The following is a 72,089-nucleotide window of genomic DNA, read 5'->3' as shown; positions in this document are numbered from 1 at the left end:
ATGAACAGATTAAAAATCTGGCAACGGGCCTGGAAAAGCGGGAACAGCTGGCTCTGAAACAAGTAGGGATATACACGAAGAGGCAGTCAGGCGATAAATCACTGGATTGATGACCTTTTCGACAGGCAAATGTTCCGGCAATGATTTTTTTAATTTTTTTTCTCTCCAATCAGAAATACAATATAAAATACCAACAACATCAAATTGCATCACAATAAATCAATTTTGAGATAACGGTGTACAAATCCAATGCTACCTCCTTTATTTTTGACATCTGGACAAAAATAGCTTACATTATACTAATAAGCTATTAACTAATACACTTTTTAAGCTGTTCCTAATTTTGATCACCTCTAATTGATTTGGCTGTAATATTTCAAATTTCTCCATATCAATTTTCATGTACATTTATTAACCTTTTTAATAGTAAATGCCCTTTAAAATAAAAGAATCTATGAATAACCCCCCCCCCCCAAAAAACCTTCCAATAATGAATTCAAGGGGGGAAAGCCAAATAGTATACAGTGATCCCTCGATTTTCGCGGGGGTTGCGTTCCCAGACTGCCCGCGAAAGTCAAATTTCCACGAAGTAGAGATGTGGAAGTAAAAACACCATTTTTTGCTATGGACAGCCAAAAACTACCCCCGTGCACCCTTTTCCAAGGCCGCGCAAGGAGCCGGGATTGAAGTTGGGGGCAGGGAGCAATGAAAGTGTGGAGGCTGGCAAAGATTGTTTTGAATGTCGGCCGCCCCCGCCCCCCAGCGCCTCCGCCCCCCTCGCTGCTATCTCCCGCCCGATCCGCCCCTCTCACTGGCTTTCTTGGGGCACGGGTCCTCCTGCAGCAGTGCTGGTGGCTACAGCTTCTCATCCTGCTCATTCGGCCGCTAGCCGCTCTGAGCGCTTTGAGAATGCCCACCCCGCCCCCATCGCAGTCCCTTAGCTGAGAGCGCTTTCGTCCCAGCTGTTAGCAAGGGGGCTGCAGGAGAGGCGGGGCAGGATTTCTCACACAGAGAGAGCAAGAGACAGAGCGAGATAGAAAGGAGAGAGTGAGAGAGAGTAAGAAAGAGAAAGAGAGCAAGAGGGGGGGAGAGTGGAAGGTAGAGAGAGACAGAGAAATGATAGAAAAAAGGGGAGAAAAAAAGAAATGAGAAAATGATTGAAGCTGAGAATGGCAGGAAAGAGTTTATACTGTTTTTTAATTGAATTTATATGGAATTTTAAACAATATTTTAGCTAATTTATTAGAAGGGGTTTTTAAAATTAATGAATTATTGGGGTGGGTATGATGATATGTATGAAATGAATGATTGTTATGGGTGGGCTGGGTGGGACTCTGGATGAAATAAATGGAAATGGTATGAATGATTTGATTAGCCTACCTGACACTGGAGAGGCAGGAGGGGAGGGAGCACCGATATCTGGGGTGGTAGAGGGTCGGAATATTCTGGTCTTGCTGGGGAGAGGCAGATATGGCGGGGGCCACAGAGCTAGCCGTTCCAGAGGAACGAGAGATCGTTGCTTAATAACGATCCCTTGTTCCGGCTCTGTGAACCCAATCCTGGGTGCTGGTGATGAGTGTAATTCTGGCCCTGGGCTCAAGCTGCTGCTACTCAATGCCAGGTCGGTGGTAAATCTCTCCTCATCCGGGATCTGATCCTGGATGAGGAGGCCGACCTGGCATGTGTTACTAAAACCTGGCTGGGTCCAGAGGGAGGAGTCCCTCTCTCTGAAATTTGCCCAGCTGGGTTTCAGATATGGCATCAGCCTCGACCCCAGGGAAGGGGGGGAGGAGTGGCTATTATAGCCAGGGAGAGCCTTGGCTTGCGTAGACTCGTTGCTCCAGAGATTGCGGGTTGCGAGTCCCTCCTGGTGAAGTTGGACTTAGGGGTTCAGGTGGGCTTGTTTCTCACGTACCTACCTCCCAGCTGCGTGTCACAAGCCCTGCCTGTGCTACTCGAGGAGGTAGCCGGGTTGGCGGTGGGGTTCCCCAGACTTATTGTCGTGGGGGACTTTAACCTGCCGTCGCTTGGCGAAACCTCTGGACTGGCACAGGAGTTCATGGCCACCATGACAGCCATGGACCTGACCCAAGCAGTACAGGGTCCGACTCATGAGGGGGGGCACGCACCCGAGATGGTATTCCTCTCTGAGCCACTGAGTAATGGTCTGAGACTAAGGGGCTTAGAAGTGTTGCCTTTGTCATGGTCGGATCATTTTCTACTGCAGCTTGACTTCCTGGCTCCAATCCTTCCCCGCAGGGAGGTGGAACCAATTAAGCTGTTCCGCCCCAGACGCCTGATGGATTCAGAGGGCTTTCAGAAGGCGCTTGGGGTTATTCCAGATACACTCGTACACAGTTCGGCAGAGTCTCTGGCTGAGGCCTGGAAAAAGGCTGCAGCGGAGGCTCTTGACTGAATTGCGCCGTTGCGACCTCTCAGCGGCACTAGACCCCGTAGTGCTCCATGGTTCAAAGAGGAGCTCCAGGAGTTGAAACACCAGAAGAGACGTCTAAAGAAGCGATGGAGGAAGAGTAAGTCCGAATCCGATCGAACACTTGTAAGAGCACATGTTAAGACTTACAAAGTGGCGCTCAAGGCGGCAAGATGCGCGTATCATGCCGCCTTGATTGCATCAGCAGAATCCCGCCCGGCCGCTCTGTTTAGGGTGACCCGCTCCCTTCTTAATCAGGGGGGAGTTGGGGAGCCCTTGCAGAGTAGTGCCGAGGATTTTAACACATTTTTCGCTGATAAAATCACTCGGATCCGAGCGGTCCTAGACTCCAATTGGAATACAGTGTCGACTGACAACGAGTCAGTCGAGGTGACTGGGGCACGTACTTGTCCACCTGTCTGGGAAGAGTTTGATCTGGTGACACCTGATGAAGTGGACAAGGCCATTGGAGCTGTGAGTTCCGCCACCTGTTTACTGGATCCGTGTCCCTCCTGGCTGGTTTCGGCCAGCAGGGAGATGACATGGAGCTGGGTCCAGGAGATTGTCAATGCTTCTTTGGGGAGGGGGTCCTTCCCGGATCCCTACAAGGAGGCACTTGTGCGCCCCCTCCTCAAGAAGCCTTCCCTGGACCCAGCCATTCTCAATAACTATCGACCAGGCTCCAACCTTCCCTTTATGGGGAAGGTTGTTGAGAAGGTGGTGGCGCTCCAGCGGTCCTTGGAAGATGCTGATTATCTAGGTCCTCAGCAGTCAGGATTTATGCCCGGCTACAGCATGGAAACTGTTTTGGTCGCGCTGATGGATGATCTCTGGCGGGCCCGGGACAGCGGTTTGTCCTCTGTCGTGGTACTTCTTGACCTCTCAGCGGCTTTCGATACCATCGACCATGGTATCCTTCTGCGCCGGCTGGAGGGGTTGGGAGTGGGAGGCACTGTCCTTCAGTGGTTCTCTTCCTACCTCTGGTCGGTCGTGGTCGGTGTTAGTGGGGGGTCAAAGGTCGACCTCTAGGTTACTCCCTTGTGGGGTGCCTCAGGGGTCGGTCCTCTCCCCCCTACTATTTAATATCTACATCAAACCGCTGGGTGAGATCATCCAAGGGCATGGGGTGAGGTATCATCAATATGCAGATGATACCCAGCTTTACATCTCCACCCCTTGTCCAGTCAGCGATGCAGTGGAAGTGATGTGCCGGTGCCTGGAGGCTGTTGGGGTCTAGATGGGTGTCAACAGACTCAAACTCAACCCGGATAAGACGGAGTGACTGTGGGTTTTGCCTCCCAAGGACAACTCCATCTGTCCGTCCATCACCCTGGGGGGGGGAGTCACTAATCCCCTCAGAGAGGGTTCGAAACTTGGGTGTCCTCCTTGATCCACAGCTCACATTACAGAAACATCTTTCAGCTGTGGCGAGGGGGGCGTTTGCCCAGGTTCGCCTAGTGCACCAGTTGCGGCCCTATCTGGACCGTGAGTCACTGCTCACAGTCACTCATGCCCTCATCACCTCGAGGTTCGACTACTGTAATGCGATCTGAAGTGTTCGCAAACTTCAGATTGTGCAGAATGCAGCTGCGAGAGCTATCATGGGCTTTCCTAAATATGCCCATGTCACACCAACACTCCGCAGTCTGCATAGGTTGCCGATCAGTTTCCGGTCACAATTCAAAGTGTTGGTTATGACCTATAAAGCCCTTCATGGCACCGGACCAGAATATCTCCGGGACCGCCTTCTGCCGCATGAATCCCAGCGACCAGTTAGGTCCCACAGAGTTGGCCTTCTCCAGGTCCCGTCAACTAAACAATGTCGTTTGGCGGGACCCAGGGGAAGAGCCTTCTCTGTGGCGGCCCCGACCCTTTGGAACCAACTCCCCCCAGATATCAGAGTTGCCCCCACCCTCCTAGCCTTTCGTAAGCTCCTTAAAACCCACCTCTGTCGTCAGGCATGGGGGAATTGACTTTTTCCCTACCCCGAGGCTTATAAAATTTATGCATGGTTCGCTAGTATGTATGATTGGTTTTAAATTGGGGTTTTTAAATTAACTTAAATATTAGATTTTTTTTACATTGTATTGTTATTGGTGTGAGCCGCCCCGAGTCTGCGGAGAGGGGCAGCATACAAATCTGATTAATAAATAAATAATTCTAGCCTGATGAAACACCAAAGGACTCACACAGGAGAGAAACACTTTGAATGTTCTGATTGTGGGAAAGGTTTCAGTCTTATTTCCCATCTTGTGATATACCACTGATGTTAAAAAAATTATGAACAGATTAAAAATCTGGCAAAGGGCCTGGAAAAGCGGGAACAGCTGGCTCTGGAGCAGGAGGACGAAGCGGAGAATCAGGATTTACTGAAACAAGTAGGGATGTACACGAAGAGGCAGTCGGGCGATAAATCACTGGATTGATGACCTTTTTGACAGGAAATGTTCCGGCAAAGATTTTTTAAAAAAAATTTCTCTCCAATCAGAAATATAATATAAAATACCAACAACATCACATTGCATCACAATAAATCATTTTTGAGATTACAGTGTACAAATCCAATGCTACCTCCTTTATTTTTGACATCTGGACAAAAATAGCTTACATTATACTAATAAGCTATTAACTGATATACTTTTTAAGCTGTTCCTAATTTTGATCACCTCTAATTGATTTGGCTGTAATATTTCAAATTTCTCCATATCAATTTTCATGTACATTTATTAACCTTTTTAATAGTAAATGCCCTTTAAAATAAAAGAATCTATGAATAACCCCCCCCAAAAAACTTTCAATAATGAATTCAAGGGGGAAAAGCCAAATAGTATTTTGTCAAGTTAACCAAATTAATAAACCTAATTAATAATAATTCCTTTAAATAGGAATTATAAAGAGAAAAAATAAAGATTTAAAGTTAAAAGGTTAGAATAAAGGAAAAGGGGAGGTGTAAAAAGAGAAGTAAGAAAAGAAAAAAAAGAAAGAAAAAGCATCTTTCTTCTTACCAACCTCCCATGTAAATCCAAGTAACACTATCGTAGCTTGCAGAACTTTATGGTTTGCAAATGAACCAATAACATCCTCCAACCCACTCCAGACCATATCCCTTTAAATCCAGTGACATAATAAACTCATCATAGCCTCCATTATCTATAACAGTGGTCCCCAAACTGCGGCCCGGGGGCCGCATGCGTCCCGCTGAGGCCATTTATCCGGCCCGCGGGTGAGTCTCTCAGCCTGGAGAAACCCCCATGGGCATTGAGCCCCGTCCGGCTTCTCCGGCTGTGTCCAGGGACCACGCCAATGTCCCCTGTAAAGTGTGCTGCCACGCACACAAAAACAACCCCCCGTGCAGTCTTTTCCAAGGACGCACTAGGGAGCTGGGCATTGGAGTTGGGGGGGGGGAGTGACAAGGAAAGTGCGGGGAAGTCTTGCACCAGGGAAGGTTCACACGCACCTATGTGTGCGAGCTCCCCATTCCACTGCCAGCCTGCCATACACCTGGGGGTGGGTGGGGAGGCTGAGCACTCCGCCGCGAACTTCAAAGAGGCTCAGCGGCTCCCTCTCCTTCCCCACCGCCTGTGTCTATTGCTGGCGCCTCCCGCCAAGGTGGGGATTGCGCCCAGAGGAGGTGGTGAGTCTCTGTGCCCGCTCGCTGAGGCACCTCCGTATCCAAAGCCCGAGTGACAGCAGCGAGAACGTCCCCCTCGATCTCATCTCACCCGAGATAAAGAAAGGCCTGCCGAAAGCTGAGCTGGGCACAACACACACACATACATGCACACACTTGCCTCCTCCTCTTTGAGTTGCCAGCTCCTGTTTTCTCAATGGGGATTGAATGGGAGTCCGGGGTTGAGGGGGTAGAGCTTGTCGGGTGAGTTCTCCCTGGGGAGAGAAGAGGGAGGGTGAAAGAGGGAAAAGACAGAGAGAGAAGTGGGGAGAAAGAAAGAAAAGGGAAAGAGTAGGGAAAAAGACGGAGGGAAAGAGAAGTGGAGAGGAAGGAAGGAGAGAGCGAAGGAAGGAAGGGGGAGAAAGAGGGAGAGAGAAAGGGAGGGAGGGAGGGTGGGAGGAAGAGAGATAGCAAGAAAGATAGTAAGAAATAGACTGAGTGAGAAAGCAAGCAAGAGAGAAAAGGAGAGGAAGGAGGGAGGGAGAGAAGGAAGGAAGGAGAAATGGAGAGAAAAGGAAAGAAGGAAGGAAGAAGAAATGGAGGGAACAAGGAAGGAAGGAAGGAAGAATGAAATGAATGGAGGGGCAGAGGAAGGAAGGACTTTTTTGGGCGATGTAAATTTTCAAAAAAAATTCTCTCAACATACATTCAAACAATACAGTGTACCATCTAGTTTTCCATGAATAAAATGCGGTATTTTGTTAGTAACTAATATCAATCATCAAAAAAGTTGCAAATGTTTTTTTTCTAAAGTTGTCATCCAGGTACATACTTTTCTTTTAATTAAGTTCTCTCCTTATTGTTCCTTCAAAAAGTACACCAAATATATTTCTAACGTATTAACCATTATGACAAAGTGCTTCCTTCTTTCTTTATGCATTTTTCTATAAACCAAGAAAACCTTGTACAGCCAATCAGAAGTTAACAAAAGAAAATTAAAAACAAAACATAAACTTTTGTGAATTTCATACTTCCCCTCTAAATAGTAAGTTCCCATTTTGTTTTTTACTTTAAAATAAGGTATTTGCATTGTGCATAGGGATTTGTTCTTTTTTTTTAAATAGTCCAGCCCTCCAACAGTCTGAGGGACCGTGAACTGGCCCCCTGTGTAAAATGTTTGGGGACCCCTGATCTATACCCTGTGAAATCATCATCCCCTACTCTAATTTTATTGCTGTATACTCAGCGGAATCCTCATACCCTATTCTAATTATATCGCTGTAAACCGAGCAGAATCATCATACCCTACTCTAATTGTATCACTGTAAACCCAGTGGAATCATCATGTCCTATTCTAAAAAGCAAAAAAGAGAAAAGAAAAGAAAAACCTCTCTAATAACTCATTTGAATCAACTTCTAAGTATATCACTGCATACCCAGTTGAATCTTCATACCTTACTCTAATTATATCACTGCATACCCTCTGGAATCATCATGCCCTACTCTAAATATATTGATCCCAATAGATAAAAAGAAAAGTACCCTTTCTTTAAAACAAATTAAATTATAACCATTCAGATGGCACTTTCAGATCACAGAGAAGGAGAGAAGAAGGTAGTGCTTTTTACTTTTTGCATTTTGCTTTTTGCTGAATCATATAACTATACAGTGATCCTCCGTTTATTGCGTCCCCAACCATTGCGAACAGGGTGCTTCGCGATTTTTCAACCCGGAAGTCAAAATACCATCTACACATGTGTGCCCGTTTTTTCTATGGGCACGCATGCGTAGATGGCAACCGGGAGATCAGCTGCTGGGCGGCTTCCCTGGGTCTTCCCCCTCTTGCTGGCGTCAGCGAGGAGTTTCCCCACCGCCCACGCAAACTCCTCGCTCCGCCCGCCCTTCGCCCGCCCACGCCGTTCATTCTCACCGCTTTCGAGCTGAGTCCTGAAGCGAATTCGCTCCAGGACTCAGCTCGAAAGCGCCGAGAGCCAGCGGGGACAAGCCGTTCGTTGGCGCTGGCTATCGGCGCTTTTGAGCTGAGTCCGGAAGCGAATTCGCTCCCGGACTCAGCTCGAAAGCGCCGAGAGCCAGCGTGGACAAGCCGTTCGTTGGCGCTGGCTATCGGCGCTTTTGAGCTGATTCCGGAAGCGAATTCGCTCCCGGACTCAGCTCGAAAGCGCCGAGAGCCAGCGTGGACAAGCCGTTCGTTGGCGCTGGCTATCGGCGCTTTTGAGCTGATTCCGGAAGCGAATTCGCTCCCGGACTCAGCTCGAAAGCGCCGAGAGCCAGCGTGGACAAGCCGTTCGTTGGCGCTGGCTATCGGCGCTTTTGAGCTGATTCCGGAAGCGAATTCACTCCCGGACTCAGCTCGAAAGCGCCGAGAGCCAGCGTGGACAAGCCGTTCGTTGGCGCTGGCTATCGGCGCTTTTGAGCTGATTCCGGAAGCGAATTCGCTCCCGGACTCAGCTCGAAAGCGCCGAGAGCCAGCGTGGACAAGCCGTTCGTTGGCGCTGGCTATCGGCGCTTTTGAGCTGATTCCGGAAGCGAATTCGCTCCCGGACTCAGCTCGAAAGCGCCGAGAGCCAGCGTGGACAAGCCGTTCGTTGGCGCTGGCTATCGGCGCTTTTGAGCTGAGTCCGGAAGCGAATTCGCTCCCGGACTCAGCTCGAAAGCGCCGAGAGCCAGCGGGGACAAGCCGTTCGTTGGCGCTGGCTATCGGCGCTTTTGAGCTGAGTCCGGAAGCGAATTCGCTCCCGGACTCAGCTCGAAAGCGCCGAGAGCCAGCGGGGACAAGCCGTTCGTTGGCGCTGGCTATCGGCGCTTTTGAGCTGATTCCGGAAGCGAATTCGCTCCCGGACTCAGCTCGAAAGCGCCGAGAGCCAGCGTGGACAAGCCGTTCGTTGGCGCTGGCTATCGGCGCTTTTGAGCTGAGTCCGGAAGCGAATTCGCTCCCGGACTCAGCTCGAAAGCGCCGAGAGCCAGCGTGGACAAGCCGTTCGTTGGCGCTGGCTATCGGCGCTTTTGAGCTGATTCCGGAAGCGAATTCGCTCCCGGACTCAGCTCGAAAGCGCCGAGAGCCAGCGTGGACAAGCCGTTCGTTGGCGCTGGCTATCGGCGCTTTTGAGCTGAGTCCGGAAGCGAATTCGCTCCCGGACTCAGCTCGAAAGCGCCGAGAGCCAGCGGGGACAAGCCGTTCGTTGGCGCTAGCTATCGGCGCTTTTGAGCTGATTCCGGAAGCGAATTCGCTCCCGGACTCAGCTCGAAAGCGCCGAGAGCCAGCGCCCCCCGGACCCCCAACCCGGGTTTGGGGGGCTGCTAGGAAGCCCCCCATGCCGGCGGCAAACAGCCGCGCCGCCCCCAATCTTCGGCTCCTCGCTAGCGCTGTGGGAGTAAAAACACCATCTGCACATGCGCAGATGGTGTTTTTACTTCCGCAGCGCTACTTCGCGAAAACCCGCTCGTTGCGGGGGGTCCTGGAACGGAACCCTCGCAACGAGCGGGGGATCACTGTAAACCAAAATCAGCAAAGTTTGGTAGCAATAGGGGTTATTGATTTTCTTGCTAAGTACTTGTATTTCAATACATTGTTAAGATGACTGGCTTGGTGCAGTGTAACAGTTGTTTGGCTGTTGTCTTCCGTAGTACCTTGTGGAACTTGGGGTACTGCCCTCTTTGCATAAGGACATCTAGGTTAGAGATGGCGAGATCTCTAGATTGCAGTCCTTAGTTTGTAGCTTGCAGTCGGAAGTGGAAAGATTGTCCCAGCCACGTGCTGTAATGCAGCCATGTGTCCAGCCTCCACTTCCACAGCGTCCCCTGAGGAGGAGGGCTGTGTGGACAACTGTTGGTTCAGGAAGATTGCGTGCAGTTGAGCAAAAACATAGCAATTTTGGTCTCTCTGTATCGAATTCCTATAATGTTCTTGCGGATTTAAATAGTAAGGATGTTGGAGATATTAGCAAGGTCCCTCAGGCAGAGAATGAGGGGATGTTCAAAGGGGAAGTTGTCGTAAATGTCACCAAACCATCAAGTGCAGTTAGAAATAAAAAGAGGACACATTTTCTTGTGGGTGATTCGACTGTTAGAGGTGTTGATTTGGGACAGAGCAAGGATGTGGTGAAGGTGCTGAGGTGTCTCCCAGGGGCCACTGCCAGCAGGGACAGGAGGCGGATTACAAACATTGTTGAGGCTGTGAGTAAAGGTAATAACGTTGATGTGGTGGTGCATCTTGGCACAAATGATTTGTCCCAGAGAAATGTTAATGTAGTAAAAAGAGATTTTCAATGTCTAAGTGTGGAGCTGGGTAAAATAACTGATTCAGTGACTTTCTCAGAGGTGTTACCGGTTTGTGGCCAAGAGGATAAAACAATGTGTATCAGAGAGTTTAATGTGTGGTTAAGGCAGTGGTGTAATGCTGAAGGTTTTGGCTATGTAAGTCATGATGTCAGTAGGTGGTCTAATAGGAAGTTGTTTAAGAGGGATGGTTTGCATCCATCATACAGAGGTACCCAGGTGCTCGGTGAGGAATTCAGAACTTTTTTGGACAGGCATTTAAACTAGGTAAAGGGGACAGAGATGTAACTGATGTGGGTGATTTCTGTCCCCGACCAATGAGGATAAAGCAGTTTTTGGAAGCTTATGAAAAGGGAGCTGCAAATGAAATAGATGTAGTTGTTGATGATAAGGGGCAAACTAATAATGAAAATAATGTTCTTCGGGTAATGTGCACGAATGCTCGAAGCTTGAGCAACAAGCTCTGTGAATTAATGGCCATAATATATAGAGATAATTTGGACCTGGTTGCCATAACTGAGACATGGTTTAAGGATTCTAATGAATGGGAAATATCCATACCAGGATATACACTGTATAGGAAGGATAGAATAGAGAGAAGGGGAGGTGGAGTAGCCATTTATATTAAAGAAAGTCTAAAAACAACACTAATTCACAATACATGACAAGATCTAGAGACTCTCTGGATTTGCATGCAAAATAAAGAAGGTTCTGTCATTAGAATTGGGGTGATCTATAGGCCTCCAGGGCAATCCGAGGAATATGACAACAAGATGGTGGATGAAATTACCCAAATGGCAGTAAAGGGAGATATTGTGGTTATGGGTGATTTCAACATGCCTGATGTTGACTGGAATATCCCCAGTGCCCTTACATGCAAAAGTAAGAATATAGTAGAGGCCTTTACAGGAGCAGCTCTGGCACAGCTGGTTAAGACACCAACTAGAGGGGAGAATATTCTAGATTGAGTTTTTACGAATGGGAATTGGGTTTCAGATGTCAAGGTGGGAGAAAATTTAGGATGCAGTGACCATCTATGTTTGTGGTTTGATGTAAAAACTAATTGTGAGCAATCCTATAATGCAACCAAAGCATTGGATTTCAGAAAAACAAATTTTAATGCAATGGGGGAATATTTAGAAAATGAATTAAAGGGGAGGGATAAAATGGCAGGAGCGGGCACCCAGTGGACTGTATTAAAAAAGGCCATCTTAAAAGCCACTGGACTGTATGTAAGACAAATAACTAAAGGTAAAAGGAAGAAGAAACCGCTATGGTTTAGCAATGATGTAAGGGCTATAGTCAATGAAAAAAAGGCTGCCTATAGGAGGTATAAAGAGTCTGGAAGTATAGCTGATAGGGAGGTGTATAAAATGAGACAGAAGGAGGCGAAACAGATAATATATGCTGCTAAAGCCTCAAAAGAGGAAGAAATTGCCAAATCTGTAAAGAAGGGGGATAAAACCTTCTTCAGATATATTAGTGATAAGAAGAAGAAAAACTGCGGCATCACGAAACTTAGTACCGGGAATAATACACGCATTAATGGGAATAAGGAGATCGCTGACCATTTCAATAGCTACTTCTGTTCAGTTTTCTCAAAAGACACCGTACAAAATAATACTATAGAGGGATATAGCATTGCTTCCAGCTGTACGGATTCAGCTCCAGTGATCTTAGAAGCCGATGTCTTAGAAGAACTTGAACGATTAAAGATAAATAAGGCAATGGGTCCAGATGGCATCCACCCCAGAGTTCTTAAAGAACTCAGATCTGTCATTGCTACCCCCCTGACTGATTTGTTTAACCAATCCTTGTTAACAGGAGATGTTCCTGAGGATTGGAGAATGGCCAGTGTTGTGCCTATCCACAAGAAGGGCAGTAGAGAAGAAGCTGGTAACTACAAGCCAGTTAGCTTGACATCAGTTGTAGTTAAAATGATGGAGACTCTACTCAAAAAGAGGATAAATCAGCACCTAAAAAACAATAACTTATTGGACCCAAATCAGCATGGCTTTACTGAAGGCAAATCATGTCAGACTAATCTCATTGATTTCTTTGACTATGTCACAAAGGTGTTGGATGAAGGTGGTGCCGTGGATATTGCCTACCTGGACTTCAGCAAAGCCTTTGATATGGTTCCACATAAAGAGCTGATATATAAATTAGTGAAGATTGGACTTAATCCCTGGATAGTTAAATGGATTTGCAGCTGGCTGAAGCATAGACATCAGAGAGTTATTGTTAATGGCGAGTATTCTGAGCAGAGTCAGGTTACAAGCGGTGTGCCACAAGGGTCTGTTCTGGGTCCTATTCTTTTTAATATGTTTGTGAGTGACATAGGGGAAGGTTTGGTAGGGAAAGTTTGCCTATTTGCCGATGACTCTAAAGTGTGCAATAGGGTTGATATTCCTGGAGGGGTCTGTAATATGGTAAATGATTTAGCTTTACTAGATAAATGGTCAAAGCAATGGAAACTGCAGTTTAATGTTTCCAAAAGTAAAATAATGCACTTGGGGAAAAGGAATCCTCAGTCTGAGTATTGTATTGGCAGTTCTGTGTTAGCAAATACTTCAAAAGAAAAGGATTTAGGGGTAATGATTTCTGACAGTCTCAAAATGGGTGAACAGTGCAGTCAGGCGGTAGGGAAAGCAAGTAGGATGCTTGGCTGCATAGCTAGAGGTATAACAAGCAGGAAGAGGGAGATTATGATCCCGCTATATAGAATGCTGGTGAGACCACATTTGGAATACTGTGTTCAGTTCTGGAGACCTCACCTACAAAAAGATATTGACAAAATTGAACGGGTTCAAAGACGGGCTACAAGAATGGTGGAAGGTCTTAAGCATAAAACGTATCAGGAAAGACTTAATGAACTCAATCTGTATAGTCTGGAGGACAGAAGGAAAAGGGGGGACATGATCGAAACATTTAAATATATTAAAGGGTTAAATAAGGTTCAGGAGGGAAGTGTTTTTAATAGGAAAGTGAACACAAGAACAAGGGGACACAATCTGAAGTTAGTTGGGGGAAAGATCAAAAGCAACATGAGAAAATATTATTTTACTGAAAGAGTAGTAGATCCTTGGAACAAACTTCCAGCAGACGTGGTAGATAAATCCACAGTAACTGAATTTAAACATGCCTGGGATAAAGATATATCCATCCTAAGATAAAATACAGAAAATAGTATAAGGGCAGACTAGATGGACCATGAGGTCTTTTTCTGCCGTCAGACTTCTATGTTTCTATGTTTCTATTCATAAATTTACCATAAAGTTTTTTTAAATAATCATCATAATCTACCTTTTAAAATTATAATCTGTGTTTCTGTAATTCCATAAGTTCTATAATCAATTATAGAACTTATTATTTCCTTTTCTTAAAAAAATTAAAAAGATCAAACATAATCCTCCTTATTTTCTATTTCCATAATTCTTATAATTCTATTTCTGTAAATTATATATCATAATTAAATTTATTAATCAGACACCTAGATAAATTCCATAATCATTACTTATTTGATAATAATTATTCATAATAAAAGCCTGTTAACTGTAACATTCATTCTAGTTATTATTTTCCTTTGTTTTTTTCGCTACCTCTGCACCACACCTCTCCTCCCAATATTTTAAAAAATATGATTAAACTAGTCATTAATATTAATCATCCCTTTAAAAAACATGACCATTTCCATGTTTCATTATTTCAGTATTCAAAATTTTTACCCAGAAAATAATTTAATAAATCCAAAAATATATTAATTAAACATTATCATATATGCAACTTAAGTAACTTTTTTCACTTTAATTAATTCCCCCTCCATCAGACCATTCTATCTCCTAACCAATATCATTCCCTTTGTCATTATAATTTCCTTATAATATAAACCAATTAAAATTAAAATTTCTTAACATCTTTACATCATTACATCTTTTTACATAATTTAATTCTTAGAGATATAAATCTGTATCATAATTTCAGTCTTTTCCCTTAAAACCGTTGTTGTTATTATCAGTCATATTTCCACTCCATAATTCTTTCTCAGAATGCAACTCCAATCTGTCTCTGATAGAAAAATCCAGTATGTAAAAGTTTGTTCTATTGCCAATTTATGTAACCATGTCTCTGCAAAGTTCCTTTGTTCCAAAACAATGCTGATATCGTCCTTTCTTCATAAAAATAAATACATAACAAAGAGAATCCATTCTTCCAACCATACAGCCGATAAGGGACCATATGTTGCCCTCTTACAAATACAAACCACAAGTCTCGATGCAGTAACTCCTCAAAACCAGAAGACGGCAGACCATAAGCAAAGCTGATACCTCTCTTCCTTGAATACAAAGGGAAATAACTTCAATGAAAAAAGAACTTCATCCAAATTTAATGTTTAATGTTTCCAAATGTAAAATAATGCACTTGGGGAAAAGGAATCCTCAATCTGAGTATTGCATTGTCAGTTCTGTGTTAGCAAAAACTTCAGAAGAGAAGGATTTAGGGGTAGTGATTTCTGACAGTCTCAAAATGGGTGAGCAGTGTGGTCGGGCAGTAGGAAAAGCAAGTAGGATGCTTGGCTGCATAGCTAGAGGTATAACAAGCAGGAAGAGGGAGATTGTGATCCCCTTATATAGAGCGCTGGTGAGACCCCATTTGGAATACTGTGTTCAGTTCTGGAGACCTCACCTACAAAAAGATATTGACAAAATTGAACGGGTCCAAAGACGGGCTACAAGAATGGTGGGAGGTCTTAAGCATAAAACGTATCAGGAAAGACTTCATGAACTCAATCTGTATAGTCTGGAGGACAGAAGGAAAAGGGGGGACATGATCAATACATTTAAATATGTCAAAGGGTTAAATAAGGTTCAGGAGGGAAGTGTTTTTAATAGGAAAGTGAACACAAGAACAAGGGGACACAATCTGAAGTTAGTTGGGGGAATGATCAAAGGCAACATGAGAAAATATTATTTTACTGAAAGAGTAGTAGATCCTTGGAACAAACTTCCAGCAGATGTGGTTGGTAAATCCACAGTAACTGAATTTAAACATGCCTGGGATAAACATATATCCATTGTGAGATAAAATACAGGAAATAGTATAAGGGCAGACTAGATGGACCATGAGGTCTTTTTCTGCCGTCAGTCTTCTATGTTTCTATGTTTCTCAAATAAAATCCAAATGAAGTCCAAATTTGAAGTCCATAAAAGCTTTTAGAGCTCTTCAAAAGAGAAGAGAAGATATTAGGCACTTTGCTGTAATTCAAAGTTCAAAAGCTTAATTGGAGGGCACTAAATAAAATTGCTCTATTTCTATAAATCTTAAAAATTTAAATGAATAGTTTGGCTGGGGAAATTCACACCCGATCCCAGAGCTCCTTGGGATCAACCAGGACACCTGCAGCCCTCTTCAGGTGTTGGAATATGTGTGTGGGGGGGAGATACTTTTGAAGGAGATACAAGGAAGCTGAGAGCTAGTTTCTGTCCCACAGGTAAGATTTTCTTCAGAACCAATCCCAACATAAAGGTCTTTTATTTGTTCACTGTACTCCTTATCTTTGCATTTTTACCATGTAAGAAATTAAATTTCTGATGATGTAAAAATAGCTCATAACTCACCTTGCTAGACAGTATCATATCAAGTGTCGTTAGTAGAAATAAAAAGAGGATGCATTTTTTTGTGGGTGATTCGACTGTTAGAGGTGTTGATTTGGGACAGAGTAAAGATGTGTTGAAGCTGATGAGGTGTCTCCCAGGGGCCACTGCCAGCAGGGACAGGAGGCGGATGACAAATATTGTCAAGGCTGTGAGTAAAGGTAATAACGTTGATGTGGTGGTGCATCTTGGCACAAATGATTTGTCCCAGAGAATGTTAATGTAGTAAAAAGAGATTTCCAATGTCTTAGTGTGGAGATGGGCAGAATAACTGATTCAGTGACTTTCTCAGAGGTGTTACCGGTTTGTGGCCAGGAGGATAAAACAACTTGTATCAGAGAGTTTAATATGTGGTTAAGGCAGTGGTGTAAAGCTGAAAGTTTTGGCTATGTAAGTCATGATGTCAGTAGGTGGTCTAATAGGGAGTTGTTTAAGAGGGATGGTTTGCATCCATCATACAGAGGTACCCAGGTGCTTGTATAGGAAGGATAGAGGATAGAGTAGAGAGAAGGGGAGGTGGAGTAGCCATTTATGTTAAGGAAAGTCTAAAACCAACACTAATTCAAAATACATATAAAAAACTGGAGACTTTCTGGGTTTGCATGCAAACTAAAGAGGGTTGTATCATTAGAATTGGGAAGATCTATAGGCCTCCAGGGTGATCTGAGAATTTTGACAGCAAGATGGTGGATGAAATTACCCAAATGGAAGTAAAGGGAGATACTGTGGTTATGGGTGATTTCAATATGCCTGACATTGACTGGAATATCCCCAGTGCCCTTACATGCAAAAGTAAGAATATAATAGAGGCCTTTACAGGAGCAGCTCTGGCACAGCTAGTTAAGACACCGACTAGAGGGGAGAATATTCTAGATTTAGTTTTTACGAATGGGAATTGGGTTTCAGAGGTTAAGGTGGGAGAAAATTTAGGTTGCAGTGACCACCTATGTTTGTGGTTTGATGTAATAAACTGACTGTGAGCAATCCTATACTGCAACCAAACTATTGGATTTCAAAAAAACAAATTTTAATGCAATGGGGGAATATTTAAATAATGAATTAAAGGGCAGGGATAAAATGGCAGGAGCGAGCACCCAGTGGACTCTATTAAAAAAGGCCATCTTAAAAGCCACTAGACTGTATGTAAGGCAAATAACTAAAGGTAAAAGGAAGAAGAAACCGCTATGCTTTAGCAATGATGTAAGGGCTATAGTCAATGAAAAAAAGTCTGCCTATAGGACTGAGGATTGGAGAATGGCCAGTGTTGTGCCTATCCACAAGAAGGGCAGTAGAGAAGAAGCTGGTAACTACAGGCCAGTTAGCTTGACATCAGTTATAGTTAAAATGATGGAGACTCTACTCAAAAAGAGGATATATCAGCACCTAAAAAACAATAACTTATTGGACCCAAATCAGCATGGCTTTACTGAAGGCAAATCATGTCAGACTAATCTCATTGATTTCTTTGACTATGTCACAAAGGTGGTGGATGAAGGTGGTGCCGTGGATATTGCCTATCTGGACTTCAGCAAAGCCTTTGAAAAGGTTCCACACAAAGAGCTGATAGATAAGTTAGTGAAGATTGGACAATCCCTGGATAGTTCAGTGGATTTGCAGCTGGCTGAAGCATAGACATCAGAGGGTTGTTGTTAATGGCGAGTATTCTGAGCAGAGACTGGTTCCAAGCGGTGTGCTACAAGGGTCTGTTCTGGGTCCTATTCTTTTTAATATGTTTGTGAGTGACATAGGGGAAGGTTTGGTAGGGAAGGTTTGCCTATTTGTTGATGACTAAAGTGTGCAATAGGGTTGATATTCCTGGAGGCCTCTGTAATATGGCAAATGATTTAGCTTTACTAGATAAATAGTCAAAGCAATGGAAACTGCAGTTTAATGCTTCCAAATGTAAAATAATGCACTTGGGTTAAAGGAATCCTCCTGAGTATTGTATTTGCAGTTCTGTGTTAGCAAAAACTTCAGAAGGGAGTAGATGTATGTATGTATGTATGTATGTATGTATGTATTTATTTATGTATGTATCACATATTTTTGCTGAATAGTTAAAATTAAGGGAGACTAGGATGGCACTATTTCGGCCTTGTTCTGGTCTCATCAGCTAGCCATACCCTTACTGGGATTTGATCCTGGGGCCTCTGTCTTGTAAGGCAGAGAATTAACCTCTAGGCCACTAGATGTCATCCCTTCAGCTTTGTACCAGGGAGGGGCTATATGTTTTTTCTGTTGGATCACCCTGGTATATTGAAGGAATGTCACAGCTCCGTTTTGCCTCTAGACCCAACCCAGGGCCATTTCAAGGGAGTTAATTTATTCATAGCCAACAAATGTGGTGTCACCAGCACTCTATACACCGGGATCACAATCTCCCTTTTCCTGCTTGCTATACCTCTAGCTATACAGCCAAGCATTCTACTTGCTTTCCCTACCACCTGATCGCACTGTTCACCCATTTTGAGACTGTTAGAAATCACTACCCCTAAATCCTTTTCTGAAGTTTTTGCTAACATAGAACTGTCTATACAATACTCAGATTAAGGATTCCTTTTCCCCAAGTGCATTATTTTACATTTGAAAACATTAAACTGCAGTTTCCACTGCTTTGACCACTTATCTAATAAAGCTATATCATTTGCCATATTACAGATGCCTTCAGGAATATCAACCCTATTGCACACTTTAGAGCAGTGTTTCCCAACCTTTTTTGAGCCACGGCACATTATTCACATTTACAAAATCCTGGGGAACATTGAGCGGGGGGCGGGGGGCGGGTGTGTGTGTGTAAAAAAAAGTTTGGACAAAAAATATCTCTCTTCCTCCCTTTCGCTCTATTTTTCTCTCTCCCTCTTTCTCTCTCTCTCTCCCTTCCCTCCTCTTTCTTTCCCCTCTCTCTCCATCTCTCTTTGTTTCTCCCTTCCTTCCTCTCTTTTTTGCCCTCCTTCCCTCTCTCTGTCTTTCCCTCACCCTCCTTCCCCCCTCTTTCTCTCTCTCTCTTGCTTTCTCTCTCTTGCTGTCTTTCTCTCTTTCTCTCCCCCCTCTCTCTCCCTCTCTCTTGCTTTCTCTCTTTCTCTCTCTCTCTTTTGCTTTCTCTCTTTCTCTACCCCGTCTCTCTCCTTCTTTCTCTCCCCCCTCTCCCTTTCTCCCTCTCCCTCTCTTGCTATCTCTTTCTCTCTCTTTCTACCCCTCTCTTCCTCTCTCTACCTCTCTTGCTATCTCTTTCTCTCTCTTTCTATCCCCCCCTCTCTTCCTCTCTCTACCTCTCTTGCTATCTTTTTCTCTCTCTTTCTCTCCCCCCTCTCTCCCTCTCTTTCTCTCTCTCCCTCTCTTGCTATATCTTTCTCTCTCTTTCTCTCCCCCCCTCTCTTCCTCTCTCTTTCTCTCTCTCCCTCTCTTGCTTTCCCTTTCTCTCCCCCCTCTCTCCCTCTCTCTTTCTCCCAGTAGCCGTGGGGCAACGCAGGGTGATCAGCTGTGAGGCGGAGCTCCAGAACGGAGGCACAGACGGCGGTGGCTAGACGCCGTACATTTCTGGCGTTGCGCTGGGCATGGACGTGGGGCTTGAGACTCCGTCCTGGTCCAGCCAGCAGGCAAGTGCCAGCCACGCAATTCCAGCATTTCCAGCCGCCGCCGTCGGTGCCTCTGTTCCGTAGCTCCGCCTCACAGCTGATCACCCTGACGTCGCCCCACGGCTACTGGGAGAAAGAGAGAGGGAGAAGGGGGGGAAAGAAAGAGAAAGCAAGAGAGGGGGAGAGAGAGAGAAACCACCCTGCCACTGCCCCACGGTATGGCTCCTGCCCGCTGCCGCCGCCATCACCCTCCCGCTGCGCACCGCCCTCCCGCTGCCGCTGCCCTACTACCAAGCCCCAAAGCTCACCTGCTGACAGGGAAGCTCCAGCCGGGCGGGGAGCCACAGCTGCTGGAAAACTTGGAAGGCGCAAAGAAGCAAGCTCAGCTTCGGGTCTCACAACTTTTTTCTCTTCGCAAAAAGTTGCGAGACCAGAAGCTGAGCTTATTTCTTCGCGGCACACCTGACCATGTCTCGCGGCACACCAGTGTGCCGCGGCACACCGGTTGGGAAACACTGCTGTAGAGTCATTGGCATATAGGCAAACCTTCCCTACCAAAACCTCCCCTTTATTTCCTAAAAAAAAATTAATTCAGGGAAAAATGTCCCCCCCCCTTTTTTTTGTATGTTGGTCTTGTAAATATGTAAATATATAAATAAATAAAATAAAAATCTTTCCTTCAAAAATAAATTTAAGGAAAAATGTTTCCCCATTCCCCCTCCTTTTTTTATATGTTGGTCTTGTAGATATTTTGTCCTCGGAGAGGGGGGCATACAAATAATAATAATAATAATAATAATAATAATAATAATAATAATAATAATAATGATAATAATAATGATAATAACAACAACAACAACAATAACAATAATCACAATAATCACAATCCCAGGGGACAGCAGAATTGAGGAGAAGCAGCTGGAGAAATTAGTGAAATACGAAGATCTAAAAATCGAGCTGCAACGACTATGGCATAAGCCAATGAAAGTGGTCCCAGTGGTACAGCGGACATTTGAAAACCATCAGAATTGACAAAATCTCCATCTGTCAATTGCAAAAGGCTGCTTTACTGTGATCGGTAAACATAATTCGCCGCTACATCACGCAGTCTTAGGTGCTTGGGAAGCACCCGACTGGTGATGAAATACGAAATCCAGCATAGGGATCTCGTTTGCTGTGTTGTATTGACATAATAATAATAATAATAATAATAATAATAATAATAATAATAATAATAATAATAATAATAATAATAATAATAGTAATAATAGTAATAATAGTAATAATAGTAATAATAATAATAATAATAATAATAATAATAATCTAAACTTGGTAAGCTAAGTAGCATCATATTTCACTATTTCACTAGGCTCACTTGAAGAAGTCAGTTGCTAGAAGTTAAAAACTTTTTGATATTTTATAGAATTTGTACAGTGAAAACATCTTGCAAACTTAGAGACGGGACAAGAGAGCTTTTCTGCCGCTATCATGAGATGGCAGTCAGAAAGGCAGAATCTCTGCCAGAAACGTGAGGAGTTAAAACCATCGAGTACTGAATTGCTAGAAAATATCGGAGAGAAGAAACGCAGAACTTCCTTTTCCGGAAGAGTGATGGAGGGAATGTAGCCTGCAGAGCGGCTTTTGTGGTCTTCCGAGAATCGAAGCAGGAGCTGGTAGGTGAGTTGAGGGCAGGTGGGAGGAGAGTCCGGGAGCGAGTTGGGCTGTTTGGTTTCCTCCACGGCCTGGAAGCAGAGAAGCAACCGGGCTGAAACATGTCAGCTGCTGCAGGTTCCTCTCCTGCCCAAATATAAGCCCACTGGTGCTGCACGCTGTTTAACTGGTGGCTGCAATTTTCTGCTAGTGGGAACAATGAAAATGCCTCTTTCAAGTTAAGGTTGATTTTTTGAGAATGGCTTCCCTGCAGAGGTTGTGGGTGCTCCATCACTGGGGGTTTGTGACAGAGTTGGAAGGGACCTTGTGAGTCTGCTATTCCGACCCCCTGCACAAGCAGGAGACCCAATACCATTTCAGACAATTGATTAATTGTTCTCAGTGTCAGGAAAATTCTCCTTGATTGTAGGCTGCTTCTCTCCTGAATTAGTTTCCATCCACTGCTTCTTGTCTTGCCTTCTGGTGCATTGCAAAATATGTTGACCCCGTTCTTGACCCTTGGACTATTGGAACACTGCTATGATGTCACCCCTAAACCTTCCTTTCACTAGACTAGACATACTCAATTCCTGCAATCCTTCTTTATATGTTTTAACCTCCAGCCCCCTACTGCTCTTCTCTGCACTATTTATAGTGTCTCGACACCTTTTTAAAAATATGGCAATACTCCAAGTGTGATCTTACCAAAACATTATAAATTGATACTAACACTTCACATGATCTTCATTCTAGCCCTGTATTAAGGCAGCCTAGGATTGCATTAGTTTTTGTGGCCACTGCATCACACTGTTGGCTTTTTTTAGATTATTAGTCACTGGTAGGACTTCAAGATCCATCTCACAGTTACTTCTATTGAGTCAGGTTGTGCCTATTCTGTACCTTGCCATTTGATTTTTCGTGACTAAGTGTACAACCTCTTTTTTTCTCCACTGAATTTCATTTTGTTGGATAGGGCCCAGTGTTCAAATCTATCAAGATTCTTCTTTGTCTGTCGTTTGGGGTGTTGGCTATTCCTGCCAGCTTAGTGTTACCTCCACATTGTCCTCTGGGAGTTTGGTGGAATGTAATTCCAAATGAATAAACAAACAATGAGTTCCCCTTCTACTCGTTCATTGAAATTGTTTATGAAGATATTGAAGAATACTGAGACTAACATAGAGCCTTGGGGTACTTCACTGCTTACTTCCCTCCATATAGATGTAGTTCGTTTGACCAATGGTTGTGTGTGGTTTGTCAGCTAGTTACAAATCCATCAGATAGTGATCCTGATTTTTTTCACATATGTCACTCAACACAACTTGTCGTTAATTATTTGGGGCTCGGTGCTGAGGCAGAATAAGGTCCCTTCCCACTATGTTATTCTCTTACTCTGGTTGCCTAATTATTGACATCACTAGCATACAAAGATTCCAACTGGAATTAGCATGATCAATTTTAAGAACAGAAGACTACAAATAGGCAAACTTAGATCAGCTGATAGTGATCTCGTTTGCTGAGTTGTACTGACATAATAATAATAATAATAATAATAATAATAATAATAATAATAATAATAATAATAATGAGTTAAGGGCAGGTGGGTGGAGAGTCCGGGAGCAAGTTGGGCTGTTTGGTTTTCTCCACGGTCTGGAAGCAGAGAAGCAACCGGGCTGAAACCTGTCAGCTGCTGCAGGTTCCTCTCCTGCCCAAATATAAGCCCACTGGTGCTGCACGGTGCTAAACTGGTGGCTGCAATTTTCTGCCAGTGGGAACAATGAAAATGCCTGTTTCAAGTTAAGGTTGATTTTTTGAGAATGGCTTCCCTGCAGAGGTTGCGGGTGCAAACTTAGATCAGCTGATGTGCAAGGGAAGAAACCATGTTAAGCTTGTTATATGTTATTTGTTAACCAAACTAATTTATGAGTAGAAATAACAGATTTAAAGATATATTTGCTCCCAACCAGTATATTATGTTCATAGAAGGCTTCATTTTAACAGAAGGCTACAATTGTTTGCATATTTCTTTGGCTTTAAATGCCAACTAGCAGTGGAATCCACTAAATATCTTGCTAAATATTGGTCTAGTCACTAAAGTATCATACATTTGCTGATTCCTCCAGTTCAAAGTTTGGAAATGTAAATTAGCATATCACTTAATGTTCAATTTTATAAGAGCTCTGTTTTAAGAGAACTGTCTCAGAGAGCTTATCTACAATTTTGGTCAGGAAACTATCTTTACTGCCCAAAAGCAATATCAGTAAGTCTTACTAAGCCCAACATTTCTTACAAAAGCGAGTACAGTTTGTGACAGTTTCCATCATTTTCCAACCATATTTGATGGGGGGGGGGAGTTTCCTACTGTTTTGAGCCTGGAAGTGAAATCTGTGGCATCTCACTATGATACTATGCGGTATTCCAAGTATAAATACAGTATGGAATGCTGTATGGAATACAGTGGAACCCCGACATAAGAGCTGCTCTACTTAAGAGCAACTCGAGATAAGAACTGGGAGGGGAGAGATATTTTTGTTCTACTTACAAGCCCAAATTCGAGATACAAGCGCCAAGGAGCTGTCTCCTGAAGACAAACGCTAACTTCCGCATTCGGCTCAGGAGACAGCTGCGAAGCGGCGCGCGTGTTTTAAAAGGTTGCAGCCGGCCTGGGGGGCTCGGGGGGGTGCTTGCAGCTTTCTTTCTTGCTCTTTTTCTTTCTCTCTTTTACCTTCCCTTCCTCTATTTCTTCTTTTCTTTCTCCTTCCCTCCCTCCCTCCCTTCACTCATTCCTCTCTTACTCTCCCCTTTCATAAGTTTCCTTGCTTCCTTCCTCTGTTCCTGTCCCTTCCCCCTTTCTTTCTTTCTTTCTTGCTCTTTTTCTTTCTCTCTTTTACCTTCCCTTCCTCTATTTCTTCTTTTCTTTCTCCTTCCCACCTTCTTCCCTCCCTCCCTCCCTTCACTCATTCCTCTCTTACTCTCCCCTTTCATAAGTTTCCTTGCTTCCTTCCTCTGTTCCTGTCCCTTCCCTCTTTCCTTCCTTCCTTCCCACCCTCCGTCCATTCATTCACCCATTCCTCTCTTGATCGCTTAAAGCCGGTCCCTGGTGCAAAAAGGGTTGGGGACCTCTGTCCTACAGGATTGGGTGGCAGAGAAGTTGAACATATGTAAATTTAAAAGTTTAAGAAAGTTTACAAGTTAAGTGAAAGAAACTTCATTATTCATTTATATGTACATGTACATTTCTTCATTAAAAACATGTCTTTCTGCATAATTTAGACTAACTTTGTGAGTTTTTTGAGGGCTGGAACCAATTAAAATTATTTACATTAATTCCTATGGGGAAAAGTCGTTCGAGATAAGAGCTGCTCGACTTAAGAGCCCAGGTCCGGAACGAATTAAACTCGTATCTCGAGGTACCACTGTACTGTGTTTAGTTTTGATCACCACAATGCAAAAAGGATGTTGAGACTTTAGAAAAAGTGCAGAGAAGAGCAACAAAGATGATCAGGGGACTAGAAGCTAAAACATATGAAGAATGGTTGCAGGAACTGAGCATGGCTATATTAATTGAAAGAAAGACCAGGGGAGACATGATAGCAGTATTCCAATATCTCAGGGGTTGCCACAAAGAAGAAGGAGTCAACCAATTCTCCAAAGCACCTGAAGGCAGGGCAAGAAGCAATGGGTGGAAACTAAACGAGGAGAGAGGCATCTTAGAACTAAGGAGAAAATTCTTGAAAATTCCGCTGACTTGCATCTTAAGGAGGTACAATAACTTCACATTTGAAGTATGTGGAAAAATTCAGAATATTGGATTTTATTGTATATTGTTCATGATTGTTGTTAGCCACCCCGAGTTTTCGGAGAGGGGCGGCATATAAATCCAATAAAACTTGAAACTTGAATATTAGTTTCACAATTCATGTAAACATAATAATCTCTGTGCACAATTGTTTCAGGATCTGGTAAACAATGGAAGTACACAGGAGCTTACACAGAGAAATAATGTTGAACAAGTTATCCCTTAGTGCAGTACATAACCAATTAAGTATGGTCATAGGAATAAAAAAGATAATTCATAAGAATAAAAGGCAAACGTGTTCGATAAGGAGGGTTGCTCTCAAGGCCAAATTAAAAGTGAAAAGGAAACATAATAAAGTATATCTCCAGCATGACCACATTGTACTTATTTTCAACAAGAGCTTTAATAAGTAAGTTTTACTTTGCAAGATGTAGAACAATAGCTCTCTATATTAAATATGAAATAAATACTCCATATTAACATGTTGACAAGAAAAAAGAATAAAGAAAAGAAGGGAAATAAATGAGACTATAGTAGGTCAATTGGCATTTAGGAATAGCATTTATAAGCTGGGGGTTTTTTATGGGAAATTTAAAATGTTATTAACCAATGGATGGAATAGTAATGCCAAGAATTGTCTTTGCTTAAATATAGAGAATGAGTTACAATAAAATTTTAAAAGTTAGAAAGTTGGAAGGGAGATTCGTACGGCCTGCACCCTCCTTGCCTTCCGTAAGAATCTGAAGACGCACTGGGGCCATTAGAACTCTGCCCCCTGCCCAGTGAATGTGTCGAGAGAATCTGGTGTGAATGGAATGATTGTTTTTAATCGTTTTTTGGGGGGGAGGGTTAGATTTTAATTAGTTGGATTATAATGTGTATTGTACATTTTATATGTTGTGAGCCGCCCTGAGTCTTCGGAGAGGGTGGCATAGAAATCCAATAAATAAACAAACAAACAAACAAACAAACAAAAAGTAAAAAAAAAATAAAAAAATAAAAAATACAAATACAGTGGTACCTCGATTCTCAACCACAGTTCTGGAAGTGTGGTCGAGAACCGATTTGGTTAAGAACCGAAACAATTTAAAATCAATTCCTCTCCTCAGTTGTCTCTCCCTCTAGCTTGCCTGCTTCTGTCCCCGTGTGTGTGTGTGTGTGTGTGTGTGTGTGTGTGTCTCTCTCTCTGTAGCTTCCGTCTTCAGTTCTCTTGCTCGTCCCTGTCTCTCTCCCCCCCCCCCTCTCTCTCTGTGTAGCTTGCCGGCTTCCGGCTTCAGTTCTCTTGCTCGTCCCTCTCTCTCTCTCTCTCTCTCTCTCTCTCTCTCTCTCTCTCTCTCTCTCTCTCTCTCTCTCTCTCTCTGTACCTTGCCGGCTTCTGTCTTCAGCTCCCTCTAGTGTTCGAGTTCCAAATATTTGTTCAGATTTCAGGGCAAAAGTTTCTTGAATTTCCTGGTCGAATACCGATTTGTTCGAACTGAGAAGCGTTCAAAAACCGAGGTACCACTGTAAATACAAATAAATACAGTAGAACCCCGACTTACGAGTTTAATTGGTGCCAGAAGGAGGCTCGTAAGTTGAAAAGCTCGTATGTCGAAACATTGTTTCCCATAGGAAACAATGGAAAAGCGATTAATGCATGCAAGCCCCACGGGGAAGGGCTTGAGCCGCCGCCCGAGACTCACGAAAGCGCCGCCAGGCTGATTGCCAAGCGTGGGCGGGGCGTGGGTGGAGGCAGCGCCGCACCGGACCCCTCAGGCTGCTCCGCCCGGGATGGGGCTCCTCCGGAGGGGCGCGTGGGGTCATGCAGCCCATGAACTAGAGGCGAGCCGCGCGGCAAGACAACGGGCTGAGCACAGCCGAGCAAGGGAGCACTGCGCCTCCGAGGGGGTGGACCTCGGCGCTGGTTCGCGGGGCAGCTGGAGTAAAATCCAAACGGCGTCCTCCGGCCAGCGCCAGCGTTTGAGGCGGCAGCTTGAGGAATAAAAGGCGGCGGCGCGAAGGCAAGCGCCGCTCGCCTCAGGATATCCGCGCACAGCCTGCTCAACAGCGTCTTCTCGTGCTCTTCCTCGCCAGCGGCTGCCGGGAGTCCTCCGCTCTGCCCCAAGAGCTTCTCCAAGTGGGGGCTTCGCCAGACCCGCAGCCTGGACCCCGCCGTGATCGGCCGCTCCGGCGGGGAAGAAGGGACAGCGCCGGAGAGCTTGGGCCGCTTCGCGCGCGCCAAAATGACTAGCGGTTCTTCGGCCGAATACTTGGCGGCCTTTACTTTGCGCGCGCTGCTGCAGCCGCCCCGCAGGGTCCAAAGCGGCGCCTTCTCGCTCTCCGTGCCCAGCACGCCTCTGGAGAAGTCCCCCTCAGGCAGCTTCCACTTCGACTACGAGGGCCCTCGAGGCAAGAGGCTCACGGCGTGGGAGCTGCCCTTTTTGGTGCGCGCGCCCTCAGCCTCGGCTCTCAGCGGCAGCTATGGGGGCAGCGGGGCCAACAGCATCTTCTTTTCCCCCCGAAAGTGGGTCCAGCAGAGGAAGGGACAGCTCGTATCCCGAATTTGGGCTCGTAAGTTGAAGAGAAATATCCCTCCCCTCCTAGCTCGCATCTCGAAATGCTCGTATATAGAGCAGCTCGTATGTCGAGGTTCTACCTACAAATAAATGCAAATAAATAAATAAGAAAGGGGAGAAGAAAATAAACATTTCGGGCATCTAGAGATGATAGAACTAAAAAGATGGCGAGTAAAGATACCAATTGGGGAGAGGGAGAAATACGACCTAAAATCAAGAGGCATACGTGATAATTACTATTTTTGGAAGTTAAGTTATAGCATTTAATTACGAAGAAAGTGGAAAATTAGAGGTTGTAGACCCAGGCAACAAAAATAGGAGGAAAGAGACAGCATTAGAGTAATCAATGAGTGGAATGGGTGGGAGGTTATGCATGAGATAAATGAATATAGTATGAATGATAAATTTAGCACACCTGATGATGGAGAGGCAGGAGAGGTGGTGGGGGTCTATCTCTGGGGAGGCCGAGGGCCGGAATATTCCAGTTCTGCTGGGGAGAGGCAGATATGATGGGATTCGTGGGGCAGGCCATTCTAGGGGAAGAAGGGATCGCTGCCTGAAAGAGATCCCTTGTTCCGGCCCCACGAGCTCAAACTGGGGTACTGGTAACGAGTGTAATCTGGACCCTGGGCTCAATGCCAGGTCGGTGGTAAATAAAGCTCTCCTTATCCGGGATATTATCCTGGAGGAGGAGGCCGACATGGTATGATTGACTGAAACCTGGCTGGGCCCAGAGGGAGAACTTCCTCTCTCCAAAATGTACCCAGCCTTTCGTAAGCTACTTAAAACCCACCTATGTCGCCAGGCTTGGGGTAACTGAGTTACCCCTAGGCCATGGTAGATTTGTGTATGTTATGACTGAATTGTATGGTTTTAATAATGGAGTTTTTATGTGTTTTTTAATATATTGGATTTGTGACATTGTATTTTGTTGTGAGCCGCTCCGAGTCCTCAAAGAGGGGCAGCATACAAATCTAATAAACTATTATTATTATTATTATTAATAGTAGATATACCCGGAATAATATATTAAAAAATATAAATATATGTAAAGGGAAAGATATAAGTTTAAGAAATAGCTCTGATGTTGAAATGAAGTTAAGGCTTCTGAATTGCTAGTCTGCTAACCATAAAATGGATTATGATTAGATGTACTCAGGGAAGGATAAGAGGGAGAAAGAGGAAGTGGAAAGGGATAGACAGAGAGAGGAGGGAAGTAGGAAAGAGGTAGAGAAGGAGAAAGAAGGTAGAGGAAAGAGAGGGAGATAAAGGGAGGGGAGTAGTATGAAATATAGAAGGAAAGCAGACTGGAGATAAAAGTATGAAAGGAGAAAACCAAGGATATGATATGATATTATGATATTTCGGATAGAAATATATAACTGGATGTCTCGATAAGATAGTATATGTATGAATGTTTGGGTAAGTTTGGTGAAAAAATAAAAATTATTTTAAAAAAATAAATGAGTGACCACACATAGAATATAAGTGCTGGAAAATCTCCAAAGGATTGTGGGGCAATGCAGACTTAGCAAATCAAAGCTGATTATGCACAAGAAGATCCATTGCATTGGATTACTAATTTGAACTTTCCTGATCACAACCAAATGAAATGAAAAAAATTAATGTTTAGTTGTATAAACAAGGTACATCCTTGCTTTTAGTACAATGGATTGCTTGCATAAAATTAGTTGTCTGGGTATCATTTACTTAATTTTCTGGGTACAGTGATACCTTGTCTTACAAACTTAATTGGTTCTGGGACGAGGTTCTTAAGGTGAAAAGTTTGTAAGACAAAACAATGTTTCCCATAGGAATCAATGGAAAAAGGATTAATGCGTGCAAGCTCAAAATTCACCTCTTTTGCCAGCTGAAGCGCCCGTTTTTGTGCTGCTGGGATTTCCCTGAGGCTCCCTTCCATGAGAAACCCCACCTCCGGACTTCTGTGTTTTTGCAATGCTGCAGGGGAATCCCAACATCGCAAAAACGAGTGCTTCACTGGCAACGGAAATCTGGTGGTGGGGTTTACCAGCGAAGGGAGCATTGGTGAAATTGCAGCATCGCAAAAACACCGGAGTCCTTGAAACCCCACCTCCAGACCTCTGTGTTTTTGCGATGCTGCGATTTCACTGAGGCTCCCCTCACTGGGAAACCCCACCTCCGGGCTTCCGTTGCCAGCGAAGCACCCGTTATTGCACTGCTGGAATTCCCCTGCAGCATCACAAAAACACGGAAGTCCAGAGGTGGGGTTTCCCATGGAGGGGAGCCTCAGGGAAATCCCAGCAGCGCAAAAACGGGTGCTTCGCTGGCAACAGAAGTCCAGAGGCGGGGCATCCCAGTGGCGGCAATGGGTTTGTAAGATGAAAATAGTTTGTAAGAAGAGGCAAAAAAATCTTAAACCCCGGGTTTGTATATTGAAAAGTTTGTATGACGAGGGGTTTGTAAGACGAGGCATCATTGTATCTCATCCAGTGGTGGGCTGCAGGTGGAACAAACAGGTACGCACTACCATATATACTAGACTATAAGCCTAATTTTGCTACCGGTACTGTGTACCAGTTTATTGACATACATTTTTTCATATCTGGAAGTCAGTGTTGAGAAAAGGTCAATAGTAAAGTCAAATAGAGCAGACAGTAATGCTAGCTTCCCCCTGTAAAGAAGATAATGGCTTGAATGAAAACACCACTAAACAAGGCTTTGTCCATATTTTTGTCTTTTAGTGATCATGGCAACATGGTGGTACACCAGAAGACACACATGAAGGAGAAAACATGACTCTGCAAATTGTGTAAATGTTTCATTACAAATTTTCAGATCATATCCGTGAGAAAGGTTTCAAAGAGAGAATTCCAGTCTGGTGAAGCAAGGAAGACTCGCAAAGAAGAGAAAACATTTGAAAGTGCTGACTATAAAACTTCCCGTCACAATTTCAGTCATGAAACACCAGAATATTCACACAAGGGAGAAACCCTTCAAATGTCCTGAGTGTGGGAAAGGTTTTAGTGATAGTTCCAAGGTGGCGCAACACAAAAGGACTCACACAGGAGAGAAACCCTTTGAATGTCCTGAGTGTGGGAAAAGTTTTAGTGATAATTCCAGCCTGGTGCAACACCAGAGGACTCACACAGGAGAGAAACCCTTTGAATGTCCTGACTGTGGGAAAAGTTTTAGTCATAATTCCAGCTTGGTAAGACACCAGAGGACTCATACAGGAGAGAAACCCTTTGAATGTCCTGATTGTGGGAAAGGTTTTAGTCATAATTCCAGCCTGGTGCAACACCAGAGGACTCACACAGGAGAGAAACCCTTTGAATGTCCTGACTGTGGGAAAAGTTTTAGTCAGAATACCACCCTGGTGAGACACCAGAAGACTCACACAGGAGAGAAATCCTTTGAATGTCTTATCTGTGGGAAAAGGTTTAGTAATAGTTCCCGCCTGGTGCAACACCAGAGGACTCACACAGGAGAAAAACCCTTTGAATGTCTTGTCTGTGGGAAAGGTTTTAGTGATAGTTCCAGCCTGGTGAGACACAAAAGGACTCACACTGGAGAGAAACCCTTTAAATGTCCTGAGTGTGGGAAAAGTTTTAGTGATAGTTCCAAGCTGGCAAAACACAAGAAGACTCACACAGGAGAGAAACCCTTTGAATGTCCTGAGTGTGGGAAAAGCTTTTGTCAGAGTTCCAGCCTGGTGAAACACCAGAGGACGCACACAGGAGAGAAACCCTTTAAATGTCCTGAGTGTGGGAAAACGTTTAGTGAGAGTTCCAGCCTGGTGAAACACAAAAGGACTCACACAGGAGAAAAACCCTTTAAATGTCCTGAGTGTGGGAAAAGTTTTAGTGATAGTTCCAGCCTGGTGAAACACAAAAGGACTCACAAAGGAGAGAAACCCTTTGAATGTTCTGAGTGTGGGAAAAGTTTTAGTCGTTATTCCAGCCTGGTGCAATGTGAGAGGAATCACACAGGAGAGAAACCCTTTGAATGTCCTGACTGTGGTAAAGGTTTTAGTCAGAGTTCTGACCTGGTGCAACACCATAGGAGTCACACAGGTGAAAAACCCTTGGAATGTCCTGACTGTGGGAAAAGTTTTAGTCATAATTCTAGCCTTTTGAATCACCAGAGGACTCACACAGGAGAGAAACCCTTTGAATGTCCTAATTGTGGGAAAGGTTTTAGCCATAATTCCAGTCTGGTGCGACACCAGAGGACTCACACAGGAGAGAAACCCTTTGAATGTCCCGATTGTGGGAAAGGTTTTAGTCTGAATTTCCACCTGGTGAGACACCAGAGGACTCACACAGGAGAGAAACCCTTTGAATGTTCTGACTGTGGGAAAGGTTTTAGTCAGAGTTTCGACCGGGTGCAACACCAGAGGACTCACTCAGGAGAGAAACCATTTGAATGTCCTGACTGTGGGAAATGTTTTTGTCGTAATTCTAGCCTTTTGAATCACCAGAGGACTCACACAGCAGAGAAACCCTTTGAATGTTCTTGATGTGTGAAAGGTTTTAGTGATACTGTAATTCCAGACTGGTGCAACACAACAGGACTCACACAGTAGAGAAACACTTTGAATGTCCTGACTGCGGAAAAAGCTTTAGTCAGAGTTCCCACCTGGTGCAACACCAGAGGACACACTAGAGAAACACTTTAAATGTCCTAGAAATATGGAAAAATAGAACATTGATGGTAGAAAAAGACCTCATGGTCCATCTAGTCTGCCCTTATACTATTTCCTGTATTTTATCATAGTATGAATTTATCCCAGGCATGTTTAAATTCAGTTACTGTGGATTTACCAATCACGTGTGCTGGATGTTTGTACCAAGCATCTACTACTCTTTCAGTAAAATAATATTTTCTCACATTGTTTATGATCTTTCTCCCAACTAAGCTCAGATTGTCCCCCCCTTGTTCTTGTGTTCACTTTCCTATTAAAAACACTTCACTCCTGAACCTTATTTAACTCTTTAACATATTTAAATGTTTCAATCATGTCCCCCCTTTCACTTCTGTCCTCCAGAGTATACAGATTGAGTTCATTTAGTCCTTCCTGATAAGTTTTATGCTTAAGACCTTCCAGCATTTTTGCTGCCCGTCTTTGGACTCATTCAATTGTATCAATATCTTTTTGTAGGTGAGGTCTCCAGAACTGAACACAGTATTTCAAATGTGGTCTCACCAGGGCTCTATACAGCAGGATCACATTCTCCCTCTTCCTGCTTGTTATACCTCTAGCTATGTCACCAAGCATTCTACTCACTGACTGTAGAAAAAGTTTTAATGATAGTTCCAGACTGGTGAAACACAAGAGGAGAAAATCATTTGAATGTCCTGACTGTGGGAAAAGTTTTAGTTATAATTCCAGCCTGGTGATTCACCAGAGGACTCATACACGAGAGAAACCCTTTGAATATCCTGACTGTAGGAAAAGTTTTAGTCATAAGTTCAGCCTGGTGAGACACCAGGAGTCTCATACAGGAGAGAAACCTTTTGAATGTCCTGATTGTGGGAAAGGTTTTAGTCATAATTCTAATGTCGTGCAACACCAGAGGACTCATACAATGTCCTGATTGTGGGAAAGGTTTCAGTCATAATGCCCATTTCATGGTATACCAGAGGACTCACCCAGGAGAGAAACTCTTTGAATGTCCCGATTGTTGGATTGTTGCATCCCTCTCATCCCGGATATAAACTGTTTCAACTCCTACCCTCAAAACGTTGCTACAGAGCACTGCACACCAAGACAACTAGACACAAGAATATTTTTTCCCCAAACACCATCACTCTGCTAAACAAATAATTCCCTGAACACTGTCAAACTATTTACTAAGTCTGCACTAGTATTACTACTAGATTTTTCTCATCATTCCAATCAGCCGTTTCCTCCCACTAATGACTGTAACTTGTTGCTTGTATCCTTAAGATTTTTATTAATATTGATTGTTTCCTCATTGCTTATTTGACCCCTACAGTCATTAAGTGTTGTACCTCATGATTCTTGACAAATGTATCTTTCCTTTTATGTACACTTAGAGCATATGCACCAAGACAAATTCCTTGTGTGTCCAATCACACTTGGCCAATAAAGAATTCTATGAATATTCTTATTGTTGGAAAGGTTTTAGTCATAATTCCAGCCTGGTGAAACACTGGAGGACTCACAGGAGAGAAACCCTTTGAATGTTCTGATTGTGGAAAATGTTTCTGTCTTATTTCCCATCTTGTGATACACCACTGATGTTAAAAAGATTATGAAGAGATTAAGAATTGTCTGGGCAACGGGCCTCGAACAGCAGGAACAGCTGGGTCTGGACTTACTGAAATAAGTAGGGAGCAGTGTTCCTTCTAATTGTTTTTGGGGGTGGGCGGAAAAGTATAGTGTCTGAGCGGCAGTCCCTTCGGGACTGGGCGGCACAGAAATAATAAATAAATAAATAAACAAACAAATAAATAAAAAACCCACCCTGTTTTGCCTCAGAGAATTTCAAAATAAAATACTGTACTGTGTGTCTATAACAGTGAGCTCATAATAGGGCAACTCTATCAATATCAAAATGTCACTTAAATAGTTGAGCTAGTTTCAAACTAGATTTTGATTTTCTTTCTCTCTTCCTTACTCCCATTCTTTGTCTTTCTCTTTTCCTTCCTCTCTTTTTTCTATCTGTTTCTCTCTCTTCCTCTCTCTCTCCTTCCCTCTCACTCTTTCCCTCTCGGCTTCTGGGCAGGTTTGGAAAACTCTGAGTTGATGATGATTTTTAAGTGAGTGATTGCTCATTGCTCAGCTTAGAGGGAACTATGGTAGGGAGTGATGAAACATGGTATGTTGCGGATGCCGCAAAGTCCCTGTGGGGAATAGGGTCATCAGAGGGACTAAGGGCAACCCAGACATGTGGGGTCACTCACGAATGCGAATCCTAGAAAGAAAACTTGGACACATTTCTCTCCGGGTGAAATGACACAGTTTGGGGCTGTGCACTTCCTTTTATTGGGGGGAATATGCAAATTGGGTAAGGTTATACGTATATGTCAAGTGGTATACAAACATCCAATAACATAACTCTAAGATATGACACAACTTCCGAGTCCTTCCTATCTACATATGGCACGTAACTAGTTTCTACTGAACAAATGTTTCTTATGGCCAATTTCCTGGGACCTTTGTTGTGAATATGGTTATCTCCTGTTTTCCACAAAACAAGGTCTTTTATTGCTGTTTTCGTCTTGTTTACCCCAGGAAATGTAAACATGCATCCTTTTATCACACAATTCTCATCCTGCTGACACATTCTTGTTATTCGAGGAGAGCTGCCTTGAACCGCTTTATGGCCAGTCACTTCCAAGCAGAATTCACCAGAAATGCAGACTACGCGCAGTCCTGTTCCTGGCTAATGGAATAAAAGTGTATAAGACATTTATGTTAGAATTCCAGGTATTAAATCCTATCCTAACATGATATCCGAGTCTGCGGAGAGGGGCAGCATACAAATCTAAATAATAAATAATAAATAAATAAATAAATAAATATGGCAGCCACAGGATGTACACCAAGAGAGCTGGGCAAAGTCAGGCGATAAGTCACTGGATTGATGACCTTTTCGACAGGGAAAGATCCCAAGAAACATTGGTCAAGCTTGTGGCTGGGTTTCTCTGAGGATAGACACTTGGTCAAAAGCCAAACTCGATCTCCGACAGTCAATGATGGGATGTCCTTGGGTAAACGGTCTGCAAAACTGTTGTAGTCTTCTTTAGCTTTATTCAGTGAACGCATGACCATCTTGTGGATGGACTGTAGCTTGGACAGAAAATCCTCAGCAACAGGAACTAACAAGAGTGAGTGGGAAAAATCTGGGATGATAGCCGAAATTGGCAAAGAACGGCATGGTTTATGTGGCGTTTGCCCAGGTTAGCCTGGTGCACCAGTTGCGGCTCTATTTGGACAGGGAGTCATTGCTCACAGTCACTCATGCCCTCATCACCTCGAGGTTCGATTACTGCAACACTCTGTACATGGGGCTACCTCTTAAAAGTGTTCGGAAACTTCAGATCGTGCAGAACGCGATTTGCCCACGTTTCTTCAACACTCCGGGGCTTACATTGGCTGCCGATCAGTTTCCGGTCACAATTCAAAGTGTTGGTCATGACCTTTAAAGCCCTACATGGCAATGGACCAGATTACCTCCGGAACCGCCTGCTACCGCACGAATCCCAGCGACCGATAAGGTCCCACAGAGTTGGCCTTCTCCGGGTCCCGTTGACCAAACAATGTCGTTTGGCGGGCCCCAGGGGAAGAGCCTTCTCTGTGGCAGCCCCAGCCCTCTGGAACCAACTCCCCCTGGAGATTAGAACTGCCCCCACCCTCCCTGTCTTTCGTAAACTACTCAAGACTCATTTATATCGCCAGGCATGGGGGAGTTGAGATAGCTCTTCCCCCTAGGCCATTACAAGTTATGCATGGTATGTTTGTGTGTATGTTTGTTTTTATAAATAGGGGTTTTTAGTTGTTTTTTATTATTGGATTGTAGATGTTGTGTTTATTATTGTTGTTAGCCGCCCCGAGTCTGCGGAGAGGGGCGGCATACAAATCCAATAAATTATTATTATTATTATTATTATTATTATTATTATTATTATTATTATTATTAAATATGCTGAGAGTTATTAAATGTGGACTCGGCTATGGAGAGGAATTTTGCCCAATGTTTCTGTTCGTCATGGACAAAACAGTGCAGGTACTGCTCTAAGATGCCAATGACTTTTTCTGCATCCCCTGCCAGTCTCTGGGTGATGCGTGGATGCCAGGGAAACTTGGACCTGGAGCGTTGACATTTATTTATTTATTTATTTATTTATTTATTTATTTGATTTATATGCCACCCCTCTCCGCAGACTTGGGGCGGCTAACAACAATAATAAAACAGCACATATAATAATAATCCAATACTAAAAACAGTTAAAAACCCATTATTATAAAAACCAAACATACATAAAGATATACCAAACATAAAATTGTAGAGGCCTAGGGGAAAGAGTATCTCAATTCCCCCATGCCTGGCGGCAGAGGTGGGTTTTAAGCAGCTTACGAAAGGCAAGGAGGGTGGGGGCAATTCTAATCTCTGGGGGGAGTTGGTTCCAGAGGGCCGGAGCCGCCACAGAGAAGGCTCTTCCCCTGGGGCCCGCCAACTGACATTGTTTAGTTGACGGGACCCGGAGAAGACCCACTCTGTGGGACCTAACTGGTCGCTGGGATTCGTGCAACAGAAGGCGGTCCCGGAGATATTCTGGTCCGGTGCCATGAAGGGCTTTATAGGTCATTGCCAACACTTTGAATTGTGACCGGAAACTGATCGGCAACCAATGCAGACTGCGGAGTGTTGGTGTGACATGGGCATATTTGGGAAAGCCCATGATTGCTCTCGCAGCTGCATTCTGCATGATCTGAAGTTTCCGAACACTTTTCAAAGGTAGCCCCATGTAGAGAGCGTTACAGTAGTCGATCCTCGACGTGATGAGACATGAGTTCTCTCCAGAACGTAGCAGTGAATTGAGCTCCTCAGTCAGATACTATTATGTCAGGTAGACCATGTAGCTGGAAGATGTGCTGGATGAATAGTTGAGCAGTGACTTTAGCCGTCGGGGAATAAAATACACCCCCTTGGTTCACATGTCCACCACCACGAATATGGCTGTGAATCCTGTGGAGACAGCTAATTGTATCAGGAAATTTGTGGAGGTGCCCCCCCCCAAGGTCTCTTTGGTATAGGCAAAGACTGTTGGGGGAAGGGCTCCTGTGGCTGTCTTGGCTTGATGACAACTGGCACAAGAATTTACATAGGAGTGGACATCACGGCGAAGTCTAGACCATCAGAAAGTCTAAGAGACTAGGTGTAGTGTCTTGAATGGCCAAAATGGCGAGCTGCAGGGTTATCATGGCACTGGTTCAGGGTTGCCACATTTGCAAGGTCTCGAGTTTCTTGGGGTCTATGGCGATGCCTTGGGAAGAAATAATATGTCCCAGGAATTCAATGGTGGTCTGGTAAAATTGAGATTTCTCCAGCTTGACGTAAAGGTGGTGTTCTCTCAGGCATTACAGGACTTGTCGTAGATGCCGAAGGTGACTTTCTCATGAGGGGGAGTAAATCAAAATGTCATCATGATAAACCACTACTAATCGGTCCGATAAATCTTGGAAAATGTCATTCATGAAGTGTTGGAACAAGGCTGGAGCATTGGTAAGTCCAAAGGGCATGAGCGTATACTCGAAATGGCCATACCGGGTCCCAAACACGGTCTTCCACTCGTCCCCCTCCCAGATCTGTACCAGGTTGTAAGCGCATCGCAGATATTGATATTGGTGAAGATGGCTGCTGATCGAAGACACTCCAACGGTTCAGGGATCAAAGGCAAATGGTACCAGTTACACACTGTAATCACATTCAACTTGCGATATTCACAGTATAGGCGTTTTTGTTTTTTTGTTTTTTCCAAATAGCACTGGGGTGGACAAAGGCATTGAGGAGGGATGGATGAAATCCCTGGCCAGGTTTTTATCCAAAAAATCTTTTTTCCCCAACATATTTTATTAATTTTCTTAAAATAGACAAGACTGACAAACATACATTTAACATAGAGATGGGGTTGTATCTTCCCCGCTTATTCTAGAAGTAAAATTTCAATACAGAAAAAAGAATACATTCAAAAAATACTTAAAATCAACTTATTACTTTAAATGAAAAGAATACATTTGTTTTACCTTATATAATAAAGCTTCATATGTAAACTAATTCTAACATAACTCTTAAATCATATCCCTACTTATGCAATTCTCTTATTCTTTTTACTTTTAGTATTTCTTCTTATTTATCCATATATACACTTTGTTCCATATCTCATAAAATTCTGTTTCCTCTTGATCTTTTAACCGTCTTGTCATCATATCCATTTCAGCGCAATCTAGTATTTTCTTAATAACTTCCTCTTCTTTGGAAATCTTTTCCCCTTTCCGATTTTGCGCATACACTATCCTGGCCACAGTCAAAATATGAATAACTAGATGTAAAATTTCTTTCTTATAGTTCTGGTTAGTTATGCCCAGTAAATAAAATTCTAGGGTTATTTCTATCTCCTGTTTTACTATTCCTGGCCAATTCCGGTTCCGACTTTGAGTAAAGGCGTCCCCCGGGAAGCTTGGCGTTTGGTAATAAGTCAGTGGCCCAGTAATAGGGTAGATGGGGCAATTGGTTCACCTATTTTTTATTAAACACATCGGCAAACTCTGAGAGGTTGGAAGGCACTTTGATGTCAGGTTGGGCTGGCACCTGGGCTGTGCAGATTTGGCACATGTGGTCCACGCACTGCAGGCTGGGAAAAGAAATACAGATCTGGGACCACAAGATGTGAGGATCCTGATTTATCAGCCAGGCTAAGCCAAGGACTATGGGAAAATGAAGGCCTTTGGTAACATAGAATTGGATGGCCTCTTCCTGTTGACCAATGGCTAGGCTTACTGGTTGGGTCATGAACCTAGATTAGATTAGATTTATTGGATTTATATGCCGCCCCTCTCCGAAAACTCGGGGCGGCTCACAACAATAATAAAAAACAGTACACAATAACAAATCCAATGCCCACCAATCTAATTACAATTTAAAATTAGTAATTTCATAAAACAATCCCAATATATATAAAAAACAGGCACACAGTCAATCAATCAACAAAACAGCATGGGCAAGGGGGAGGTGTTTTAGTTCCCCCATGCCTGACGGCAGAGGTGGGTCTTAAGGAGTTTACGAAAGGCAGAGAGGGTGGGGGCCATAGTTCCCTCTAAGCTGAGCAGTGAGCAATCGCTCACTTAAAAATCATCATCAACTCAGAGTTTTCCAAACCTGCCCAGAAGCAGAGAGGGAAAGAGTGAGAGGGAAGGAGAGAGAGAGGAAGAGAGGAAGAGAGAGAAACAGATAGAAAAAAGAGAGGAAGGAAAAGAGAAAGAAAAAGAATGGGAGTAAGGAAGAGAGAAAGAAAATCAAAATCTAGTTTGAAACTAGCTCAACTATTTAAGTGGCATTTTGATATTGATAGAGTTGCCCTATTATGAGCTCACTGTTATAGACACACAGTACAGTATTTTATTTTGAAATTCTCTGAGGCAAAACAGGGTGGGTTTTTTATTTGTTTGTTTGTTTACTTACTTACTTATTTATTTATTTATTATTTCTGTGCCGCCCAGTCCCGAAGGGACTGCCGCTCAGACACTATACTTTTCCGCCCCCCCCCCAAAATATTAGAGGGAACACTGGTGGGGGCAATCCTAATCTCAGGGGGGAGCTGGTTCCAGAGGGTTGGGCCCCCCACAGAGAAGGCTCTTCCCCTGGGTCCCGCCAGATGACGTTGTTTAGTCGACGGGACCCGAAGAAGGCCGACTCTGTGGGACCTAACCGGTCACTGGGATTCGTGCGGCAGGAGGCGGTCCCGAAGATATTCTGGTCCGGTGCCATGAAGGGCTTTATAGGTCATAACCAACACTTTGAATTGTGACCGGAAACTGATCGGCAACCAATGAACCTAATGGGTCCAGACAACCATACACAGCCATCGATTGTCTCAACTATCATGGGAAGCTTGAGTGGGCACAAGGGCATAGCATGGGAGCAAGCAAAAGTTTCATCCATAAAATTGGTGGTGGCTCCAGAATCTACCAGGGCATGGGCTGGGAGGGCTTGGTCAGGGTTCTTGAGTATTACCTTGGTTGCTAGGATCAGATGTCTCGAGGATCCAAGGTTCTCATCTGTAGAACTGGAACTACATGGGGCTACCTCTGAAAAGTGTTCGGAAACTTCAGATCGTGCAGAACGCAGCCGCGAGAGCCATCGTGGGGCTTCCAAGATTCGCCCACGTTTCTTCAACACTCCGTGGCTTGCATTGGCTGCCGATCAGTTTCTGGTCACAATTCAAAGTGTTGGTCATGACCTTTAAAGCCCTACATGGCATTGGACCACATTACCTCCGGAACTGTCTGCTACCGCACGAATCCCAGCGACCGATAAGGTCCCACAGAGTTGGCCTTCTCCGGGTCCCGTCGACTAAACAATGTTGTTTGGCGGGCCCCAGGGGAAGAGCCTTCTCTGTGGCAGCCCCAGCCCTCTGGAACCAACTCCCCCCGGAGATTAGAACTCCCCCCACGCTCCCTGTCTTTTGTAAACTACTCAAGACTCATTTATACCACCAGGCATGGGGGAGTTGAGATAGCTCTTCCCCCTAGGCCACTACAAGTTATGCATGGTACGTTTGTGTGTATGTTTGGTTTTATAATAGGGGTTTTAGTTGTTTTTTATTATTGGATTGTACATGTTGCTTTTATTATTGTTGTTAGCCGCCCCGAGTCTACGGAGATGGTCGGCATACAAATCCAATAAATTATTATTATTATTATTATTATTATTATTATTATTATTATTATTATTAATTATTATAACTTGGCTTGGTGCCTGCTTGACCTAATGTTTCCACTAGGCCAGGCTCTGGTCATTTGCTGGAAGGGTGGCCAGGCACTGTTGAGCTGGGCCACGGGCTGGAACCGGAGCAGGAACTGTGGCACAATTACTTTTCTGGGGGCAGGCGATGGCAAAATGTCTGGCTTCTCCACAGTACAAGCACAAACCTTCAGCTCGACACTTGGGTTTCTCAGCTTCAGTCAGGCAAGATCTGGCAATGCTGAGGTCCATCGACTCATCTCTGGCTATGGCGGTTGGGCGATTCCCACGGTATGCAGGTGGCATCGGACCAGATTACCTCCGGAACCGCCTGCTACCGCATGAATCCCAGCGACCGATAAGGTCCCACAGAGTTGGCCTTCTCCGGGTCCCGTCGACTAAACAATGTCGTTTGGCAGGACCCAGGAGAAGAGCCTTCTCTGTGGTGGCCCCGACCCTCTGGAACCAGCTCCCCCCGGAGATTAGAACTTCCCCCACCCTCCTTGCCTTTTGTAAAGTTCTTAAGACCCATCTCTGCCGTCAGGCATGGGGGAACTGACATATCTCCCCCTGGGCCTATACAGTTTATACATGGTATGTTTGTGTGTTTGATTTCTTTTAATAATGGGTTTTTTTAGTGTTTTTAAATTATTAGATTTGTTCTTACATTGTTGTTGTTATTGTTGTAAGCCGCCCCGAGTCTACGGAGAGGGGCGGCATACAAATCTAATAAATAAATAAATAAATAAATCTGAAAGTCACATCTTGACGCAGGGATGGGTGGATTGGCATGTGTGGCCTGGATTCCCCGGCGAGGAGCAGGAACTGGTCTGTGGTTTTCGAAGAATGGTATCTGTTATCTGGTCAGACAGGTCTGGTTGGATCACATTCTGGCTTCAATTTCAAAGAACAGCTGGTATAACGCATCCAGTGTACGAGGAGTAGCATTGTGCATGAGCTCAGTCAGTATTTTGGCAGACAGTCCCTCTTGGAACATCTCCATCACCGCCTCCCCATTCCAATTCAGGGGAGCTCTTAAAACGATGAAACTCACACCTTCTACCAAATAGGATAGCAAAAATGTTCCCTAAGACCTCCCCATTATGTTGGAAATGTAAGAAAGAAATAGGGTTCTATTATCATCAATGGTGGACGTGTAGTAAAGTTAAGCTTTATTGGAAAATGATAGAAAGAATAATAAAAGAAATAGTAAAACAGGAGATAGAAATAACCCCGGAAATTTTACACCTAGTTATTCATATTTTGACCGCGGCCAGGATAATGTATGCGCAAAATTGGAAAGGGGAAAATATCCCCAAAGAAGAGGAAGTTATTAAGAAAATACTAGATTGCACTGAAATGGATATGATGACAAAGACGGTTAAAAGATCAAGAGGAAACAGAATTTTATGAGATATGGAACAATGTATATATATGGATAAAAAAGAAATATTAAAAGTAAAAAAATAAATAAATAAGAGAATTGTATTAGTAGAGATATGATTTAAGAGTTATGTTAGAATTAGTTTATGTATGAAGATTTACTATATAAGGTAAAACAAATTTCTTCTTTTCATTTAAAGTAATAAGTTGATTTTAAGTATTTTTTGAATGTATTCTTTTTTCTGTATTGAAATTTTACTTCTAGAATAAGTGGGAAAGATACAACCCCATCTCTATGTTAAATGTATGTTTGTCAGTCTTGTCTATTTTAAGAAAATTAATAAAATATATTGGGAAAAAAATAAAACGATGAAACTCGGCTATATACGGTAGTCAGCTACAGATCTGGCACCTTGTCGTATCTGGCGTAGTTGAGTGATGGCATTCTGGATGCGGAGGGGATCAGAGAATTCATGTTGCATCAGCTGGAAGAACTCTGCATAATTTTGTAGAATTGGGTCTTGATGTTCCAACAAGGGGGATGACCAGACGGCTGCTGAGCCAATTAACAGGCTCAAGATAAAAGTAGCTTTCATCTCACCATGAATAAAATCTTCTGGACAAGAATTAATATATGTTGTGGTTAGCTCTGGCCCAGCTCCTGTCCCAAGAACTGTGGATGTGGAGGAGACATCCACATGCTGCAGGCCTGTTTTGCCCCCAGTGGAATCTGAAGATGAAGGCTCCTCTGACCAAGAAGACATGAGTGACAGGGAGGAGGAGAGTGTGGCAGACAGCTCAGAAGGAGATCAATTATCTAGCTCCTCCTTGGATTCAGAACAAGAGTTAATGATACAGTCACGCATGCGGAGAGCGATTCATAGGCAACAACAACTGAGAGATTATTATCAAAGAAAATGAGGCCACCTGTGGTTGGGTGGGGCTGTGGTAATTAGTGAGGCTGCTATAAATAGCAGCCTGTGGGTTTGGCCATTGTGGAGGATTATCTGATCCTTATGTTTCATGATTGCTTTACTGACTTTGACCTTTTGTGTGCTGATTTTTCCCTGCTTTGAAACTAAACCAGAGCAAAGTGTGTTTCACTTTGTTAAAGAAGAAGGACTGTGAATTGCCTCACAGCTGCAAGCTAAGTATCACAGAACTTATAAGGGACTTGTATAAATTACCAGTTTGTTTGGAAACGAGTGCTCTTTGCTATACCAAAAGAGGGCTTAGTTTAAGTGAATTTTCATTATAAAGAACATTGTTTTGAATTTTCAAATATGTGTGTGTCTGAAATTTGTACCTGTGAATTTTTGGGAGGATTCTACCAGAGAGCCCGACAGAACAATATACAAATGACATTGATTGAGAAACGGAATGCATTTATCATGTTCTGCACTGAATCTCTCTGGTAGAGCCAGGTGGCATTTTATTCTGGGCAGAGGAGCTGGAGGCAGAAGAGGGGGATTCTGCTGCAAATTAGCTAACCAGTTTTGGAGAGCTGCCATGATCTGTCGTAAATCAAGTATGTCAGCTTCCATCTGAGCCATGACCTCACGAAGTCTGTGCAGTGGATTGAGTGGGTGGACTTTCAATCTGTTCTGCTCACGGGCCTCCGATTAATTCCAATTCCCAGAAAATCACTTCTTAGTAATGAAACTCACTCTTTATTTCATTCGAGCAGGATACATGAATGCAATGCATAGTTTCAGAAGTATCATAGAAGCAGAATTCTATCTCATAAAAACTAGCTTTGACTCTGTATCTGGGAAGCGCACCAAACTCAATCCTTATCACACTCCTTAGATAACTCCCATCTCATTAATCAAAACATAGGCAGAAGCTCACCAAATACTTTTACTAACACAGGAACCCAGCGCAGGATGTCTTGGGAGACAGAGATCATGATTTTTAGAATTTCTTTTCACGCACACCACAGTTTCTCGGCTCTTCCGTGGAACAAACGTTGAAATTCCACGCCACTATTTCCCACAACCCTTCCTTTATATTGCCTGGAAGTACTGAATTTAATAATCAAAAGGTAATGTAAAGCTCATTTTCCAACTCTTGCTCAGTGATGACTCCACAAATGCAGTGGATTTCTAATACACTACAATTGTAATTTATAATCTCTCTCCTGAATTTTGCATCTCTATGACCAAAGCAATGGAAACTGCAGTTTAATGTTTCCAAATGTAAAATAATGCACTTGGGGAAAAGGAATCCTCAATCTGAGTATTGCATTGGCAGTTCTGTGTTAGCAAAAACTTCAGAAGAAAAGGATTTAGGGGTAGTGATTTCTGACAGTCTCAAAATGGGTGAGCAGTGTGGTCGGGCAGTAGGAAAAGCAAGTAGGATGCTTGGCTGCATAGCTAGAGGTATAACAAGCAGGAAGAGGGAGATTGTGATCCCCTTAGGTAGAGCGCTGGTGAGACCACATTTGGAATACTGTGTTCAGTTCTGGAGACCTCACCTACAAAAAGATATTGACAAAATTGTACGGGTCCAAAGACGGGCTACAAGAATGGTGGAAGGTCTTAAGCATAAAACGTATCAGGAAAGACTTAATGAACTCAATCTGTATAGTCTGGAGGACAGAAGGAAAAGGGGGAACATGATCGAAACATTTAAATATGTTAAAGGGTTAAATAAGGTTCAGGAGGGAAGTGTTTTTAATAGGAAAGTGATCACAAGAACAAGGGGACACAATCTGAAGTTAGTTGGGGGAAAGATCAAAAGCAACGTGAGAATATATTATTTCACTGAAAGAGTAGTAGATCCTTGGAACAAACTTCCAGCAGACGTGGTTCACAGTAACTGAATTTAAACATGCCTGGGATAAACATATATCCATTGTAAGATAAAATACAGGAAATAGTATAAGGGCAGGCCAGATGGACCATGAGGTCTTTTTCTGCCGTCAGTCTTCTATGTTTCTATGTTTCAATTTGTCTTCCTCAGCCTCCCTTTCCCCCTCATTATAAATTTAGAATTTCAGTTTCAGTCATAGTATATCAGTCCATGCACTCTGTGACTCTGATGATGTGAGCTGCAATTAAGCTTCTGCCTCTTAATTTATTTGTTGCGTTGCTGATTGTTCCAGTGCTACATTCTATGAAAAGAATGACATTTCATTAGGCACAATTAAATTAGAATGGCTAACTTGGATCTGTTCTGATTGCCATTCCTTTCAGATATAGGGATGGTTTTCTCCACCACTGCCAATTTGAGAAGGAGTTTTCAAACTGGACAACTAAGCTAGAGTTCTCCTTGTAACTTTACAACCTATAAAGCAGCCATTGGTTGTGCCAGTGGGTTTGTAGGCCTTTGAAAATCCTACCATTAAAAAGGATCTGTCTGGCTTCCCTGATGACTCTTTCCTTTATGAATCAAATTCAACAGACATCTTGAAAGTTGAGGTCCCCACGATGGAGTAGAAACAAATGTTTCAATAAGCCAACAAGACGTTATAGTACTGCTTCCCATTATGCCAGTGAGAACACACTTAGAATATTGAGTCCAATTCTGGTCAACATAAAGTGAAAAAGATTAGATTAGATTAGATTTATTGGATTTATATGCCGCCGCTCTCCGCAAACTCGGGGCGGCTCACAACAAAGTAAAAACAATACATAATAACAAATCCAATACCCACCAATCCAATTACAATGTTAAGCTAAAAAATTCATAAAAAACAACCCCAGAATATTACAAAACAAGCACACAATCAATCTAACACCAAAACAACATAGGCAAGGGGGAGATGTTTCAGTTCCCCCATGCCTGACGGCAGAGGTGGGTTTTAAGGAGTTTGCAAAAGGCAAGGAGGGTGGGGGCAATCCTAATCTCAGGGGGGAGCTGGTTCCAGAGGGTCGGAGCCGCCACAGAGAAGGCTCTTCCCCTGGGTCCCGCCAGACGACATTGTTTAGTCGACGGGACCCGGAGAAGGCCAACTCTGTGGGACCGAACCGGTCGCTGGGATTCGTGTGGCAGAAAGCGGTCCCGGAGATATATAGAAAAAGATGTTGAGATTATGGAAAAGGGGCAAAGAAGAGCAACTAAGATGATAAAGGTTCTGGACACTAAATCGTATGACGATCAGTTAAGGGAGCTAGGATTACAAGGCTATTGAAGGGAAGGATCAGAAGTAAGCATGGTAAAGGAGCTTTTAAGAAGTGGCTGTGGTCCTCATGGCAGCTACGCAGGTTTATTTATTTATTTTATTTTAATTAGATTTGTATGCCGCCCCTCTCCGCACACAGTCCTCGAGACTATACAGATTAAGTTCATGAAGTCTTTCATGATAAGTTTTATGCTTAAGACCTTCCACCAATTTTGTAGTCCGTCTTTGGACCCATTCAATTTTATCAGTATCTTTTTGTAGGTAAAGTCTCCAGAACTGAACACAGTATTGCAAATGTCGTCTTACCAGCGCTCTATACAGCGGGATCACAATCTCCCTCTTCCTGCTTGTTATACCTCTAGCTATGTAGCCAAGCATTCTACTTGCTTTCCCTACCACCTGACTGCACTCTTCACCCATTTTGAGACAGACTGTGCCCCCTTGCTTTCCCTACTGCTTGACCAAACTGTTCACCCATTTTGAGACTGTCAGAAATCACTACCCCTAATTCCTTCTCTTCTGTGTTTGCTAACACAGAACTGGCAATGCAATACTCAGATTGAGGATTCCTTTCCCCCAAGTGCAGTACAGTGGTCCCCCGATCATTGCGAGGGTTCCGTTCCAGGACCCCTCGCAATGATCGCGATACCCGGGGGATCACTGTATTTTACAGTTGGAAACATTAAACTGCAGTTTCCATTACTAAGGTATCTATCAGCTCTTTATGTGGAACCATATCAAAGGCTTTGCTGAAATCCAGATAGGCAATATCCACAGTATCATCTTCATCCAACACCTTTATGACATAGTCAAAGAAATCAATGAGATTAGTCTGACATGATGCCCTCAATAAAGCCATGGTTTCCTTTAAAAAATAAATTTAGGAAGAAATGTTTCCCTGTTCCCCCCCCTTTTTTGGTATGTTGTCTGGTAGATATGTAAATATGTAAATAAACAAAATAAAAATATTTCTTTCAAAAAATAAATTTAAGGAAAAATGTTTTCACATTCCTCCCCCTCCCCCTCTTTTTGTATGTTGGCCTTGTAGATATGTATATTTTGTATTTTGGTTTGTTTTAAATTCAATAAAAATCATTTTTTTAAACAAAAGTAAAATAAATTTAGGGCTCAGAACATATCTAAACTTGGTAAGCTAAGTAGCATCACATTTCACTATTTCACTAGGCTCACTTGCAAAGGTCGGTCGCTGGAAGTGAAAAACGATTTGACAGCATTTGTACAGTGAAAACATCTTGCAAACGCCTTAGATAGAGACGGGGCAAGAGTGTTTTTATTCTTGCTATCAAGGAGATGGAAGTCAAAAAGGCAACATCTGTGCCAGAAACGTGCATAATAGAGGAGTTAAAACCGTAGAGTACTGAATTGCTAGAAAAGATTGGAGGAGAGAAGAAACGCAGACGAACTTCCTCTTCCGGAAGACTCATGGGAGGAAGGTGGGGTGCAGAGCGGCTTTTGTGCTCTTCCAAGGATCGAAACAGCAGCTGGAAGGTGAGTTCAGGGCAGGTGGGAGGAGAGTTCGGGAGCAAATCGGGCTGTTTGTTTTTCCTGTACGGCCTCGAAGCAGAGAAGCAACTCGGCTGAAGCATGTCAGCTGCTACAGGTTCCCCTACTGCCCAAATTTAAGCCCACTGGTATTGCACGCTATGAAACTGGTTGCTGCAATTTTCTGCTGGTGGGAAGATTGAAAAATTCTTTGGGAATGGCTTCCCTCCAGAGGTTGTGGGTGCTCCATCACTGGAGGTTTGTGACAGAGTTGGAAGGGACCTTGCGGGTCTTCTATTTTGACACCCTGTGCAAGCAGGAGACCCAATATCATTTCAGACAATTGGTTACTTGTTCTCAGTATCAGGGAAATTCTCATTAGTTGTATTCTGCTTCTCTCCTGGATTAGTTTCCATCCATTGCTTCTTGTCTTGCCTTCTGGTTCATTACAAAATAAATGGACTCCTTTTTTTTTTTTTTGACTCCTCAACAATTGGAACCTTACTGTCATGTCATCCCAGTCCTTCCTTTTACTAGACTAGACATACTTGATTCCTGCAACCCTTCTTTATATGTTTTAGCCTCCAGCCCCCTGTTGGTCTTCTCTGCACTCTTTTTTTGGTGGGGGGTATAAATTTCTTATTGTTTTTCACACCTTACAGAGATTCCAATTTACATACCTCAAATTAAAATATAATACAATACAAAATCAAATGTCAAATTCTTAGTCAAATTAATAAAATGTTTCTAATTATTTATCCAATTATTTCTGGTATGTATCATTCAACTTGTGCTACCTCCTTTCCAAATGCTATCATCCGGATTTTAGATAATGTTCTTTGCTTTCATTTATATTTAAAGTGCTATAACTCTCTAAATTTCTCTTGGCTATTTGCTATTTTTCCTAACTATGCCATCGTGCTTCACTCCCTTTCTAGCGTTCTTACATTCAATCTTCTTACACTCCTACTTTCATTTGGGAAAAAAAATCACCTCATTTTATCGTAACTGCCCTTAACAATAGAAAATATCCAAATTTACATCTCTTTAAAAGCCCAGAAAGGAAAGAATTTTTAAAAAAAAGAATAAAAGGGAAAAGGAAAGAAAAAGAAGAGCGGAAAAGAAAAAGAAAAGGAAAAACACTATTCATATTGTATCTTAATCTATACATAGGAGGAAGGGTTGTTGTTAGAAATTTTAAAATACATTTCCTACTCAATTCATTTATTTCACTTATTTCATTATATCAGTATATCATTTCTACTTTAAAAGATCAAAGTAAATTTAAATAATTATTATTCCATTATTTTATGCCAAAAGTATCTTCCATTAAAAAAGACCAAAGTATTAACATTCTTCCCTAATCTAGATATTTTCCACTGCCGTTCTTAGTATGATAATCTTCCCTAATCTATAAACCCCGCTGTGAATCCCAGCGTAATCTTCCCTAATTTGTGTGTCACTGTCATATTAGTGCAATAATCTTCCCTATTCTAATTATTTTCACTGCTAAATGCAGTGCTAAATCTTTTGATCTGTTAAAGTAGAAATGATATGATATAATGAAAGAAGTGAAATAAATGAATTGAGTAGGAAATGTATTTTAAAATTTCTAACAACAACCCTTCCTCCTATGTATACATGAAGATACTGCTAAATCTTCCATAATCTATATATTATTCCTAATTCTAAATATCTTCCACCATTGAACTCAGTGATAATGATAAAAGAGCTGGGGTGGCGCAGCAGGTAGAGTGCTGTACTGCAGGCCACTGAAGCTGACTGTAGATCTGAAGGTCAGTGGTTCAAATCTCATCACCAGCTCAAGGTTGACTCAGCCTTCCATCCTTCCAAGGTGGGTAAAATGAGGAGCCGGATTGTGGGGGCAATAGGCTGGCTCTGTTAAAAAGTGCTATTGCTAACATGTTGTAAGCCGCCCTGAGTCTAAGGAGAAGGGCGGCATAAAAATTGAATGAATGAATGAATGAATGAATAAATGAATGAATAAATGAAAAAATAAATAAATAATCTTCCCTAATCTATTGATTTTAACTCTTTGTTGTTTCTTCGGTCTTTCCTTATAATGCCTAACATAATTAGTGCTAGTTATTATCCCATATTATTGTAACTCTCCTCCCTTTTCTTTTCCCCCTTCCTCCCACTTTGTTTATCGCCATAAATCAAATATGCAATTTATAATTCAATCAAAAAAGAGCAAAGAAGAGAAAAAAGGTCATCCAGAAATAATCATAATCATTATCAGATATCTCACCTATATCTCACCAGTAATCCAAGTGTGATCTTATCAAAGCATTATAAATTGATACTAACACTTCACATGATCTTCATTCTAGCCCTGTGTTAAGGCAGCCTAGGATTGCATTAGCTTTTGTGGCCACTGCATCACACTATTGGCTTTTTTTTAGTTGATTGTTCACTATGGTAGGACTTCAAGATCCATGTCACAGTTACTGCTATTGAGTCAGGTTGTACCTACCTATTCTGTACCTTGCCATTTGCTTTTCGTGACTAATTGTACAGCCTCTTTTCTTTTCTTCACTGAATTTCATTTTGTTGTCAAGATTCTTCTGTATCTTGTGTTTGTCTTTTGGGGTGTTGGCTATTCCTGCCAGTTTAGTGTTGTCTCCAAATTGTCCTCTGGGAATTGAGTGGAATATAATCCCAATTGAACAAACAACGAGTTCCCATTCTAGTCATTCATTGAAATTGTTTATGAAGATATTGAAGAATATATATTTAAGGGGAAACAGCATCTGCAATTATGTAATCTATCCCCAGCATTTCAAGATATATTTCATGATAGTCCTTTGCATTGCTAAGAATTCTTGATTGACCCAATTAAACAACTGAATTTGAATGGATATTTCAACATGGATCTCGGTAGTCTTCTATCAATTATAAATAATGTAAGTGATTAATGTTTGGGCGTGTTTGCTTTTTCATTATATATACTTTTTTTTTCATTTTTCACATCATCTCCAACTCCCTTATACACAATTAAAGTACTACTTTTCTTTTAATCTTACAGACAAAGAGGATGGCAATAAGAGCACTCTGGACAATTGTAAATAAGAACCAATGTTGAAAAGGGAAGAAAATCAAGCGGAAAATCAGAATATTTCCATTTCTTTCAGAAAACCATACAATTCCTCCAGCAGCTATTAGACAAGAGAGAGAAAATCAAGAGATGTTTCAAAATCGAATAAGCAGATTAAGAAGAACTCAAGGAAAGGTTACATGAAAAGTCAAAGGAGATTATTTTCAATTAAAAAAAAGGAAATATCTGGAAGTCAGTGGGGAGGAAAAGGTCAATAGAAAAGCCACATAGAAGCCAAATACAGCAGACAGAAATTCAAGCCTCCCCTTGTAAGGAAGATAATGGCTTGAATGAAAACACCACTAAACAAGGCATTGTCCATATTTTTACCTTTTAGTGAGCATGACAACATGGTGGTACACCAGAAGACACACATGAGGGAGAAAACATGACTCTGCAAATTGTGTAAATGTTTCATTAGAAATTTTGACATCATATCTGTGAGAAAGGTTTCAAATACTCGCAAAGAAGAGAAAACAATTGAATGTGCTGACTATAAAATTTTCTGTCACAATTTCAGTCATGAAACACCAGAGTATTCACACAGGAGAGAAACCCTTTAAATGTTCTGACTGTGGGAAAACTTTTAGTAATAGTTCCAGCCTGGTGCAACACCAGAGGACTCACACAGGAGAGAAACCCTTTGAATGTCCTGACTGTGGGAAATGTTTTAGTCGTAATTCCAGCCTGGTGCAACACCAGAGGACTCACACAGGAGAGAAACCCTTTGAATGTCCTGACTGTGGGAAATGTTTTAGTCGTAATTCCAGCATGGTGCAACACCAGAGGACTCACACAGGAGAGAAACCCTTTAAATGTTCTGACTGTGGGAAAACTTTTAGTAATAGTTCCAGCCTGGTGCAACACAAGACGACTCACACAGGAGAGAAACCCTTTCAATGTCCTGACTGTGGGGAAAGTTTTAGTGATAGTTCCAGCCTGGTGCAACACAAGAGGACTCACACAGGAGAGAAACCCTTTGAATGTCATTTCTATGGGAAAAGTTTTAGTCAGAAAATTAGGCTGGTGAAACATCTGAGGTCTCACACAGGAGAGAAATCCTTTAAATGTTCTGTCTGTGGGAAAAGTTTTACTCATAATTCCAGCCTAGTGATACACCAGAGGAGTCACACAGGAGAAAAACCCTTTGAATGTCCTGACTGTGGGAAAGGTTTTAGTCAGAATTCCGACCTGGTGCAACACCAGAGGACTCACACAGGAGAGAAACCCTTTGAATGTCCTGACTGTGGGAAAAGATTTAGTGATAGTTCCAGCCTGGTGAAACACAAGAGGACTCACACAGGAGAGAAACCCTTTCAATGTCCTGACTGTGGGAAAAGGTTTAGTGAAAGTTCCACCCTGGGGAAACACAAGAGGATTCACACAGGAGAGAAACCCTTTCAATGTCCTGACTGTGGGAAAAGGTTTAGTCAGAATTCCAGCCTTGTGCAACACCAGAGGACTCACACAGGAGAGAAACCCTTTGAATGTCCTGACTGTGGGAAAAGTTTTAGTCATAATTCCAGCCTAGTGGAACACCAGGGGACTCACACAGGAGAGAAACCCTACGAATGTCCTGATTGTGAGAAAAGTTTTAGTCATAATTCCAGCCTGGCGCAACACCAGAGGACTCACACAGGAGAGAAACCTTTTGAATGTCCTGACTGTGGGAAACGTTTTGGTCAGAATTCCAGCCTGGTGCAACACAAGAGGACTCACACAGGAGAGAAACCCTTTAAATGTCTTGACTGTGGGAAAGGTTTTAGTGATAGTTCCAGCCTGGGGCAACACAAGAGGACTCACACAGGAGAGAAACCCTTTGAATGTCTTGACTGTGGGAAAAGTTTTAGTGATCGTTCCACGCTGCTGCAACACAAGAGGACTCACACAGGAGAGAAACCCTTTGAATGTCTTGATTGTGGGAAAAGTTTTAGTCAGAATTCTAGCCTGGTGAAACACCAGAGGACTCACACAGGAGAGAAACCCTTTGAATGTCCTGTCTGTGGGAAAAGTTTTAGTCAGAATGCCAACCTGGTGAAACACCAAAGGACTCACACAGGAGAGAAACCCTTTGAATGTCCTGACTGTGGGGAAAGTTTTAGTCAGAGTTCCCACCTGGTGGAACACCAGAGGAGTCACACAGGAGAGAAACCCTTTGAATGTCCTGTCTGTGGGAAAAGTTTTAGTCAGAGTTCTAACCTGGTGAGACACCAGAGGACTCACACAGGAGAGAAACCCTTTGAATGTCCTGATTGTGGGAAACATTTTAGTGATAATTCCAGCCTGGTGAAACACAAGAGAACTCATACAGGAGAGAAACTCTTTGAATGTCGTGTGGGAAAGGTTTTAGTGATAGTTCCAGCCATTTGAAACATCAAAGGACTCACACAAGACAGAAACCCTTAAATGTCCTCTATTGTGGGAAAGGTTTTAGTCATAATTCCAGCCTGTGGAGACTCTAGTGGTCTCACATAGGAGGGAAACCCTTAGAAAGACCTGACTGTGAGAAGAGTTTAAGTGGTAATTCTAACCTGGTGCAAAAGCAGAGGGCTCACACAGGAGAGAAACCCTTTTAATGTCTTGACTGTGGGAAATGTTTTAGGGATAATTCCAACCTGGTGAGACACCAGAGGTCTAATACAGGAGATAAACTCTTTGAATGTCCTGATTGTTGGATTGTCACATCCCTTGTATCCTGGACATAAACGGTTTCAACTCCTACCCTCAAAATGTAAAACAAATAATTCCCTCAACGCTGTCAAAGTATTTACTAACTCTGCACTACTATTACTATTAGTTTTTTCTCATCATTCTTATCACCTGTTTCCTCCCACTAACGATTGTATGACTAACTTGTTGCTTGTATCCTTAAGGTTTGTATTAATATTGTTTCCTCATTACTTATTTGATCCCTATAATCATTGTGTTGTACCTCATAATTCTTGACATATATATATATAAACATAAAAAACCTTTCCTAATACATTATATAATCTATAGAATAAAGTTCTATATCTTTAAACCAAAAAACAATAACTACAATTTGTGTTGAATCGTTAGTGCTCCCGCCATTTCTTATCCTCGCCATCTGGTTTCCAATATTTTAAATTCAATTCTCTTTTTTCAGTTTTTACAATATTAGCTAATTAAAATACATACATATCTCTTAATTTTCTATTCAATCATAAAACTTCCCTCAAATATTATAATAATCAGAATCTTGTTTATCTTTAAATTTCAAGTCAGTCTATTCATCTCTGCACAGTCCATGTTTTTTCTCAAAACGTCCCTTTCAGTTGGTATTTATTCAATTTCCAGTTCTGAGCATATACAATCCTAGCTGCCGTAACTACATCAATAATAATAATAATAGTAGTAATAGTAGTAATAATAATAATAGTAGTAGTAGTAATTTATTAGATTTGTATGCCGCCCCTCTCCGATGTTTCATCCTTATCAAAAGTATCTGGTAAATTACCCAAAGGTATATTTCCGGTTTAAGTTCAATAGTCTTTCTTAAAATCTTCTCAAGATTGACTTCTAAATGTAGTTCATAAAATCATCTGCCACAATGTTCTTACCTGTCAATGAATACTTCAGTTTCAACCACAACAACAAACAAGCACACAATATATTCAAACTCAATGTAAACGGCTCAGATACTAAATCAGTGCCTGGAATGCACTACTTGACTCTGTGGTTTCTTCCCCAACGCCAAAAACTTTAACCTTAGTCTGTATATAGTCAACCTCACCCCTTTTCTTAGAGGTGTGTAAGGGGCGTGCATAAGCGAACCATCGTGCCTACCCTCCCTGTCCTACTGTCCAAATTTACCTATACCTATTTTGCTTTTGTTTATGTTTATAACTGTTACCACGTATATGTTTTGACAAATAAATAAAATAAAAATACTTCCTTTAAAAAATAAATTTAGGGGAAAATGTTTTCCCATCCCCCCCCCCCTCACCTATTTTTCTATGTTGGTCTTGTAGACATGTATGTTTTGTATTTTGTATGTTGGTTTGTTTTAAATAAACAATATTTAAAATTTGTATTGGCAGTTCTGTGTTGGCAAATACTTCAAAAGAAAAGGATTTAGGGGTAGTGATTTCTGACAGTCTCAAAATGGGTGAACAGTGCAGTCAGGCGGTAGGGAAAGCAAGTAGGATGCTTGGCTGCATAGCTAGAGGTATAACAAGCAGGAAGAGGGAGATTATGATCCCACTATATAGAATGCTGGTGAGACCACATTTGGAATACTGTGTTCAGTTCTGGAGACCTCACCTACAAAAAGATATTGACAAAATTGAACGGGTCCAAAGACGGGCTACAAGAATGGTGGAAGGTCTTAAGCATAAAATGTATCAGGAAAGACTTAATGAACTCAATCTGTATAGTCTGGAGGACAGAAGGAAAAGGGGGGACATGATCGAAACATTTAAATATATTAAAGGGTTAAATAAGGGCCAGGAGGGAAGTGTTTTTAATAGGAAAGTGAACACAAGAACAAGGGGACACAATCTGAAGTTAGTTGGGGGAAAGATCAAAAGCAACATGAGAAAATATTATTTTACTGAAAGAGTAGTAGATCCTTGGAACAAACTTCCAGCAGACGTGGTAGATAAATCCACAGTAACTGAATTTAAACATGCCTGGTATAAACATATATCCATCCTAAGATAAAGTACAGAAAATAGTATAAGGGCAGACTAGATGGACCATGAGGTCTTTTTCTGCCGTCAGACTTCTATGTTTCTATGTTTCTAATAAATAAAAATCTTTTTTAAAAAAAGTAAGATAAATTCAAGGCTCAGAACATACTAAATTTGGTAAGCTAAGAAGCATCACTTTTCACTATTTCACTTGGCTAAAGTGACCAGACGAGCGGGACAGTCACACTTTATAATAATTTGTCCCTTTCAAAAATGCCCTGCTGTTTTTCCTCCCAACAAGCCCTGTTGAGAAGAGGCTTGCGGGAGGGGATTCTGGGCTTTCCGCTGATGCCTCGCCCTCCCCGTCCCTAACCCAGCTTGGCAGGAGGTCTCTGCGGGGAGGAAGAAAGAGCGAGAGGGCCCACTGAGGTAAAGGGGCGCCGCGGCGGGGACGGTGAGGCGCGCACTTGCTGAGGGGAGACGGTGTCATTGGCAAAGCTTCTGTTGCCTCGGTGCTTCTGGAGGCAGCGGCCAGCCCAAGGACGCAGTCTGTCCGGGCACCTCAGGATCCGCCGAGGGGGAAGCACAGTGTTGCTTTCCCTCACCTCGGAACTGGCGGAGCCTCCCTGAGTGCGCTTGGGGGCATCCTGAGGCGGGGTCCTCCCCTCGCCCCCCCCGTTTGCCCCCTGCCCTCGGAGCCCCCATTTTGCTGAAGGAGCAGGTGGGAGGGAGCCGGGAGCGTCTGAGAGGAAGGAGCCTCCCGCTGAAGGGCCTCGTCTGAAGGGGGAAAAGTGTGTGTAGAGGAGGGGGGAGGCCGGACCAGGCTGCCTTTGCGTCTCTCTTCCAGGAGCCGGAGGGGGCTGGGTTCATGGTGGGGGGAAGGCCCTTATGGAGAATGACGAGGGAGGGGAGAAGAGTGAGGAAGAATGAGTGAGAAGGAGGGAAGGAGGGAGAGAGAAAGAAAGAGAAATAGAGAGGGTGAGAGAAAAAAGAGGGGAAGAGAAAGAAAGAGCGAGGGGAGAGAAATAGAGAGGAAGGGAGAAAGAAAAAGAGACAAAGAGACAAAGATAAATAGAAAGAGAGGGGGAAGGTAGGAGGGAGAGAGAGTGAAAGAGAGAGAAAGAAAGATGAAGGAAGAGAGAGAAGGAGGGAGGGAGAAACAAAGGGAGGGAGGAAGAGAGAGAGAATAAAAGAAAGGAAATTTTCTGGTCACTTGCAAAGGTCAGTTGCTAGAAGTGCAAAACGATTTGATAGAATTTATACAGTGAGAACATCTTGCAAACGCCTTAGATAGAGACGGGGCAAGAGTGTTTTTATTCCTGCTGTCAGGAGATGGCAGTCAGAAAGGCAGCATCAGTGCCAAAAAGGTGAGGAGTTAAAAGCATCGAGTACTGAATTGCTAGAAAAGATCCGAGGAGAGAAAAAACGCAGAGCTTCCTCTTCCGGAAGACTCATGGGAGAAAGAGGGCCTGTAGAGCGGCTTTTGTGCTCTCCCGAGGATTGAAACAGCAGCTGGAAGGTGAGTTGAGGGCAGGTGGGAGGAAAGTTCGGGAGCAAGTCAGGCTGTTTGTTTTTACAGCCTGGGAGCAGAGAAGCAACTCGGATGAAGCATGTCAGCTGCTGCTGCTGCAGGTTCCCCTCCTGCTGAAATTTAAGCCTTGCGGGTCTTATATTCCGACGCCCTGCAGGAGACACAATACCATTTCAGACAATCGATTAATTGTTCTCAGCATCAAGAAAAATTCTCCTTAGTTCTGGGCTACTTCTCTCCCGGATTAGTTTCCACCCATTGCTTCTTGTCTTGCCTTCTGGTGAATTGCAAAATAAGTTGACCCCGTTCTTGGCCCTTCAACTATTGGAATACTGCTATCATGTCACCCTTAATCCTTCCTTTTACTAGACTAGACTAGACATACTCAATTCCTGCAACATTTCTTTATATGTTTTAGCCTCAAGCCCCCTACTGCTCTTCTCTGCACTCTTTATAAAGTCTCAACACCTTTTTAAAAAATGTGGCAATCAAAACTAGTTGCAATAATCCAAGTGTGATCTTACCAAAGCATTATAAATTGATACTAACACTTCACATGATCTTCATTCTAGCCCTGTGTTAAGGCAGCCTAGGATTGCATTAGCTTTTGTGGCCACTGCATCACACTGTTGGCTTTTCAAAAGTTGATTGCTCACTATAGTAGGACTTCAAGATCCATCTCACAGTTATTGCTATTGAGTCAGGATGTACCTATTCTGTACATTGCCATTTGCTTTTTTGTGACTAAGTGTACAACCTCTTTTATTTTCTCTACGGCCCAGTGTTCAAATCTATCAAGATTCTTCTGTATCTTGAGTTTGTCTTTTGGGGTGTTGGTTATTCCTGCCAGTTTAGTGTTGTCTCCAAATTGTCCTCTGGGAGTTGGGTGGAATATAATTCCAAATGAGCTGAGTTCCCATTCTAGTCATTTACTGAAATTGGTTATGAAAATATTGAAGAATACTGAGAATAACATAGAGGCTCCATATAATTGTAGTTCCATTGACTAATGGTTGAATATGGTTTGTCAGCCAGTTACAAATCCATTGGATGGTGATCATATCCATACCACATTTTCTTCATTTACCAAGTCGTATTTTTTATTTATTTATTTTTTATTTATTTATTCTTTGTCCAATATACAATACATATGAAAGGTAATGGACATTAAGTGATATATAAAAGATAGGAAGTGAAGAGGAAGAGAAGTAGGTGGGAAGGGAAGAATATATATGATAAAATGGAAAGGAAAGACAATTGGACAGGGGACGAAAGGCACATCAGTGCACTTATGTATTTATCAAATGCCTTTCTGAAATGCCAGGATGCTGTGTCCATAGCATTTTGCTAGTCTACTAATTTAGACACTTTCTAAGAAGGAAATAAGTTTTGTTTGACATGATCTTTTTTCAACAAACCCATGTTGGCTTCTGGTTCTAAGTTTGCTTGGTTCTACATGTTTGCAGATCTGTTGCTTGGTTATCTTATTCAGGATCTTAATAATAACACAGAGTTGGAAGAGACCTTGGAGGTCTTCTAGTCCAACCCCCCTGCTTAAGCAGGGAACCCTACACTACTTCAGACAGATGATTATCCAACATCTGCTTAAAAACTTCCAATGTTGGGGCATTCACAACTTCTGGAGGCAAGCTGTTCCACTATTCAACCATTCTGACTGTCAGGAAATTTCTCCTTAGTTCTAAGTTACTTCTCTCCTTGTTTATTTTCCTCCCATTGCTTCTTGTTCTTCCCTCAGGTGCTTTGGAGAATAGGTTGACTCCTTCTTTGTGGCAACTCCTGAGATACTGGAACACTGTTATCATGTCTCCCCTGGTTCTTCTTTTCATTTAACTAGCCATGCCCAGTCCCTGCAACTGTTCTTCATATGTTTTAGACTCCAGTCCCATAATAATAATAATAATAATAATAATAATAATAATAATAATAATAATAATAATTTATTAGATTTGTATGCCGCCCCTCTCCGAAGACTCGGGGCGGCTCACAACAAGCGATAAAACAATATTGTACAGGCACAAATCTAATATTAAGAAAAAACTAAAAAACCCTATCAATTAAAAACCAAACAGCACATACATACCAAACATAAATTATAATAAGCCTGGGGGAAAGGTGTCTCAAATCCCCCATGCCTGGCGGTATAGATGGGTCTTAAGTAGTTTACGGAAGACAAGGAGGGTGGGAGCAGTTCTAATCTCCGGGGGGAGTTGATTCCAGAGGGCCGGGGCCGCCACAGAGAAGGCTCTTCCCCTGGGGCCCGCCAGACAACATTGTTTAGTCGACGGGACCCGGAGAAGGCCGACTCTGTGGGACCTTATTGGCCGCTGGGATTCGTGCGGTAGTAGGCGGTTCCGGAGGTATTCTGGTCCAATGCCATGTAGGGCTTTAAAGGTCATGACCAACACTTTGAATTGTGACCGGAAACTGATCGGCAGCCAATGCAGGCCACGGAGTGTTGTAGAAACGTGGGCGAATCTGGGAAGCCCCACGATGGCTCTCGCGGCTGCGTTCTGCACGATCTGAAGTTTCCGAACACTTTTCAAAGGTAGCCCCATGTAGAGAGCGTTTCAGTAATCGAACCTCGAGGTGATAAGGGCATGAGTGACTGTGAGCAATGACTCCCTGTCCAAATAGGGCCGCAACTGGTGCACCAGGCGAACCTGGGCAAACGCCCTCCTAATCATCGTTGTTGCTCTTCTGTGTACTTTTTCTAGAGTCTCAGAATCCTTTTTGCATCTTGGTGACCAAACTTAATGCAGTATTCAGGATTGGTTGCAGTGTGACCTTATTAAGGCCTTATAAAATGATATTAACACTTCACGTGATCTTGATTGTATCTTTCTGTTTATGCAGCCTAGAACTGTGTTGGCTTTTTTGACAGCTGCTGTACATTGCTGGCACATATTTAATTGGTTGTCCTCTAGGACTCCAGGATCCCTCTCAGAGTTACTACTGTTGAGCAATATACCACGTATACTGTACCTGTGCAAAAAAAAATTTCTTGCCTAAATGTAGAACCTTACATTTTTCAACATTGAATTTCATTTTATTAGATAGCGCACATCTCTGAGGACTCGGGACGGGTCACAACATGTACAGAAAACAAGAATCAATAATAGCAATCCAATTAATACATTATAAAACAGTATTTAAAATTCTAATTAAAAAAGAAGAATCATCAATATCATTCATTCGACAATCAAACTAAGGTATTCATTGGTCAGGGGGGAAGATCTAAGGAACCCCAGGCCTGGCGGCAGAGATGAGTTCTTCTGGAAGGTGTTCTGTCTGGGTTTTCCCAGACCTCCACACCCACTGAAAAAACAGCCAGACACTCTGGTAAAATCCAAAAGTATTTTATAGCAGGAAAAAATAAGCACAAAGGAAAACCTGTCTTCACAGCAGACAGGTTACAATACGTTACAACAGGGTCCTGATGTCCAGTCAATTTCACAAGCTTCTTGCTGGCACACCCCCCCAAGGTTTCAATAGTCCAAGGCACAAACCAGGATTGTAGCCACCAAAGTTCACAGACAGGTCTCACGAATCTCCAAGATAAAACTCCACAAGCCAGGAAGGGTGGGGCCGCCTTTTATCCTTTCCCAAGCACCACACCCAAACCCAGCTGTGACCTCTAATGCTGGAAATACCTAGCCAATTGAGTTCGTCTCTGATTAGCTCTCCTTTGTCGCATATCTATGATGTCATGAGCATCTTCCCCCAGGGAATCCAGGCTGCTTGCTGGGGAGAGCTCCCCCTGGTGGAACTCTGGCTGTCCTTCTTCTTCAGCCTGGGATTCCGCTTCCTCGTCAGTCTGCACCTCCTGGTCCTCAGCCTCTCCCTCTGAGCTGGAAGCCGACAGCAAATCAGCCATTCCCGGAGGGGTCCCAGGCTGAACCACAACAGAAGGTGAGGAGGATGGGGGCAGTGCGAATCTCCAGAGAGAGCTGATTCCAGAGTGCCAGGGCCCCCACAGAGAAGGCTCTTCCCCTAGGTCCCGCCAGCCAACATTGTTTTGTCGACAGGACCCTAAGGAGATCAACTCCATGGAACCTCAACGGTTGCTGGGATTTGTGCGGCAGAAGGCGGTCTCGGAGATAGTCTAGTCCTATGCCATGCAGGGTTTTATTGGTCATAACTAACACTTTGAATTGTGTCCGGAAACAGATTGGTAGCCAGTGCAGTCCGCGGAGTGATAGTGAGATGTGGGCCTTTCTTGGAAAGCCCAGACTGCTCGCACGGCTGCATTTTGGGCAAGTTGAAGTTTGCAAACACTCTTCAAAGGTAGCCCCATTTTGCACCCATCTTCTGCAGTGTTGGCTATTCCTGCCAGTTTGGTGTCATAGAAACATAGAAGATTGACAGCAGAAAAAGACCTCATGGTCCATCTAGTCTGCCCTTATACTATTTATCTACGGAGAGGGGCGGCATACAAATCTAATAAATAAATAAATAAATAAATAAATATTTCCTGTATTTTATTTTAGGATGGATATATGTTTATCCCAGGCATGTTTAAATTCAGTTACTGTGGATTTACCAACCACGTCTGCTGGAAGTTTGTTCCAAGGATCTACTACTCTTTCAGTAAAATAATATTTTCTCATGTTGCTTTTGATCTTTCCCCTAACTAACCTCAGATTGTGTCCCCTTGTTATTGTGTTGACTTTCGTATTAAAAACACTTCCCTCCTGGACCTTATTTAACCTGTTAACATATTTAAATGTTTCTATCATGTCCCCCCTTTTCCTTCTGTCTTCCAGACTATACAGATTGAGTTCATTAAGTCTTTCCTGATACGTTTTATGCTTAAGACCTTCCACCATTCTTGTAGCTCATCTTTGGACCCGTTCAATTTTGTCAATGTCTTTTTGTAGATGAGTTCTCCAGAACTGAACACAGTATTCCAAATGTGGTCTCACTAGTGCTCTATATAGTGGAATCACAATCTCCCCCTTCCTGCTTGTTATACCTCTAGCTATGCAGCCAAGCATTCTACTTGCTTTTCCTACTGCCTGACCGCACTGTTCACCCATTTTGAGACTGTCAGAAATCACTACCCCTAAATCCTTCTCTTCTGAAGTTTTTGCTAACACAGAACTGCCAATACAATACTCAGATTGAGGATTCCTTTTCCCCAAGTGCATTATTTTACATTTGGAAACATTAAATTGCAGTTTCCATTGGTTTGACCATTTGTCTAGTAAAGCTAAATCATTTGCCATATCATAGACGCCTCTAGGAATATCAACCCTGTTGCACACTTTAGAGTCATCGGCAAATTGGCAAACCTTCCCTACCAAACCTTCCCCTATGTCACTCACAAACATATTAAAAAGAATAGGACCCAGAACAGACCCTTGTGGCACACCGCTTGTAACCTGTCTCTGCTTAGAATACTCGCCATTGACAACAACTCTCTGATGTCTACGCTTCAGCCAGCTGCAAATCTACTGAACTATCCTGGGATTAAGTCCAATCTTCACTAATCAGCTCTTTATGTGAAACCCTATAGTATCCTAGCCAAATGGCAGTCCAATTTCCTCTTTAAAATGTCCAGAGTATTGGAGTTCACAACGTCCACTGGTAGGTTATTCTACTGGTTGATCGTTCTGACCGTCAGGAGGTTTTTCCTTATTTCCAGGTTGAATCTCTGGAGAATAAAGTGAACCCCTCCTCTCTGTGGCAACCCCTCTTATACCTGTAGACTGCTATCATGTCCGCTCTGGTCCTCCTTTTCTCTAGGCTATCCATGCCCAGTTCCTGCAGTCTCTCTTCGTAAGTCTTGGTTTCCTAGCTGTTCCATTTCATGTTTGGTTTGTTTGGATTGTATCACTGTTTTATAATGGGCTTTTTATTATTGTTTTTCATATTAGATTTGTAATTCTGTTTTATTTGTTGTGAGTCGCTCCGAGTCTTCGGAGAGGGGTGGCATACAAGTCTAATAAATTGTTATTATTAATTATTATTATTTTTCACATAATCTCTAACAACTTTATAAACAAAGTCCTACTTTTCTTTGTATCTTGCAGACAAAGAGGATGGCAATAAGAGCACTCTGGACAATTGTAAATAAGAACCAACATTGAAAAGGGAAGAAGATCAAGCGAAAAGTCAAAATATTTCCATTTCTTTCAGAAAACCATACAATTCTCCTCCTGCTCCTCCAGCAGCTGTTAGACAAGAGAGAAAATCAAGAAAGATTTCAAGCTCAAATAAGCATTATGAAGAACTGAAGGTTACATGAAAAGCCAAAGGAGATTATTTTTCAATCATCAAAAAAGGGAAATATCTGGAAGTCAGTGGGGAGGAAAAGGCCAATAGTAAAGTCACATAGAGTAGACAGGAATGCAGCCCTCTCCCTGTGAGGAATAAAACGGCTTGAATGAAAGCACCACTAAACAAGGCATTGTCCATATTTCTGGTGGCCTCAGCTGTGGAAAAGTGACTTAAATTTGCCTATTGTCCAAAAAGAAGAGATTTCAAATCAGAGCTGTTTATGAAACGAGGAGCTAGACAGGAGAAAAGCCATACACACTATCTCAATGTAGCAAAAACTGCCTTGTGATTCATGGAAGCAACCACACAAGAGGGAAGCCACAAAAGTGCTCCCAATGTGATAAGTCCTTTAGTGAGCGTGGGAACATGTTGGTACACCAGAAGACACACATGAGGGAGAAAACATATGACAGTGCAAATTGTGTAAATGTTTCATTAGAAATTTTTAGGTCAGGTCTGTGAGAAAGGTTTCAAAGAGAAAATTCCTGTCTGGTGAAGCAAGCAATGCTCGCAAAGAAGAGAAAACATTTGAATGTGCTGTAACATATTCTGCCACAATTTCAGTCATGAAACATCAGAGTATTCACAAAGGAGAGAAATTCTTTCAATGTTCTGACTGCGGGAAAGATTTTAGTCAGAGTTACAAACTGGTGAGACACCAGAGGACTCACAGAGGAGAGAAACCCTTTGAATGTCCTAACTGTGGGAAACGTTTTAGTCATAATTCCAGGCTGGTGACACACCAGAGGACTCACACAGGGGAGAAACCCTTTGAATGTCCTGTCTGTGGGAAAACTTTTAGTCATAGTTCCAGCCTGCTGAAACACAAGAGGACTCACACAGGAGAGAAACCCTTTGAATGTCCTGATTGTGGGAATTGTTATGGTCAGAATTCTGACCTGCTGATACACAAGAGGACTCACACAGGAGAAAAACCCTTTGAATGTCCTGACTGTGGGAAAGGTTTTAGTCGTAATTCCAGCCTGGTGCAACACCAGAGGACTCACACAGGAGAGAAACCCTTTGAATGTCCTGTCTGTGGGAAAAGTTTTAGTCTGAGTTCCAGCCTGCTGAAACACAGGAGGACTCACACAGGAGAGAAACCCTTTGAATGTCCTGACTGTGGGAAAAGTTTTAGTCTTAATTCCTACCTGGTTGTACACCAGAGGACTCACACAGGAGAGAAACCCTTTGAATGTCCTGACTGTGGGAAAAGTTTTAGTCATAATTCATACTTGCTTGAACACCAGAGGACTCACACAGGAGAGAAACCCTTTGAATGTCTTGTCTGTGGGAAAAGTTTTAGTCGTAGTTGCAGCCTGGTGAAACACCAGAGGACTCACACAGGAGAGAAACCCTTTGAATGTTCTGATTGTGGGAATTGTTACGGTCAGAATTCCCACCTGCTGATACACAAGAGGACTCACACAGGAGAGAAACCGTTTGAATGTCCTGACTGTGGGAAAAATTTTAGTGATCATTCCAGCTTGGTACAACACAAAAGGTCTCACACAGGAGAAAAACCCTTTGAATGTCCTGACTGTGGGAAAAGCTTTAGTCGTAATTCCAGCCTGTTGAAACACCAGAGGACTCACACAGGAGAGAAACCCTTTGAATGTCCTGACTGTGGGAAAGGTTTTAGTGACCGTTCCAACCTGGTAAATCACAAGAGGATTCACACAGGAGAGAAACCCTTTGAATGTCTTGACTGTGGGAAAAGCTTTAGTCAGAGTGCCAACCTGGTAAAACACCAGAAGACTCACACAGGAGAGAAACCCTTTGAATGTCCTGACTGTGGAGCAAGTTTTAGTCAGAGTTCCCACGTGGTGGAACACCAGAGGAGTCACACAGGAGAGAAACCCTTTGAATGTCCTGTCTGTGGGAAATGTTTTAGTAATAGTTCCAGCCTGCTGAAACACAAGAGGACTCACACAGGAGAGAAACCCTTTGAATGTCCTGATTGTGGGAATTGTTACGGTCAGAATTCCGACCTGCTGATACACAAGAGGACTCACACAGGAGAAAAACCCTTTGAATGTCCTGACTGTGGGAAAAGTTTTAGTCGTAATTCCAGCCTGGTGCAACACCAGAGGACTCACACAGGAGAGAAACCCTTTGAATGTCCTGTCTGTGGGAAAGGTTTTAGTCTGAGTTCTAGCCGGCTGAAACACAAGAGGACTCACACAGGAGAGAAACCCTTTGAATGTCCTGACTGTGGGAAAAGTTTTAGTCTTAATTCCTACCTGGTTGTACACCAGAGGACTCACACAGGAGAGAAACCCTTCGAATGTCCTGTCTGTGGGAAAGGTTTTAGTCAGAGTTCCAACCTGGTGAAACACAAGAGGACTCACACAGGAGAGAAACCCTTTGAATGTCCTGACTGGGAAATGTTTTAGTCAGAATTCCGACCTGGTGCAACACCAGAGGACTCACACAGGAGAGAAACCCTTTGAATGTCCTGACTGTGGAGAAAGTTTTAGTCTTAATTCAACCCTGGTGAAACACAAGAGGACTCACACAGGAGAGAAACCCTTTGAATGTCTTGATTGTGGGAAAAGTTTTAGTCAGAATTCTAGCCTGGTGAAATATTTAATATTTAAACATTTAATATTTAAACCAAAAAACAATAACTACAATTTGTGTTGAATCGTTAGTGCTCCCGCCATTTCTTATCCTCGCCATCTGGTTTCCAATATTTTAAATTCAATTCTCTTTTTTCAGTTTTTACAATATTAGCTAATTAAAATATACATATCTCTTAATTTTCTATTCAATCATAAAACTTCCCCCAAATCTTATAATAATCAGAATCTTGTTTATCTTTAAATTTCAAGTCAGTCTATTCATCTCTGCACAGTCCATGGTTTTTCTCAAAACTTCCCTTTCAGTTGGTATTTATTCAATTTCCAGTTCTGAGCATATACAATCCTAGCTGCCGTAACATATATATCAATAATAATAATAATAATAATAATTATAATAATAATTATAATAATAATAATATAATAGTAGTAATAATAGTAGTAGTAGTAGTAGTAGTAGTAGTAGTAGTAGTAGTAATTTATTAGATTTGTATGCTGCCCATCTCCGATGTTTCATCCTTATCAAAAGTATCTGGTAAATTACCCAAAGGTATATTTCCGCTTTAAGTTCAATAGTCTTTCTTAAAATCTTGTCAAGATTGACTTTTAAATGTAGTTCATAAAATTGTCTGCCACAATGTTCTACCTGTCAATGTATACTTCAGTTTCAACCACAACAACAAACACACAATATATTCAAACTCAATGTAAACGGCTCAAACAATAAATCAGTGCCTAGAATGCACTACTTGACTGTGTGGTTTCTTCCCCAACGCCAAAAACTTTAACCTTAGTCTGTATATAGTCAACCTCACCCCTTTTCTTAGAGGTGTGTAAGGGGCATGCATACGCGTACCATCGTGCATACCCTCCGTCCTACTGTCCAAATTTACCTATAACTATTTTGCTTTTGTTTATGCTTATAACTGTTATCACGTACATGTTTTGACAAATAAATAAAATAAAAATACTTCCTTTAAAAAATAAATTTAGCGAAAAATGTTTTCCCATTCCCCCCCTCACCTTTTTTTGGATGTTGGTTTTGTAGACATGTACATAGCGGATCTTCTCCGGGTCCCGTCAACCAAACAATGTCGCTTGGCGGGACCCAGAGGAAGAGCCTTTTCTGTGGCAGCCCCGGCCCTCTGGAACCCACTCCCCCCCAGAGATTAGAATTGCCCCCACCCATCTATAAAACATTTTAATTTGGTTTTCTTTTAAGGACACTGATTTTGTCATTTTCCAATTCCCAATCCAGACTTTCTCCCATGTATCTATATCTATTTCTTTTCCAATATTTTTACACCAACTTATCATGTTATCCTTTAATGTTAAATCTATATGTTTATGGGCAATCAAGTATTTATAAATTTTCCCTATTGTTTTAGTTTGATTGATGGTTATTAAATTACTTAATAGGTTTTTATTCTTATTAAAAATATAGAGCATACTATCTTTCTGGTATCTAGATCGAATCTGTGCGTAATGCCACCAATCGATTATTATCCCTTCTTCTTGTAATTTAGTCCTAGATTTTAGTTTCATTTGATCATTTAATAGGTCCTTATATCTTATTATTCTCTTTTCCTGTATAGAATTTGGGTGTATTATTGCTTCTAGAGGGGCAAGCCATTCTGGAACAGTCAAAAAATGATTTTTCCTTATGTCTTTCCAAACTTCTAATAAAGATTTTCTTAATGTGTGTCTTTTGAAATATGAATGATTTTTATCCTTGTCATACCATATAAAGGCATGCCAACCAAGCATAAGATCGTGTCCTTCTAATTTCAATATTCTTTTATTCTCTAATGTTAACCAGTCCCTAATCCACGTTAGGGCGGCTGCCTGATAGTATAATTTCCAATTAGGGAGTGGAAACCCTCCCCTTTCTTTAATATCTTCCAAAATATTTATCTTTATTCTTGCCTTTTTTCCTTGCCATAAGAATTTTTTGACTATCGTAGTTAAGTTTTTGAAAAAATTTCCGCCTGGATTTATTGGAATCACCTGAAACAAAAATAAAATTTTAGGTAAAATGTTCATCTTAATTGTGGCAACTCTCCCCAAAAAGGATATTTTTAAGTTATTCCAAATTTCTAAATCTTTTTAATTTCCATCATTAATTTTATGTAATTATCATTTTTTAGTGTTATTGTTTTGGATGTTATCCATATTCCTAAGTAATTAACCTTTTTAACTATTTGTATTCTGGAAATGTATTCCAATTTTCTTTCTTGTATTTTACTCATATTTTTTGTTATGAATTGTGTTTTACTCTTATTTATTTTTAAGCCTGCTACTTTTCCATATTGTTCTATTGTCTGAATTAATACTGGAACTGTTGTTATCGGATCCTCAATTATAAACGTCAAGTCATCTGCAAAAGCTTGGACTTTATATACCTCCTTTCCAACAGTCAAACCTTTTATTTTTGGATCTGCTCTTATTTTTATCAATAGGGTTTCTAAGGACAAAATAAACAGTAAAGGTGAGATAGGACAGCCTTGTCGAACTCCTTTATTTATTTCAATTGGTTCCAATTTTTCATTATTTAATATAATTTTGGTTATTTTGTTTTGTATATACAGTGGTCCCCCGATTATCGCGAGGGTTCCGTTCCAGGACCCCTCGCGATGATCGGGTTTTCGCGAAGTAGCGGTGCGGAAGTAAAAACACCATCTGCGCATGCGCAGATGGTGTTTTTACTATCGCCGCAGCAGCGAGGAGCCGAAGATTGGGGTTTCCCCGCCGCCCACGCAAACTCCTCGCTGCTGCCGCGCCCGCCGCTTGTCTGCCGCCTGCCTGCCCACGCGCCCCCAGCTCGCCCGCCCTTCGCCCGCCCACGCCGTTCGCTCGCGCCGCTTCCCAGCTGGGAAGCAGCGCTGGGGTCTTACCGGCCGCCCACGCAAAGGGGAAACCCCGGCTCCTCGCTGATGCCCGCCGCTCGCCCTCCCGCCAGCAAGAGGGGGAAGACCCAGGGAAGCCGCCCAGCAGCTGATCTGCCCGGCAGGGAACGCAAACTCCATCTACGCATGCGTGGCCATAGAAAAAAGGGCACGCATGCGCAGATGGTGTTTTTTACTTCCGGGTTGAAAAATCGCGATATAGCGTTTCGCAATGATCGAGATCGCGAAACTCGGGGGACCACTGTATAGCATCTATTAAATTTACAAATTTAGGGCCAAATCTCATTTTATTCAGTTGTATTATTATAAATGTCCAATTAACGTTGTCGAAAGCTTTTGGGCATCTAAGAACATCAATGATAATGTTTTTTCATAATATTCTAATGTGTTAATCATCATTCTAAGGTTATTTTTAATCTGTCTGCCTGGTAGAAAGCCATTCTGATCTTGATGTATTATCCCATTTAAAATTCTTTTTAATCTATCTGCATATATTGCAGTAAATATTTTATAATCAACATTCAATAATGATATAGGTCTATAATTTTTAATTTTTTCTTTCGGTGTTCCTGATTTATGAATTAGAGTTATTAAAGATTCTGACGATGATTTAGGAATTCTACCATCTAGCCTACATTCATTAAAAATTTCTAACATGTTATTTATTATTGTTTCACTTTCTATTTTATACCATTCCTCCGGTATGGCATCTGGTCCGGTTGCTTTATTATTTTTTTGCTTTTTGATAATTGCAAGGAGTTCCTCTATTGTTATTGGTTCTTCCATGTTTGCCTGTTGCTCTTCCGTTAGTTGTGGTAGTTAAGTATGTTCTAAGTATTTAAAAACTTCGTCCTCACTAATATTTTCTTTTTTATATAGTTCTTTAAAAAAAATTTGTACTATATTTGCTTTTCCTTCTGCATCATGTTTTATTGTTCCATCTTTATCTTCTAGTTTTTTAATTATTTTTGATTGTCGCTGTTTCCTAAGTTTATATGCGAGCCATCTTCCTGGTTTATTAGCATGTTCAAAATAATATTGTTTAGCTCTTTTTATTTTTTCCACTATTTGGTTTTGCTCTATTAATCTGATTTTATGTTTGATTACGTCAATTTTCCTTTTTAATTCTCTATTCTTTGTATTTTGTTGTGATAAGATTTCTAATTGTTTTAGTTCATTTATTAATTGTTCATATTTAATTTTTTTTTCTTTATTTTGTTTTGCAGTGTAGGAAATCGTTAGTCCTCTTATGTATGCTTTGGTTGTGTCCCACAAATTTTGTGGAGTAGTGTCTGAATTTTTTTTTTTTTTTTTAAAATAGAGTTTATTGAATATATATATACAAAACTATATACAAAGACAATACAAACAGTATAGACAGGACAGGGTGTTCTTATCATATGTATCTAATTGTTATTCTCATTAAGGTCGAACAAACCATATTTAACACTAACAAAAAAAACAAAAAAAAACAAACAAACGTAGGACGCCCCTTCCCCCCCCCCTCTGCCAACCTGCAGTTATATTTATATTTCATTTTTCCGGTTATATTTTCAGTGGTATCCTATTTCTTAAAATTTGCTTGATCTATCAGTCTAGTATTTCCTTTTCTAGGTGTTGCGTTTCAAATTCTAATTGTTATGTTTCTGGTATATTCCTTCATAATGAATAAATAAATAAAAGAGTAGAATATCGGCGAGCAATCAAATAAGTTGTTTTGTCTTGTTCTTCTCCTCCTTTCTCTTCATTCCTGGTCTCTTTGTAATTTGTTCTAGTTTCTTCTCGTTTTTGTCTCTCTCTCTCTCTCCTCAATCCAGTTATAGAATTTATCCCATGTGGTTATATTTTCTGTTTCTTTATTATCTTTCATTTTTTGTGTTAGGGAATCATATTCGGCGCAGTCAAATATTTTTTTAATTATTTCTCTGTCTGATGGTACCTCCTCCCTTTTCCAGTTTTGAGCTATTGATATTCTGCTTGCTGTTAAGATATGTTGAATTATATGATAATCTGTTTTCCTTATTTTTATGCCTATTATTCCCAATAGGAAGATCTCTGGCTTGAGAGGTATGTTTGTGCCCGTAATCTCGAATATCCAATGTTTTATTTTAGACCATAATTTTTTTATCTTTGGACAGCTCCACCAAATATGGAAAAAGGTTCCCGACGGATTTGAACACCTCCAGCAATTTGGTCTGGTTTTGGGAAAGATCTGTGCTAGTCTTGATGGCGACATATGCCACCTATAGAACATTTTTATGTTGTTTTCTTTGAATGATACTGACTTCGTAATTTTATAATTTTTATTCCAGATTGTCTCCCATTGATCTATATGGATGTTATAGCCAAAGTTCTTTGCCCAGCTGGTCATTGGGTCTTTCGATATTTCCGTTTCCATTTCATACATTATTAAATAACTATATATTCTTGTAATAAAATGTTTATCACTTCCTAATATAAGTTTATCGAGGGGACTGTTGTGTGTTGCTATTCCTTCTTCTTTAGAGTCTTTTTGCCATTTTGAAAATATTAGCCTATATGGCCACCAGTTCAAGATTATATTCTGCTCTGCTAACTCTTCTTTCGTTTTTATATTTCCTTCTGTATTTAATAAGTGGTTATAAGTTATCATATTTTTTAATTCAATAGTGTTCGGGTGAGTAAGAGCTTCCAGACTGGAATACCATCTAGGTATTTTTGTATAATGGTCCTTTTTTAATTTAAGCCATGTTGTTATTAAAACATCTCTGATCATGTGGTTTTTAAAGTAAGTTGGAATCTTTTGGTGCTGATTCCATAGCATATTGTGCCAACCAGAGAGTAAGTCATGGCCTTCTAGAGCTAATGTTCTCTCTGCTCTAAGCTCTATCCAGTCTTTTATCCATAGCAAATTACAAGATAAGTGGTAGATCTTAAAGTCCGGTAATCCTAGACCCCCTTGTTTAG

The 72,089-nt window shown here is 42.2% G+C and overlaps 1 protein-coding gene and 1 pseudogene across 1 annotated transcript; both read left to right on the top strand.

Moving 5' to 3' along the window:
• The first annotated feature begins 21,168 nt into the window (after positions 1-21,168).
• Positions 21,169-66,514, top strand: LOC139155978 (zinc finger protein 850-like; annotated as a pseudogene).
• Positions 32,084-33,682, top strand: LOC139155980 (zinc finger protein 22-like). Its single transcript, XM_070731362.1, has one exon. The coding sequence runs from the start codon at positions 32,814-32,816 to the stop codon at positions 33,144-33,146; it is 333 nt and encodes a 110-aa protein (XP_070587463.1). The 5' UTR covers positions 32,084-32,813; the 3' UTR covers positions 33,147-33,682.
• Positions 66,515-72,089: the final 5,575 nt, after the last annotated feature.

The sequence above is a fragment of the Erythrolamprus reginae genome, unplaced genomic scaffold, assembly GCF_031021105.1.
Source record: "Erythrolamprus reginae isolate rEryReg1 unplaced genomic scaffold, rEryReg1.hap1 scaffold_187, whole genome shotgun sequence".
Lineage (NCBI taxonomy): Eukaryota > Metazoa > Chordata > Lepidosauria > Squamata > Dipsadidae > Erythrolamprus > Erythrolamprus reginae.
Note: the sequence above shows the minus strand (reverse complement) of the source record. Positions and strands in the feature narration are given on the sequence as shown.

Excerpts from the sequence above, each read along its gene's own strand:
- LOC139155980 (XM_070731362.1), top strand. The coding sequence starts at position 32,814 with ATGTCACCAAGCATTCTACTCACTGACTGTAGAAAAAGTTTTAATGAT.